Raw genomic sequence first — 72,089 nt, 5'->3', positions numbered from 1 at the left:
CGCTTACTATGTGCAAAGCACTGTTCTAAGCGGTGGGGGGGGGTTACAAGGTGATCAGGTTATCTCACGTGGGGCTCACAGTCTTAATCCCCATTTTACAGATTCAGTCATTCAATTGTATTTATTGAGCACTTACTGTGTGCAGAGCACCGTACTAAGCGCTTGGATGAGGTAACAGGCTCAGAGAAGTTAGGTGACTTGCCCAAGGTCACACAGCAGACATGCTGGGTAGGGACCGTCTCTATATGTTGCCAACTTGTACTTCCCAAGCGCTTAGTACAGTGCTCTGCACACAGTAAGCGCTCAATAAATACGACTGAACGAATGAATGCGGCGGAGCCGGGATTCAAACCCATGACATCTGACTCCAAAGCCCGGGCTCTCTCCACTGAGCCACGCTGGTTGGGTAGGGATTGTCTCTATATGTTGCCAACTTGTACTTCCCAAGCGCTTAGTACAGTGCTCTGCACACAGTAAGCGCTCAATAAATACAATTGATGATGATGATGATGATGGTCCTGTGGAACTGAAGGTGGGGTGAATATCAAGGACTCAAAGGGTACAAATCAAATCACAAGGATGATGCAGCAGAGACAAGAAACGATTTTACGGAGCACTTTGGTCATCAGCCTAAAAATAAAAATATCACCCTGACTGGAATAATTTCCAAAGCTTCCGTGAGGATAATAATAATAATGACGATGGCATTTATTAAGCGCTATGTGCAAAGCACTGTTCTCAACGCTGGGGAGGTTACAAGGTGATGAGGATGTCCCACGGGGGGCTCACAGTCTTATCCCCATTTTACAGACGAGGTAACCGAGGCCCAGAGAAGTGAAGCGACTTGCCCAAAGTCACACGGCTGACAATTGGCGCAGCCGGGATTTGAACCCATGACTTCTGACTCCAAAGCCCGGGCTTTTCCCACTGAGCCATGTGCTTCTCTAATGAGGACGGATAGGATACAGGCTGATGATGCGTGGGGAATGACAGAGTAAACTTGGAGACTTGGCTAAAGATGTTGAGAATTTATAAAAATAAAGAATGGATAGCTGAATATTGGCACCAAAGGTGCTCTTAGAGCTAAATTTGCACCTGGGATTTGCCTGAGCATCACTCAAATTAGCAGCCCAAAGCCCTGTTACCTCTGGCCTTGCCACAACTGTGAAACTGTGCCCCATCCTTCCTCTCCCCTTCCCTATCCCCCCCCCGCCCTACCTCCTTCGCCTCCCCGCAGCACCTGTATATATGTTTGTACAGATTTATTGCTCGATTTTACTTGTACATATTTATTATTTTATTTTGTTAATGATGTGCGTCTAGCTTTTCTTCTATTTATTCTGATGACTTGACACCTGTTCACATGGTTTGTTCTGTTGTCTGTCTCCCCCTCCTAGACTGTGAGCCCGCTGTTGGGTAGGGACCGTCTCTGTATGTTGCCAACTTGGACTTCCCAAGCGCTTAGTACAGTGCTCTGCACACAGTAAGTGCTCAAGAAATATGATTGAATGAATGAGCGAATCAATGAAAGAAATCAAATGGACCTTTTTTAGATTTGTGAACATCTAACATGCGTATAATGCCGGTAGGGCTGTCTTTCAAATAAAATATTTTCGAGGGACACAATGGCACCTGCTGGATACGATGGGGCAGCAAGACAGAGGAGTCCGTAGGGATGAAAACTGTTCCCTAAATCATCCATCAAATCCCAGCTCCGCCAGTTGTCAGCTGTGTGACTCTGGGCAAGTCACTTCACTTCTCTGGGCCTCAGTTCCCTCATCTGGAGAATGGGGATGAAGACTGGGAGCCCCCCGTGGGACCACCTGATCACCTTGTCACCTCCCCAGCGCATAGAACAGTGCTTTGCACATAGTAAGCGCTTAATAAATGCCATCATTATTATCCATCACGATCTTCACTTGCCCCACCGTGTCCCCATTCCCCTCCACTCATCCCTTTCCACCTACTGCACTCCATTCAGAGAAGCAGAGAAGCAGCGTGGCTCCGTGGAAAGAGCCCGGGCTTTGGAGTGCTCACACAGTGAGTGCTTAATAAATATGATTGAATGAATTGAATGGATGGTTTCTAAAGAAAATTCTAGGATTTGGGAGGAGGGAGTTAATATTGGGATTTCAGAAGGAGTTTAAAGGAGCAGAGGGTACATGGGGCCAGAAGGAGAGCAGGCCAGTAAAGTGAAATAAATCAGTAACAGGAGGGGAGTCACATTCTAGACTGTGAGCACGTTGTTGGGTAGGGACCGTCTCTATATGTTGCCAACTTGTACTTCCCAAGCGCTTAGTACAGGGACTTCAGAAGGAGTTTAAAGGAGCAGAGGGTACATGGGGCCAGAAGGAGAGCAGGCCAGTAAAGTAAAATAAATCAGTAACAGGAGGGGAGTCACATTCTAGACTGTGAGCCCGTTGTTGGGTAGGGACCATCTCTCTCTGTTGCCGACTTGTACTTCCCAAGCGCTTGGTACAGTGCTCTGCACACAGTAAGCGCTCAATAAATACGATTGAATGAATGAATGAATGGTCAATACATTCACGGAAGAGCTGATGGAGGCTGGTCTAGCCTTCACCCCATGGCCACCCTCCCCCTGCCCAGGAGGCCACCCCAAGTGGCTCAACAGCAGGAGCAGTGTGGCGAAAGGTGCCAGATTTGGGGTGAAGCCCCTCGACTGCCGTTCGGTCGCCCTAGGTCCCATCCCGACCCGGTTCTTTCGACGGCTACTTTCGGTGACTCTCTCCTCAGAAGCCAGCTCACTTTCTGCCCTCTCCCTTCCTCAGAGTTCCCATCTCTCCGATTCCACTCCACTGGATGGATGCAGAGAATCGCACTCCGGGCTCTGGGGAACTTAACGGAAGAAGATGTCCCGACCCCAGTCCTCCAGAAACTAATGATCTGCTGGGGAGAGGATCACCAACACAGTTCCACAGACAACAGAAGCCCAACAGAAAACCTAAAGAAACATTTTGAAGTCTGCTCCTCCCATGCCAGTGGGTCTTGGGGACCACGGAGGGTGCAGGGTCACCGCTAACCGGACCAGTCTTCCTCACGAAGTCACAGGAACCAAGCCCCTGTCGGATGTTAGATGTTTTTTAGACTGTGAGCCCACTGTTGGGTAGGGACTGCCTCTATATGTTGCCAACTTGTACTTCCCAAGCGCTTAGTACAGTGCTCTGCACACAGTAAGCGCTCAATAAATATGATTGATGATGCCAACTAGTGACCAAAGCCTGGGGCCTGGAGCGTGGAAGAGCCTGGAGGTCTGTCCCTCCAGTTAAAGAACATTTAACTGAGTTAATTCACTAGCAAGGTTTTAGCATCCACCTTGGCTCTGTTTTCACAAAAATTCTTCCGTTCTGTGTGACCTTCCCCCCGCGATCAGACTGTAAGCTCCCTGTGGGACTGGATTGTAGCCACAAACCTTTGCCAAGTGCTAGTGTTATATTGTGTTACTGTACTTTCCCAAGTGCTTAGTATGGCGCTACGCACGTAGGAAATGCTCAATAAATACAATTGAATGAATGGTGCCTCCACGCAGTAGGCATCGAATCAATATCAGTGATGGAAATATTCGTGACATTCTGGAGTCACTGGAGGAAGTCCACAGTCTGTTATTAAGCACTCACTGTGTGCAGAGCACTGTGCTAACTTGGGAAAGAACCGGAGCAGGCCCGGTTCTTTCCAGAGTCACTGGAGGAAGGTCCTCACCAAGTCCAAAGTTTCTGAGCTGCAGGGACAGGGGAGTCCCCAGGAGCAGCAAGGGACACGAGACCCTGGAAATTGTGGGTTTAGGGGCTGTGAACTCGGGGCTTGGAGTGCTCAAATACCCAAAATAAAGAGGAAGGGAATGAGAAGGGGGAAGGAAGAGAGAGATAGAGAAGAAGAGAGAGACACAGATGAGAGATCTGGGTAAGTTTCCCAGAACACGTGTGTAAAAGCCTCGCATCGCGAACGTTGTACAGGAGCTGCTCATTTTTCCGAATCCCAACCCCTCCCCGCAAGTGACGGGAAGGATTCCTGACCGTTCCGCCTTTGACCTCCCTCCCCTCACCCTCCTTCGCTGCTGGGAAACCGTCTGCGGGGCAGCCACCCCAGAAAACTCGGGGGAACAGTCCGACAGCCGGAAAGCAACGGCGGGGGGAAAGTTTGGGTCGGGCTGCCAGGCTTGCTCTCCGGCTGAGAAAACACCATCTAAGTAAGTCTCGGGGCGGGGGTGAGACTGTGTGTAAGTGTGTCTTCTTCTACCGACCTCAATTCTGTCTTTTTTTCTTCTGTTCTTCGCTTGCAAATCTTGGAAAGTGGGGTAGAGAAACTTGGTGGTGGGGTCAGACTGAGGAGATTCTTCATACGTAAAATCAATCATTCCTAACTCACTTCGCTGCTGTCCTATACAATCCAGCCCACACACTTTGTCCCTTCCCTACAGCACCTGTATATATGTATATATGTTTGTACATATTTATTACTCTATTTTACTTGTACATATCTATTCTATTTATTTTATTTTGTTAGTATGCTTGGTTTTGTTCTCTGTCTCCCCCTTTTAGACTGTGAGCCCACCGTTGGGTAGGGACTGTCCCTATATGTTGCCAATTTGTACTTCCCAAGCGCTTAGTACAGTGCTCTGCACATAGTAAGCGCTCAATAAATACGATTGATGAAACCACATCTCCTCCAAGCCTTCCCTGAGGCTTTATTTCCTCTTTTCCCATTCCCTTCTGCGTCCCTTCATTCGCCACCCCGAACCCCACTGCCCTTACATGCACAGCCACGATTTATTTAATGTTTGTCTCCCCGACTAGACTGTAAACTCACTGTGGGGAGGGAATGTTTCTGTTATATTACTATGTTGTACTCTCCCAAGCGCTTAGTAATCATAATAATGAGCCCGCTGTTGGGTAGGGACCGTCTCTATATGTTGCCAACTTGTATTTCCCAACGCTCTGCACACAGTAAGCGCTCAAGAAATACGGTTGAATGAATGAATGAATAATAATGATGGTATTTGTTAAGTGCTTACTACATGCCAGGTACTGTACTAAGCGCTGGGGTGGACACAAGCAAATCAGGTTGGATAATAATAATAATAATAATAATGGCATTTATTAAGCGCTTACTATGTGCAAAGCACTGTTCTAAGCGCTGGGGAGGTTACAAGGTTATCAGGTTGTCCCACGGGGGGCTCACAGTCTTAATCCCCATTTTACAGATGAGGTAACTGAGGCACAGAGAATATTAATAATAATAATAATGGTGGCATTTTTAAGTGCTTACTATGTGCAAAGCACTGTTCTAAGCGCTGGGGAGGTTACAAGGTTATCAGGTTGTCTCACGGGGGTCTCACAGTCTTAATCAGAATAGTAATAATAATAATAATAATGGCATTTATTAAGCGCTTACTGTGTGCAAAGCACTGTTCTAAGCGCTGGGGAGGTTACAAGGTGATCAGGTAGTCCCACGGGGGGCTCACAGTCTTAATCCCCATTTTACAGATGAGGTAACTGAGACACAGATAATAATAATAAAGGCATTTATTAAGCGCTTACTATGTGCAAAGCACTGTTCTAAGCGCTGGGGAGGTTACAAGGTGATCAGGTTGTCCCACGGGGGGCTCACAGTCTTAATCCCCATTTCACAGATGAGGTAACTGAGGCCCAGAGAAGTGAAGTGACTTGCCCAAAGCGACACAGCCGACAGTTGGCAGAGCCGGGATTTGAACCCATGACCTCTGACTCCAAAGCCCGGGCTCTTTCCACTGAGCCACGCTGCTTCTCTGAGGGTAGGATGTAGTCCTCGTCCTGTATAGGGCTCACAGTCTTCATCCCCATTTTACAGACTGAGATAACTACAGTGCTGTGCACCCAATAATACGATTAATACGATCACTAATACGCAATAAATACGATTAACACACAGTAATGCTCAATAAATACGATTAATTGATTGTTTTCAAACTGGATCATACGCTAGCTTCCTCACCGAATGCATAGATTTTACTGCAGATCCAATATCTCTAAATTTTCAGTAGAAGGACAGAAGGCTACTTTCCTGGGAAATCAAGGCGTTTAGAAAAATAAAGTTTAGCCACTCTCTGAATTAGCTATCGGAGCACAGCAAGACTTCCAATACATTAAACTTAGAACAGTGCTTTGCACGTAGTAAGCGCTTAATAAATGCCATTATTATTATTATTATTAAACGTGGATGCAAATCCAAAGCCTGGCTCTGGGCCCCACGAACCCATGGCATTCCTCTCTTCTCCAGATCCTGCTTTCCCCTGGGATCCTCGGCTGGATCAGGATCGATGAAAGTTAGCTGGCCGTGCTTTCCTACTCGGCGTTTTCCCAAAGCTAGGAAGCCCCTTGCATAGCAGCACCAGGAGGTTGGGATTACTCCCATTTGAGAAAGCAGCGGGGCTCAGTGGAAAGAGCCCGGGCTTTGGAGTCAGAGGTCACGGGTTCAAATCCCGGCTCCGCCAACTGTCAGCTGGGTGACTATGGGCAAGTCACTCAACTTCTCTGACCCTCAGTTCCCTCATCTGTAAAATGGGGATTAAGACTGTGACCCCCCCGTGGGATGACCTCATCACCTCGTATCCGAACAGTGCTTTGCACATAGTAAGTGCTTAACAAATGCAATCATTATTATTATCATAATTGTCAGCTGTGTGACTTTGGGCAGGTCACAACTTCTCTGGGCCTCAGTTACCTCATCTGGAAAATGGGGATTAAGCTGTGAGCCCCCCGTGGGACAACCTGATCACCTTGTAATCTCCCCAGCGCTTAGAACAGTACTTTGCACATAGTAAGCGCTTAATAAATGCCATCTAAAAAAAATTGCTTAGGGGACTCGGATTCAAGCCCAAAGGCAATGCAGAAATTCTGTGAGCCCACTGTTGGGTGGGGACCGTCTCTATATGTTGCCAACTGGCACTTCCCAAGCGTTTAGTACAGTGCTCTGCACACAGTAAGCGCTCAATAAATATGATTGAATGAATGAATTTGCCCCGATTAGGGCATTCAAGTAAATTCTAGATCGGGAAACAACTGAACAGTGGCGGGGTTAGTAGTGACAATGCCTAATTTTGTCAGTGACCTGACGATTTACATGTGCATGCTGAGTTTCAATCAATCAATCGTATTTATTGAGCGCTTACTGTGTGCAGAGCACTGTACTAAGCGCTTGGGAAGTACAAGTTGGCAACGTATAGAGACGGTCCCTACCCAACAGTGGGCTATATTTATTGAGCATATACCGTGTGCAGAGCACTGTACTCAGAGTTCGGAAACGTATAATACACTAGAATTGGAAGACATGACCCCCGCGCAAAGAAGCTTACTGCACAGAGGGTGAGAGATACTAAAAGACATCGTCGATAAGGGAAAATTCGATCAGTTGGATCATTTCCAGGTCTTCCCGGTTCCCTGGTGGTGTCCTCCGGGTCTGGGGTATTATCCTTCAGAGGACTCAAGGGTCGGCTGCTGATTTCACCTTGAGGTTATAATGAATAACTGAAGAGACAAATCAGAGTTTGCCTTCCAGAGAACAGTCTGTTAATGTTATTAACCGGCGGACCAAGAAATCATCATCATCATCATCAATCGTATTTATTGAGGGCTTACTATGTGCAGAGCACTGTACTAAGTGCTTGGGAAGTACAAATTGGCAACATATAGAGACAGTCCCTACCCAACAGTGGGCTCACAGTCTAAAAGGGGGAGACGGAGAACAAAACCAAACATACTAACAAAATAAAATAAATAGAATAGATATGGACAAGTAAAATAAATAAATAAATAGAGTAATAAATATGTACAAACATATATACATATATACAGGTGCTGTGGGGAAGGGAAGGAGGTAAGATGGGGGGATGGAGAGGGGGACGAGGGGGAGAGGAAGGAAGGGGCTCAGTCTGGGAAGGCCTCCTGGAGGAGGTGAGCTCTCAGTAGGGCCTTGAAGGGAGGAAGAGAGCTAGCTTGGCGGATGGGCAGAGGGATTGGGGGCATTCCAGGCCAGGGGGATGACGTGGGCCGGGGGTCGATGATGGGACAGGCGAGAACGAGGTACGGTGAGGAGATCAGCGGCGGAGGAGCGGAGGGTGCGGGCTGGGCTGGAGAAGGAGAGAAGGGAGGTGAGGTAGGAGGGGGCGAGGGGATGGACAGCCTTGAAGCCCAGGGTGAGGAGTTTCTGCCTGATGCGCAGATTGATCGGTAGCCACTGGAGATTTTTGAGGAGGGGAGTAACATGCCCAGAGCATTTCTGGACAAAGATAATCCGGGCAGCAGCATGAAGTATGGATTGAAGTGGGGAGAGACACGAGGATGGGAGATCGGTAAGGAGGCTGATACAGTAGTCCAGATGGGATAGGATGAGAGCTTGAACGAGCAGGGTAGCGGTTTGGATGGAGAGGAAAGGGCGGATCTTGGCAATGTTGTGGAGCTGAGAAATGGCCTGTCATCTGCACTGCCATGCGAGCCGGGGGAGATCAGCAGTGGAGAACTTGTTTAGACGACGCTTAGGCATTGCCTCTTTCCCTTACGGCACCGCCAGCCCAGCCATCCCAGCTCACGTCCATCAGATCTCCACTTTCCCAACCCTCAAAGCCCTCCTAAAATCACATCTCCTCTAAGAGGGCCTCCCCAGACTAAACCCTCATCTTGATTTTTTTTTTAAATGGCATTTCGTTCCTTCGATCGTATTTATTGAGCGCTTGCTGTGTGCAGAGCACTGGACTAAGCGCTTGGGAAGTACAAGTTGGCAACGTACAGAGACGGTCCCTACCCGACACCGGGCTCACAGTCGAGAAGGGGATGATAATAATAATGATGGCATTTATTAAGCGCTTACTTAACTTCTCTGGGCCTCAGTTACCTCATCTGTAAAAACGGGGACTAAGACTGTGAGCCCCACGTGGGACAACCTGATCACCTTGTATCTACCCCAGTGCTTAGCACATAGTAAGCGCTTAGCAAATACCACCATTATTATTATTATTACTATGTGCAAAGCACTGTTCTAAGCGCCGGGGAGGTTACAAGGTGATCAGGTCATCCCACTGGGGGGCTCACAGTCTTAATCCCCATTTTCCAGATGAGGTAACTTAGGCCCAGAGAAGGGAAGTGACTTGCCTAAGGTCACACAGCCGACAGCTGGCGGAGCCGGGATTCAAACCCACGTCCACCTGACTCTCAGGCCGGAGCTCTCTAGGCGACGCTCCTTCTCATCTCTCATATTCGCCCTCCTGTCTGTGTCGCTTAAGGACTTAATGCCCACCAGAACTACAACCTTGCGACACTTTTTTGACCCAGCCCGATAGTCTCCCATTTCCCCTATTTTTTATTTTAATGTCTGCCTCCCGCTGTCGACCGTAAGCACCTGACGGGAAGGGCTCGTATCGACCAAATCTATTGCACCGGACTCTCCTAAGCAGGTTGGACTGTTCACGGTGATAGCAAAGGCAGGGAGAGAACAGGGTTCGGGTGGGAAGATAAGGGGTTCTCTTTTGGACATATTAAGTTTGGGGTGTCAGTGTCATGTTGTCAACATGTTTTCACCTGTCTACATGTTTTGTTTCGTTGTCCGTCTCCCCCTTCTAGACTGTGAGCCCATTCGTTCATTCATTCAATCGTATTTATTGAGCGCTTACTGTGTGCAGAGCACTGGACTAAGCGCTTGGGAAGTACATCGCTGGGTAGGGACCGTTTCTTTCTGTTGCCGACTTGTCCTTCCCAAGCGCTTAGTCCAGTGCTCTGCACACAGTAAGCACTCAATAAATACGACTGAATGAATTCAGTATCGTGCTCTGAGCTCAATAAATTACGGTGATTGATTGATGGACATCAAGATTTCCCCTCTTTGCAAGAGACAGTGGGCCCAGACACCCTACTGAGGACAAAGTTACTGAATTCATCATAATAATAATGATGGCATTTATTAAGCGCTTACTATGTGCAAAGCACAGTTCTAAGCGCTGGGGAGGTTAAAAGGTGACCAGGACGGGGGGCTCACAGTCTTAATCCCCGTTTTACAGATGAGGGAACCGGGACACAGAGACGTTAAATGACTCGCCCAAGGTCACACAGCTGGCGGAGCTGGGATTTGAACCCATGGCCTCTGACTCCACTTTCCACCGAGCCACGCTGGTTCTCTATTCATCCATGTGGTCCGGGGCCTGTTCACCCAGGCTCCAGGTTAGCAGGCCACCTGGCCCTCAGTCGCACGTCAACCGCCTCAGTGGTGTCGCGACATGCCACGACTTCTTCTTTGCCGCCGCCGGCTCGACATTTTCCTAAAAGGCTACCCCGGCCCCCGCTCGGATCACTCCTCTTCTCCTGGCCTTTGGACGTGCAGATGCAACTTCTTTCTCTTACCCTTCAGGCCTTCGACCAGGGCAGCAGTAGGTCCAAGTCGAAGGGAGATGTGGTAAACCAAGGACCAATCTAGGGTAGTCCATAAATCCTCTTTTTCAGGTGGTATCATCGTCACTCTCATCACCCTAGACTGTCAACTCGTTACGGGCAGGGAATATACCCGCTAATTCTGTTGAATTATACTCTCCCAAGCGCTTAGTACAGAGCTCTGCACACGGTAAGTACTCCATAAATACCACTGATTGAGTGATCAGCCCACCTCTGGGTCAGCAGCTTTAATTAGACGCGCAGCCTCCCGTGGGGGTCTCCCCGGGCCAACGAGGAGGTTCCTGGGCTCGAAGCCGCGTTGAGAAGGGGTCGGAGGCCCGATTATGAAATACACTGAATGGAAAATAAACAGCCATTCCCGACGGAAGGGAACTGGGGCTTCACCCTCCGGCTCTGAGAGTCCAGGGAAGCCCGGGCCTCGAAGTGACAGACAATTCCTTGCGGAGAGTCGGGAACCGGCCAGGAAGTGGCACTTGACGCCCACAGACTGAATTGGGAAGATTTATCTGACCCGATACGGTCCCGCGAGGGACCCTTTCTTCCACGGTCCTTCTCTTAGAGTCCGGGACGCTACAGGAAAGCCATAATTTTTTCTTTTTTTGGCGGGGGGATAAGAGGGGATGGGGGTTCACTCTGCCTTACGACCCTGAGCTGCTGATTTGCATGTGAAAAGCCAAGTGCCTAAAAGCGCTCTCTTAGTTTACTACGCAGGGTTAAACCTGAAGCCATTATCATCGTATAGACGGCCACGACTGGCATATGGATCATTCTAGAGACGAGGGTGAGTTTCTTTTAAGAGAATTGTTTTAGTTTTTGCAGGAAATTAATCAGGGGGCTGGGCTTTGTGGAGCATGGAGCAAATCTAATCTGTCCTTTGTTCAAATTTGCCTTGCTCCAATTCCTAGCAATTGCAGACAACACGCTCCTTTGTTCAGGACACACTTGTTACATGCATAATTAGAGACTGCCGTAGCTGTGTTTAAAGAAAAACTGTTTTCCAATGTAATGAGTGATCTTGATAATAGTATTTTCATCAAAGGTAGCAATTACATTCATTAAGCGGGCCTGGCCTGGCAGCAAGGAAATTAAGTGGAAGGTGAATAAAGAGCTCCCGTTCTTTCTTTCTTTTTTTTTATCTCCTCTTCTTTACAAGTTGAAATGCACCATGTTGAGCGGTAACTGGGAAATACATACTGAATATAAAAAAAATAAAGTCCTCCTTAACCTTTCTGAATAATGATCTAGCAGATATCCTAGGGACAGCTACTATAGATGCACTTTTCCAATTAAAGGGCTTTATTCGACATTAATTTCCTATGCGAGCTTTAAACGAGCTCAACATATGATTTGGGTCTTTAAAGGCTCCAGGGCTCTCTAGGATTAATTCACTGTTCTTTTCACACATAAATTAATCGTTTTGTGTTCTCAAAAAACCACAAACACCACATAAATCAACCTGGTTAGCAGAGACAGAAGGCCGGTTACCTATTTTTAATTACCCTTTTCGTTATCAATTTAGGCTTTCTTGTAATTTCATCTCGGAGCCCGTCATAAATACGCAGGGCGCCCATCAGGGAAGGAAAAACCCGGAAAACCAACACGCTAATGTTTCACCCTCTTGTTGGGAGAAATTAATCTGGAAAAGACAGGAGCGCCTAAGCCACAAGGCAAAGAGCCTTTGTCTTTCTTGCTTTTCGGATCAGAAGTACTGAGCTGAGGATATACGAGCAACGGCTCGACGGAGTCGATGCGTCCAATTTATTTAATAGCGCTCACTGTACCAGAACCCTCCTAAACCAAAAAACTGGATAAAAACGCGCCGTCCGGGTCTTCGGTGTTTGACCTGAAATTCCTACAATAAAGAAAAAAATGAAACTTGTCCACGGAGATGAATTGGAACCTATGATTTCTTGTGACCGGCTAAGTTAGATGTGCGGCTGGAGTCGTTATCCGGAGATCGATCGACCTAAATGTCATGTAGATCATCTTGGAGCCGAGGGATAAAGTACCCGAGAAGCCTCAGTACGTTCTGCTGGGCACAAGGAACCGCGGCGACTCTTCGGTTCAACGTTTCACGGGAGCCCCGCTGCCCATTTTACGCTCGGCAGAGGGGTGAGTGTAATCTGAGAAAAACCGGTCGTTCGAAAACGTTTCCAGCTCCAGTCGTTCAACCGGTTGTGTGCGTCTCCATACGAGCCGGTCCGTGCGTGCGAGTCCCTGAAAGACACGTGTTCACGCTCTTATTAGATTGTCTTTCAGACCAAGTGCTCTTTCTGGTTTGCACGGCTCCCCAGATGAGAAATCAGAGGCCTCTGGGAGGTTTTCTTTAACTTCAGGATGTAGACCCATCCCCTACGGAGAAGTTAAATTCAGATCCTGGATGCTCGGAGGAGTCCGCACCCGCAGCCCTGGACTGGGACGAGCCGAATCAACGGCCCACCCCGTTGCCGCAAATGTGACGTGGCCAAATCTCGAAATACGGATCCTATTCCGGTCGAAAGGGGATGGGGACACCTTCCCCTGCCACCCCAGATACATACACGCAAACCATCCTCACCCAGCCCCTGCCGCGGGCTCCTCAACTGCGGCCACAGTTATAGTCGTCTCTCGCGAACGGTAACAAGTCAAAGTCTCGGGGATGGATGATAACAATAATAATAATAATGGCATTTATTAAGCGCCTACCATGTGCAAAGCACTGGGGAGGTTACAAGGTGAGCAGGTTGTCCCACGGGGGGCTCACGGTCTTCATCCCCAATTTACAGATGAGGTCACTGAGGCCCAGAGACGTGAAATGCCTTGCCCAGGTGATGAGGTTGTCCCACGGGGGGCTCACGGTCTTCATCCCCACTTTACAGATGAGGTCACTGAGGCCCAGAGACGTGAAATGACTTGCCCAGGTGATGAGGTTGTCCCACGGGGGGCTCACGGTCTTCATCCCCACTTTACAGATGAGGTCACTGAGGCCCAGAGAAGTGAAATGGCTTGCCCAGGTGATGAGGTTGTCCCACGGGGGGCTCACGGTCTTCATCCCCACTTTACAGATGAGGTCACTGAGGCCCAGAGAAGTGAAATGACTTGCCCAGGTGATGAGGTTGTCCCACGGGGGGCTCACGGTCTGCATCCCCACTTTACAGATGAGGTCACTGAGGCCCAGAGAAGTGAAATGGCTTGCCCAGGTGATGAGGTTGTCCCACGGGGGGCTCACGGTCTTCATCCCCACTTTACAGATGAGGTCACTGAGGCCCACAGAAGTGAAATGGCTTGCCCAGGTGATGAGGTTGTCCCACGGGGGGCTCACGGTCTTCCTCCCCACTTTACAGATGAGGTCACTGAGGCCCAGGGAAGTGAAATGGCTTGCCCAGGTGATGAGGTTGTCCCACGGGGGGCTCCCGGTCTTCATCCCCACTTTACAGATGAGGTCACTGAGGCCCAGAGAAGTGAAATGCCTTGCCCAGGTGATGAGGTTGTCCCACGGGGGGCTCACGGTCTTCCTCCCCACTTTACAGATGAGGTCACTGAGGCCCAGAGAAGTGAAATGGCTTGCCCAGGTGATGAGGTTGTCCCACGGGGGGCTCCCGGTCTTCATCCCCACTTTACAGATGAGGTCACTGAGGCCCAGAGAAGTGAAATGCCTTGCCCAGGTGATGAGGTTGTCCCACGGGGGGCTCCCGGTCTTCCTCCCCATTTTCCAGATGAGGTCACTGAGGCCCACAGAAGTGAAGTGACTTGCCCCAAGTCGCCCAGCTGACAAGTGGCGGAGCCGGGATTTGAACCCATGACCGCGGGCTCCCAAGGCCGGGCTCTTTCCGCTGAGCCACGCAGCTTCTCTAGTATAACGATGGCGGCAATAGTGGCTGAGGAAGAAGAAGGGGAGGAGGAGGAAGAGGCCGAGATGCCTCCTTGCTCTGAGCTGCCCCTCCAGTGGAAACCAAGATCCCAGTGGGTCCTACTGGAAGCTTCCTGGCAGCAAACTGGGATCCCTTTATTCCGTGAGCCCGCTGTTGGGTAGGGACCGTCTCTCTATGTTGCCAACTTGGACTTCCCAAGCGCTTAGTCCAGTGCTCCGCACACAGTAAGCGCTCAATAAATACGACTGAGCGAATGAATGAACGACTGGCCCACCTAATCTGGAAAGCTTGGTCAAGTTATACAAACAGCTGGGATTAGGTAATCACCAAATACTACTACCATCACTACTACTAGTATTCATTTCATTCAATCGGATTTATTGAGCGCCTACTGTGTGCAGGGCACTGGACTAAGCGCTTCTAGCGAGAAGCAGCGTGGCTCAGTGGTGACAGCCTGGGCTTTGGAGTCAGAGGTCGTGGGTTCAAATCCCGGCTCCGCCACTTGCCAGCTGGGTGACTTTGGGCAAGTCATTTCACTTCTCCAGGCCTCAGTTCCCTCATCTGGAAAATAGGGATGAAGACTGTGAGCCCCCCACGAGCCAACCTGATCACCTTGTACTCTCCCCAGAGCTTAGAACAGTGCTTGGCACATAGTAAGCGCTTAATAAATGCCATCATTACCATTATTAGTTACCGCTAGAGCTCACTGGAGTTTTTGAAGTGAGATGCTTTAATGCTCTAAGTTCTTTTTGGGCCGCGTGTACTTCATTTTGCTTCCTGGATCGTTTTTCTGAAAACGGGTCTTTCCGTATCGCCTCGCTCTTCAAAAGCCTCCAGTGGTTTCCGCCCGATGCCATATTAAACAGAAGCTTCTCACCATCGGCCTTAAGACACCCAACCAGTTCTCCCCTCCTACGTTACCTCGCCGATTGCAAGCCGGCCCGCACGCGTACTCCTCAAACACCGACCAAGTCTCCGTACTTCGATCTCATCTATCTCATTCATTCATTCATTCATTCATTCGTATTTATTGAGCGCTTTCTGTCGCTGCTGACCCTTGCCCACATCCTGCCCACTGTTGGGTAGGGACCATCTCTCTATGTTGCCAACTTGTACTTTCCAAGCGCTTAGTCCAGTGCTCTGCACACAGTAAGCGCTCAATAAATACGATTGATTGATTGATCCTCCTCCTGCCCCTGAAACTCCCTCTCTCTTCATATCCTACAGACCACCAACGTCCCAACTTCAAAGCCCTCCTAAAATCACTTTTCCTCCCAAAAGCCTTCTCTAAGTCCTCCTTCCCCTACCTGTTAATAATAATAATAATAACAATGGCATTTATTAAGCGCTTACTATGTGCAAAGCACTGTTCTAAGCACTGGGGAGGTTACGAGAAACAGCGTGGCTCAGTGGAAAGAGCCCGGGCTTTGGAGTCAGAGGTCATGGGTTTGGATCCCAGCTCTGCCAGTTGTTAGCTGTGTGACTTTGGGCAAGTCACTTCACTTCTCTGAGCCTCAGTTCCCTCATCTGAAAACTGGGAATTAAGACTGTGAGCCCCCCCGCGGGCCAACCTGATCACCTTGTAACCTCCCCAGCGCTTAGAACAGTGCCATGCACATAGTAAGCGCTTAATAAATGCCATCATCATCATCATCATTATTATTACAAGGTGATCGGGTTGTCCCGCGGGGGGCTCGCGGTCTTCATCCCCATTTTCCAGATGAGGTCACTGCGGCCCAGAGAAGTGACTTGCCTAAAGTCACACAGCTGACAACTGGCAGAGCTGGGATTCGAACCCATGACCTTTGACTCCAAAGCCCGGGCTCTTTCCGCTGTTCCCTTTAATCACTTGATAGTCACCCTACTCTCCACCCCACGGCACTTAGGTACGTCCCCTTATTCTCTATTTCCCCTATCTGTGATTTATTGCCGTGTCTTTCTCCCTCTCTAGACGCTAACTTCCTTCTGACTGTGAGCCCGTTGTCGGGTAGGGACTGCCTCTATTCATTGCCAACTTGTGCTTCCCAAGCGCTCAGTACAGTGCTCTGCACACAGTAATCGCTCAATAAATACGATCGACGGACTGACTGACTGAATGAATGCCCAGGGATCATGTCTACCAACTCTGTTAAATATATTGTACTTTTTCCAGCACTTAATATAGCGCTCTGCACACAGTTAAGTGCTCAGTAAATACCACTGATGGACTGAAAAACCGATTAGGATGATCAAGCCGAGATCTGTGATATATCCGAGTGGCTATAAGACATCTCGGAGGCTTTGCTGTGAGTGCAAACTCAGTGAGGGGAAAGAGCCTTTCCTAAGTCTTTATAATCCTACAAGGGAAACTGAGTACCGCTCTGCACACAGTGAGCGCTCAATAAATACAATTGATGATGAGTACCTTCACCGCTGAGCCAGCAGCCTGAATAACAATAATAACCATCATTATAACACGCATTAAGCACATGCCAAGTGGCAAGCGTAGCACGGAAGCGAACACAAGATAATCAGCTTGGATACAACCACAGTAAGAGGGAGGGAGGACAGTTATTGGATGTCCATCTTAATCAATCGTATTTATTGAGCGCTTACTGTGTGCAGAGCACTGTACTAAGCGCTTGGGAAGTACAAGTTACATCTTACATACGAACGCGCAATTACCTTGGCCTTTCGGGCCTGCAGGGTGGTTCTAATTCATATTCTGTTCCCGGTTCTCACACAGGACACTTGCCCTTTTACGATTCACTTTGGAACCTCTAAGGTCTGCGACGACATTGAAAACAGGCCAACAACGGAAAAGAGAAGAAGCGCTTAGTACAGTGCTCTGCACACAGTAAGCGCTCAATAAATGCGATTGAATGAATGAAAGAGGTTGAACTGCTAATAATAATAATAATAATGGCATTTATTAAGCACTGTTCTAAGCGCTGGGGGGATACAAGGCGATCAGGTTGTCCCACAGGGGGCTCACAGTCCCCCATTTTACAGATGAGGTCACTGAGGCTCATAGAAGTGACTTGCCCAAGGCCACACAGCAGAGCCGGGATTCGAACCCATGACCTCTGACTCCAAAGCCCGGGCTCTTTCCACTGAACCACGCTGCTTCTCTACCCTGTGATATACTCACAAGCGCTTAGGGAAGCAAGTACTCTGCACACAGAGGGCACGTAATAGATTCTCTTGGTATTTTACTTGAACATATTTACTATTCTATTTATTTTAGTTTCAATCAATCGATCGTATTTATCGTATTTATTGAGCGCTTACTGTGCGCTTACTGTGTACTTTGTTAATATGTTTTGTTTTGTTGTCCGTCTCCCCTTCAAGACTGGGGGGGAGTCTAGCGGCGGGGCCTAGTAGATAAAGCATAAATAGATAGTAGATAAGGTAGATAATACTATTCTATTTATTTTATTTTGTTAATATGCTTTGTTTTGCTGTCTGTCTCCCCCCTTCTAGACTGTGAGCCCGTTGTTGGGTCGGGCCCGTCTCTATTTGTTGCCGACTTGGACTTCCCAAGCGCTTAGTACAGTGCTCTGCACACAGTAAGCGCTCAATAAATACGATTGAATGAATGACAGGGAGTCAGGAGCCCTAGATTCTAGTTCCAGCTCTTCTCCCTGTCGGCTTCGTGACCTTGGGCAAGTCACTTAACCTCTGTGGGACCGTTTCCTCATCTGTAAAACGGGGATGACACCGACCTCTCCCTGAGCGTGGCTCGGTGGAAAGAGCCCGGGTTTCGGAGTCCGAGGTCATGGGTTCAAATCCCGGCTCTGCCAATCGCCAGCCGTGTGACTTTGGGCAAGTCACTTCACTTCTCTGGGCCTCAGTCACCTCATCTGGAAAATGGGGATTAAGACTGGGAGCCCCGTGTGGGACAACCTGATCACCCTGTAACCTCCCCAGCGCTTAGGACAGTGCTTTGCACATAGTAAGCGCTTAATAAATGCCAAGAAAAAACAAAACAAAACAAAAAAATGGAGTGAGATAATCGATGCGGAAGTAGTTTGGGAGAAAAAAAATCACAGCCCTCTCCAAAAATCCAGGTAATAATGGCAGCATGGTTTACTGAGTGTCTATTTGGTGAAGTGCGCTGTACAGAATCATGAAGTGACACATTTCTTGCTCGCAAGGAGCTATCATCATCATTATTAGCATCAGTATTAGCGCTTAGAACAGTGCTTGGCACATAGTAAGCGCTTAACAAATACCAACATTATTAGGACTATAGGAGCCCAGGGCGGGAGGGGGGTGAGATTACGAGCAGGGACCGGATGCGATGCATCTCATGGCCCAAAGCAGAAGGGATTCATCCGCTCATTCAGTCGTATTTATTGAGCGCTTACTGTGTGCACAGCACTGTGCTGAGCGCTTGGGAAGTACAAGTTTGGAACATCTGGAGACGGTCCCTACCCAACAGCGGGCTCACGGTCTAGAAGGGGGAGGCAGAGAACAAAACAAAACATACAAACCAAATAAAATAAATTGAACATTTATTCTATATATTATATATACAATATGTATATTATATATAGAATATATTCTATTATATGTATATAGGTATATAGGTAAATCTGTATATAGGTATATATGTACAGATTTATTACTCTATTCATTTATTTTACTTGTACATTCTATTATATTCTATAATATAGACTATATTATATATAATATACATATATATAATTTTTTATATAATATATAATATACTCTATATTATAGAATATAATAGAATGTACAAGTAAAATAAATGGAGTAATAAATCTGTACAAACATCTATACCTATATACAGGTGATGTGGGGAGGGGAAGAGGAAGGAGGGGGCTCAGTCTGGGATGAGAGAAGGGAGGTGTGCGAGACGCAAGGAGAATAAGGGAAGAGACCGCGAGGAGATTACAAAACGGGAAAAAACAGGAAGCTCTTATAAATGTTTCAAGGATCTCGGCTCATTTTATCCATGTTGAATGTGCAAAGATGGTCATTTCCCCCCACCCGGGATGAATAGTAGCTGTTTTCTTGGCTGCGGACAATTGGCTCGCCCCAAAGATCTGAATTACAAGGACAAATACCCGCTTCGTATCTATTAGGAAAACATTTAAACCCTTTAAGGAGTCAAACTTCAAACAAGGCAACTTTTCCAACAACTGCGATGCCCGTCTGCCTGATTCATTCATTCAATCGTATTTACTGAGCGCTTACTGTGTGCAGGGCACTGTACTGAGCGCTTGGGAAGTACGAGTCGGCAACACAGAGAGACGGTCCCTACCCAACAACGGGCTCGTAGGCTAGAAGGGGGAGACGGACAACAAAAGAAAACAAAACTGTAGGATTCCTGAGTGGTGGGGGACCTTCCCACTACTGTCAGCTGTGTGGCTTTGGGCGAGTCACTTAACTTCTCTGTGCCTCAGTCACCTCATCTGTCAAATGGGGATTAAGAGCGTGAGCCCCCCGCGGGACAACCTGATTACCCTGTAACCTCCCCAGTGCTTAGAACGGTGCTTTGCACATAGTAAGCGCTTAATAAATGCCATCATTATTATTATTATGAATCCCAAGCAGCCAGGGCAGGGCTATTAATCAATCAATCAACCAGTCGATAGCATTTATTAACAGAGAAGCACAGTGGCTCAGTGGAAGGAGCCTGGGCTTTGGAGTCAGGGGTCATGGGTTTGAATCCCGGCTCCACCAATTGTCAGCTGGGTGACTTTGGGCAAGTCACTTCGCTTCTCTGGGCCTCAGTTCCCTCATCTGTAAAATGGGGATTAAGACTGTGAGCCCCCCGTGAGACAACCTGATCTCCTTGTAATCTCCCCAGCACTTAGAACAGTGCTTTGCATATAGTAAGTGCTTAATAAATGCCATCATCATCATTTATTGAGCACTTACTGTGTGCTTCAGAGAGTACAACAGATTTAGTGGACATGTTCCTTGCCCCAAGTGAGCTTAAAGTCTAGAGGGGGCCAGACATTTTACATGCTGAGTACCATAAATAACTTGCTGAGTGGCTGCTAAGAAATTAATAATCCATAATTTATGGTATTTGTTAAGCGCTTCTATGTGCCAGGCACTCTATTAAGCACTACAGTAGATACAGCTAATCAGGGTGGACACAGTCCCTGTCCCCACTTTACAGATAAGGTAACTGAGGCCCAAAGAAGTTAAGTCCCACGTGGGGCTCACAGTCTTAATCCCCATTTTACAGATGAGGGAACGGAGGCCCCGAGAAGTGAAGTGACTTGCCCAAGGTCACACAACAGAGAAGCAGCGAGGCTCAGTGGAAATCAATCGTATTTACTGAGCACTTACTGTGTGCAGAGCACTGTACTAAGCGCTTGGGAAGTACAAGCTGGCAACATCTAGAGACGGTCCCTACCCAACAGTGGGCTCACAGTCTAGAAGGGGGAGACAGAGAACAAAACCAAACATACTAACAAAATAAAATAAATAGAATAGATAGGTACAAGTAAAATAAATAAATAGAATAAATAAATAAATAAATAGTAATGGAATAGTAATAAATGGAAAGAGCAAAGGTGTTGGAGTCAGAGGCCATGGGTTCAAATCCCGGCTCCGCCAACTGTCAGCTGTGTGACTTTGGACAAGTCACTTCACTTCTCTGGGCCTCAGTTACCTCATCTGGAAAATGGGGATTAAAACTGTGAGCCCCCCTGTGGGACCACCTGATCACCTTGTAACCTCCCCTGTGCTTAGAACAGTGCTTTGCACATAGTAAGCGCTTAACAATTGCCATTATTATTATTATTAAAATGGGGATTCAAACTGTGAGCCCCCCTGTGGGACGACCTGATCACCTTGTAACCTCCCCGGCGCTTAGAAAAGTGCTTTGCACATAGTAAGCGCTTAACAAATACCATCAGCATCATCAAGTGACTTGCCCAACGTCACACAGCAGACAAGTGGCCCGGTCAGGATTAGAACCCAGATCTTTCTGACTCCCACCATCCACTAGCGCTGTTTATCCTGGGCCCCCCTCAAAAAGGGTAATTGAAGAGAGGAGTATGTTCCAAATTCCTACTTCCTATTTCTGAGTTTGACTAAATTCCAACCTTGGATTTGCACACCACCGTATTTTCTGTATAACTGCAATTAAAAAGAGCCACTGGGGAGTAGGATGGGGAATAGAGGAGGAAAAAGGGTCATTGAAGAGAGGAGTTATGTTCCAAATTCCTATTTCCTATTTCTGAGTTGGACTAAATTCCAACCTTGGATTTGCCCACCACCGTATTTTCTGTATAACTGCAATTAAAAGGAGCCACTGGGGAGTAGGATGGGGAATAGAGGCTGAAAGAAGGAAGGAAAGAGGAAAAAGAATAGATCAGCGTATTTTAATGTCTGTCTCCCCCCATACACTGTAAGCGCCTTAATAATAATAATAATGGCATTTATTAAGCACTTACTATGTGCAAAGCACATGCCATTAAAATGCCATTATTAAGCGCCTTGTGGGCAGAGATCGCGTCTACCAATTCTATTATATTGTACTTTCCCAAGTGTTTAGTATTGTGCTCTGCAGACAGTGAGCACTCAGTAAATACCATCTGTTGATTGACTCTCACGGTTTACATTTTTTATTTCTTTTAGGAGCAATTCCCTTCTGACTGACTAGTAACAGGATGCTGAGCAGGTGGCATGCTGATACCCTTTTTATTCTCCGCTTTCCCGAGCGGGAGGTTCGAAAACACTCGGTTAAAGCTGTGGCGAGGTGGGCTAGGCTGAACAGTCTCGAGTTCTTGGTAATTTATCTATTATTAAGCAGAGCTGATGAAGTAAAACCAGTTTTTTAAAACCCGTCCTAGAAACTGCCCCTGGGTCGCTGCGGCCCAGTGGCAATTTCAACCCAAAAGTCAGCTGGAATTAAGAATACATTTGTATCATCTCAGGGTCACGAGTGATTAGAGAAATGCTTAGCCTAGAGACACGACGATCACCGCCAAATTATGACTTAGCACATCAGGCTATTACAGGAGTCTAATATTGTCGGCGGCGGCGGCGGCATTACCGCCTGCCCTGTCGGATAACATATTCCCGGGTCCCAATTTCCCATTCCTCAATACGACACATCTCATTGTCCCATCTCCGCTGAAATCATCTGTTCAGATTTCTCCGTTATCGAAGGGGCATTAGACACACGCCTTCAAAACGCCCCCCTCACCCGATTTCGAAATGCCTCTAAAATAATTTCTGCATGACAGAGGGGCCTAGTTTTTACTGGAAAAGGAGTTCACCTAGAAGAGCAGTTCCCAAGTTGTTTTTCAACTGGCAGCCCATCCCTCCCACCCCCAAAAGGGTCTAGCAGAATCGTTCTGTTTCCCCAAGCAAGGAAAGGAAAAGTGAAATTTACGTATATAGGAAAAGCCAAAACATCTGGCTAGCCTTGGTCACTGTCAGTGACCAGCGCTTTCCGTAGAACAGAAATCAAACTTAGGTCCTCCTCCCGCTACTCCCCCACACCTTTTTGTAGTATTGTGGCCCTTTCACCTTGAGATAGGCTCCAAAAGAACAAAAGAAAACAACGCTTCACACAGTGGGGGGAACGACTGGAAATCTTTACAACGGGAAGTTCTTCCCGCTGAAGTTACGAGAAACGCTAGTAGCAAGCCCCACTTGAGGAGCTGAAGGAGGCTGGTCACGGTGATGCAGTTTAGAATCAAGCTGACTCCAAGAGCTTTTTGCAGTTTCCTCATGCACTCTGGCAAATCCTCTTTTCTATAAAAACAATAACTGAATCACAGGGGAGACGGATGACGGCGAGCTACCCCTGCTAGCGGTGGGCGGCTCAATTCTTCAATACGATAAAATCGGAGATTAGTGAGGTCTGGAATCAAAGTCCTTTATTTTCTCACTTTTTTGTTTCCCGTAAAATACTGATTTTTGCAGTCCAGAAGAGATACTGATGGAAATGAACACAAAATTCACTTACCCAACCTTAGCAAACCCTGCAGAATTAACATTTGTGCTAACAGAAATTTCTAAGGATAAATAATAATAATAGCATTTATTAAGCGCTTACTATGTGCAAAGCACTATAAATGATCTCCAAGTGACGATGCCCTCTTCAGTAACAATACTTCATTTCATATTTATTACTCTATTTATTTATTTATTTATTTTACTTGTACACATCTATTCTATTTATTTTATTTTGTTAGTATGTTTGGTTTTGTTCTCTGTCTCCTCCTTTTAGACTGTGAGCCCACTGTTGGGTAGGGACTGTCTCTATATGTTGCCAACTTGTACTTCCCAAGCGCTTAGTACAGTGCTCTGCACACAGTAAGCGCTCAATAAATACGATTGATTGATTGATTGATTTACACAAATAAATCGAAGGATTTTCCAAAGTCATTGGAAAACGGGAAAAGATCTTTGAGACGGATGCGGAATTGGGATATTTGAACACGTTTCACGAAAAATTCTTAACCAATTAAAACGAGATTCTGCCAAAGGAGTCAGTCATTCAACGGGTGTCATGTCAGGTATTTTTGGTCTCGCAGGGTGCTTGGTGTCCTGGAGTAATAATGTGCTAGTTTGTGAAGGAATTAATTCACTTCCAAAGAGCTTCAAATCTTGTGAGTTTTTTCGCTTCTAACAGGATCTCCCATTGCACTGATTTTTATACGACCACTAGGTATTTTCTGATGCCAAAATGCCAATTTTATTCAGAAACTCAGTTTGTACTTTTGGCGCTGGATTTACTCTTCATTCGAAGATTTGTGCCATGAAGAGGAATCCAGAGGTTTTCGATGTGCTTAAATACACTAGATGCATTTTAAATGGATTTCTCTAGGAGTAAAACCATCTTCACACAAATTAAAATCAGAAAACGGAATAATGAAGCGAATCTGGTTCTGCATTTTAGTGATATTTTGTTAATCCCCTAAGTATTCCATCCCGGAGCCCGCTATCATAAAAACAGGGGATTACCTAGAAAGTCTTGAAAGTTATGAACAAGTCATGAATGACGGCAGAGATGTCAGACGAACAGGAAAATATCAAACTGAGTTCCCTCACCAGTTCATTTCCAAATTCTCTAAAGCAAAACTTTGGCATATTTTAGGTGTTTGGTGGTGAAAGGGACCCCAGTTCTATTCGAAAGTCCAAATGTTCTGGACCTCGGGCTAGCGGCTTTGTTGCCGAATTGTACTTTCCAAGCGCTTAGTACAGCGCTTTGCACATAGCAAGCGCTCACTAAATACAACTGACTGAATGAAAAATGAATGAAAATACTTAAAACCACACTGTCTTTGAAAATTAAGAAACCACACTGAAGAAGTTGCACAGTCCGGCGGGAGGAAGAAACAGGGAAACGGAAGGATCAGCAGAGAAGCCGCTCTCTCTCCCGGGAGAAAGTTACAGTTATCCTGGCAGCTCATAAGCATGCAAAAAGAATGAATTAATAATATATTGGGCTATGATATACATTTTACATACATTTGACACACAGACAAGACGACCAACCACAACCTCTTCAATTGTGACCTACGTTTCAGCGGCTTTCCACTGCATATACGTTCATAACAATAAAAACACAGGAGAAAAAATAGGTGGCAGTTGGGAATCTGGGCCTCAACGTTACGGGGGAGGAGAATAATCAAGAACACCATAAAGCCAACCAATTACTTATTAAAACTCTCAAGAGTGAAGTTTTGTACTACACTGCTAATGTTTACAATTTGTTACGAGCTGAATTAGAAAATGGCTTTTGGGTTTAAAAAGAGAACATTTTTTTTCAATTCAGAGTCTTTACATTTGATTTCTTTGTCTGAAAATCAATCAATCAATCAATCGTATTTATTGAGCACTTACTGTGTGCAGAGCACTGGACTAAGTGCTTGGGAAGTACAATTTGGAAAGAATTCAGGATGCAAAAACTCCCTCTTGGGGGTCATCTTACCCACTCTTGCCACTGTAGTAATTGCTCCTTAAAGAACATTAGAGTGTTCTTTTTGCCTTCTCTTTCTGATTGATTTAGGGACCATCACTTCTGGGAGCTTTGTCCCATTATCCAGCAAATTCTCTCATCTTTTCCACTACACGATATACGTTCCCTTTCGCTCTTTTGATGTCTATTATTTTTGTTTCACGCTGAAAGAGCATCGAAAATTAATTCCTCTTTGACTTACATTCGCACACGTGTAACTGGTTCTCTGGCTATCCTCTGTCCTTAGAGCAGCTGACTTCTCTGCCTGTGGAATATCAAAACGCCTAAATAGTGAAATGTTTCACAATTCACAGCGTAAGTCATCGAGCTCCACCTGAAAGCTCAATTTATAGATTCCTTTTAAATTAAAGTTCAATTCTGAGAAAGCAGTATACGATTTTGAGATAGAGGGGAGATGCCGCTGGAGAGAGTGGGAAAATCATTTTACCAAATCAAGGGTGATAGTTGGAGTGGGTTCAAATAAATGTATTATTTTAATAATATCTTGGAAACGGAAGTAGAGATTCATAAAACCATTTGAGACCGTAGGGCTGCTTACAGAACGCAACACAAACTGCATCAATATCTTTCCAAAACCTTGTCTGGGACCTAATCATTTGACCCACTCATTCTAACACTCAACCGGCTCTAATATTTAAAGCTCTTTCAAAATACCTTTTGATATTTACAATGAACCATTTGTCTTTATACTACTATAGAAAGGACTTTGCAAAAGTGCTAAATAAAAACAGCCCCGCAATGTATCGTCTAGCTCTGCAGTGGAAACACGAACACAACCTGTGATTACAACTGTAGATGTGGTAGATTTTTCTATGAAGCTGAAATGGTCGTATTTTTCTACTTGATTATCCCCCAGAGATACATTATCATTACCTCGGCAACTACTGGAAGAGTGCGGTATTTATGTGACGCAAAATAATTGTCAGAATCAGTCCCAGGGATGGTGCATTAAACCAGATTTGAGGGAGACGTTTAGTTGGTTTACCTGGTCAGTAAACTACTTGACGGCAAATTGGGCACTTTTGGAGATGTCACATTCCTACCCACGGAAGGGCGGAATCGCCATCGCTCCCGGGAAGTAGCATTTGGACAGCACGGCACGTTATTTCACCCACGAGGCCCACCGGTTCCAAGTCCGTACTTCCAGTCGTCAGGTTCGTGGGGCTTTCAATATTCCTGGCCTAAAAGTTTCGCTATGGTGCTCAACTGGATATTTGAAGTCCCTTCATAGATGGCGCCTGAAACCAAAGAGGAGGGAGAACAGGAATATTCATTCATTCAATGGTATTTATTGAGCGCTTACTGTGCGCAGAGCACTGTACTAAGCGCTTGACCCAAAGAAGCAAGAGAAGTCCAAATCCTTGCTTTGGTGGGCAGTTACCTGTGCTTTGACCAGATGCAAAAAAACGACAAAACCAGAGACAACAAAACACACAAATACACATAAATATTATTTCTAACCAGTGATAAGCAGCATGGCCTAGTGAATACAACATTGGCCCAGGAGTCAGAGGACAACAGAGGACCCTGGAAGACCCTGGGCTAGTCACTTCACTTCTCCGTGTCTCAATTCCCTCATCTGTAAACCCGGGATTAAGAATGTGAGCCCCACGTGGAACATGGACTGCGCCCAACCTGATTACCTCTGTTTACTTCAGCGGTCATTCATTCACTCAATCGTATTTATTGAGCGCTTACTGTGCGCACAGCACTGTACTAAGCGCGTGGGAAGTACGAGTTGGCAACATATAGGGACGGTCCCTACCCAACAACGGGCTCACAGTCACTTGGCACATAGTAAACACTTAACAAATACCATACCATAGGGAAAAAATAAACCTCATCCGTCTTCTGGGGTTATCTTATTTAGTCATCAAACCACTAACAGCACATTTGTGGCAGATGAGAAACGTTTTCTCTCAAAGATGATTCAGAAATCCCTAATATTACACGGTTACAGATTAATAGAGGAGTTAATTTAAAGGCTCTTGATGCGTTTCTGAAACCGGACTTTGGGGTTTCATTACCGAGACTGGATTTAATTAATTAAAATAAATAAATGATGATAATTGTGCATGGGATGCACATACTCACATGTAGGCACTAAATATAACTCTATGGTTTAGGTTTTCCAGGCATATGAATGGAATCTCTCTCGTTTCCCAAAAGAACTGGAGCAAATAAGGGGTGCTGTGGCAACTTGGAAAGGGAGGCAGTTTCGGAAAGAGTCTAAATTTTTTAACAAGTCAAATCTGCTTGGTTTCCTCCCACAGTGCTAAATGTTGCCAATTTTAGCAGCAATGCGACTCTTCATTTCAAGTGCAGGCTTCTGTTTCATGAGATATAAATAAGTGTCCATAAGACATGTTCACAGTACACACGTGACTAATTTAAGTAACTTATTCTGCTCCCATGAATTGAAATCACTGGAACGCTAATTTTGGATAAGGAGTAAAATTTCCATACTCGTCAGTTTTTACCAATTTCTGAAACTGCAAATTTGTTACGAGGCCTCTACTGAGCCACGCCAATTAGGTAGAAGAAGTCTTTGCGAAATTTCAAGGAATTAAGCCAATTCTCTAGTACAGGTAGCGTTGAATCGTATGTCGCAAAATTTCAATGGGGCACAAAATCACATATGATACCTTAGAAATACAAGAGCTAGAGGGGTAATAAAAAACAACCACTTGGCATTTTTGTGCTTCCTAGGAAATATGACTTTTTTTAAGGCGAGAGGCAGAAAAAAAACCAATATAACCTTCACAGGCGATAAAGAGGCACCGATGAACACTCAGAAGTAATCTAAAAATCACCCATGCAACTATTAGCACAAACATTTTGAACGGCTTTCTTTAGTTAAACCACGCGAGTTGGACAGAGCTACTTACCAATTTTAGCATCTCTGTAATATTTTTCAACTGGGTAATCTTTCGTGTACCCCACTCCACCCATCCACTCCACGCATTTACTCGTTGTCAGCGCGGCGACCTGCCAAAGATCAAAGCCTCCATCACCAGTCCTGCCGCACGACTTAGACTGTGTTCTACAAATTATTTTATGGGGAAAAATGTCTTTTAGAGACAGAGCTTCAGGGTCAGTTCTGTTGGAAGGTATTTGAAAAAGAGGTCAACCTTGATCCCTTTCCGCATCTTCGTCTTTCCCACGCCATAGGGTTCGCGGTTCAACCGGAGGGTCGGCCCGGACACTGCGCTCCGCTGAAAGCACCCTGAAGGCAGGGATTGTGTCTACTCACTTTATTGTACTCTCCCGGGCCCTTAGTACAGTGCTCTGCACAGACCACTGAGCTTCACTATCTGGCCGAATGACTCCCCTCGGCTTTCTTCCCCGCCCCCTCAGCTGGGCGGTACGGTCCGGGAGAAGCCCTCCCCTCGTCTCTCTCTCCGTCTTCCCAGGACTTACGGAACCAGAAGCGGAGCCAGAATTCCCAGATCACGGATTCACTGATGTCCGATTCCCTCCGTTCTTCCCCCACCATGGCTGTTTCTGGTCCTGAGACCCTGAGAGAACCCTCTCCTATGTAAGCGGAGCACCTCAGGAAGGGTCCTTCGGACATGGATGCCGCTCCCCCATGGCCCTGGGGTCAAGGTGTTTTATTGGGATCCATCACCTAGCGAATGGCCTTACAAACGTCGGCCAACATTTATGCTCCCCAGCAGGATGGAAGCTCTCCCAAAGTCTGGGGTTGTACTTCCAAGCGCTCAGTACACAGTAAGCGCTCAATAAATACGACAATGAATGAATGAAGGAGGAAGGAGGTTTCTTAGCAGTCCTAGGCCTACGATGAACCACTGAGTCTGCGGTTGGCAGGATTCCCACCGCTGAAGCTTCTCCCAGGACCAACCGGTCCAGAACTACAGAGAGGAGCCAAGAGCCGAGGCGGCAGGGGCCTCTGAAAAGCCGGACACGTTTTCTCCCGAGGATCTGGCTGGGGTCTGGAGGAAAGAAGAACGTACCCTAAACTACAGGGTCAAGAGATTCAGCAATGGTGAGGGGCCTGGGACTGAAGCTTCAGGGTACCGGAAGGGGGGATAGTAGCGTTCGGATAAAACCGGGAAAGTCCTCTAGGCTGTAAGCTCGTTACGGGGCAGGGAACGTGACTGCTGATTCTTCTGTGCTGTACTCTCCCAAAGGGTTAGTACGGAGCCCTGCACGTCGGATGCACCCCACTGACTGATGGAAAAGAAGGGAAAGTAATCAGAGTAGGCCTCCTGGACGAGATGCGAGTCCCGGACGGGTCGGAAGATGGGCAAATTGTGGATTGCTGGGTCCGAACGGAGAGGAAGCTCTAAGAAGGAGCGAGGAGGGATCAGAGGAGGGACAGGTGAGAGGGTCCGTGAAGATGTCGGTCTGCGAGGAGCCAGGGCTGCGAGCTGGGGTGTAGTGGGAGAAAAGTGCTTGACACAGGTAGGAATGGATAACCATTGACATCTGAGTAGCAGAGTGACGTATGGACTGGGAAGAGGAGAACCCGGAAACAGGGAGGTGAGCGAGGGGCTGAGATTCCAGGGAGAGTTTCGGGGGAGAGGGAGGGATGGGCCTGAGACTGACCGGACTGGCAGTCGGCACTCCTCACCTTGGCCACCCAGCCTTGGGGTCCGGGCTGGACCCCAACTGTGGCTCTGTTTTGGCCGGAATCAGCCTCACAGTCACGCTGCTCCCATTGGGTCCGGGAGGGGAGGCAGGGGGATGACAGGAGGGATGGGTGTTTGACGGGTGGGAGGCCCGAGGCGGCTAGGCCCCAACCTCTAGACTGTGAGCCCGCTGTTGGGTAGGGACAGTCTCCATATGTTGCCAACTTGGACTTCCCAAGCTCTTAGTCCAGTGCTCTGCACACAGTAAGCGTTCAATAAATACGACTGAACGAATGAACGAATGAACCTCCACTCCAGCCCCCTCTCTTTTAGTTGCGTTCTTGCCCCCGCGTCCATCTGGCCCTGCCTGTGGTACTAAGATGTGGCGCTGAGCGTCTGGCGTATCGCAAGTGACGGCGGTAGCGGCATTTCCACAGGAAAGGTTCTTGCATTAAAGCATCTCCCCAACTCCACCACTTCTCCTGGGTAAGGGAAGGCCCTAAAAAATTGAAATTCATTCATTCATTCCTATTTATTGAGCGCTTACTGTGTGCAGAGCACTGTACTAAGCGCTTGGGAAGTACAAGTCGGTAACATACAGAGACGGTCCTGACCTAGGTGCTTTGTCTAAGAACTTTATACTCTGTCCAGGAACCTTACAAGCCCGCTGTTGGGTAGGGACCGTCTCTATATGTTGCCAACTTGGACTTCCCAAGCGCTCAGTACAGTGCTCTGCACACGGTAAGTGCTCAATAAATAAGATCGAATGAATGCAAACGAACAGATATCTATTTTGATGCTACTGATGCCTGTCTACTCGCTCTGTTTTGTTCCGCTCTAGATGGTGAGCCCACTGTTGGGTAGGGATGGTGTCTTATTGTATTTTCCACTCTGCACACGGTAGGTGCTCAATAAATACGACGGAATGAATGAATGAAAGGTAGAGCACACAGACAAGCGGAATCCGACGACGGAGAATGCTTTTTTTTTTTTTTTTTTTTTTTTTTTTACCTCCGCCGCGTAGTATTTGGCCATGCAGGCTTCCTTGATAAATGGTCTTCCGACTTCCGCAAGCCTGGCGGCATTGTAGGTCAGTAGCCGTGTGGCTTCGAGCTGGGTGGCCACTTGGGCTATTTGGTGCTGGAGTCCCTGTTCCGGTCAGAGCCAACGGTACCGAGTTAGAACGCCAATCTCTGAGGACGCCTTCCAACCCGAAATCCTGGACTGCTACGGTATACCGTCGGACGCTCAGGTGGGCCAAAAGGAAATCCACGGGCCCTACTCTGAAAACACCTTTTAACCTACGTCCAAAATCGCATGGCATCAGATATTGTTAAAATTCTCTTATCGGAGCTTCAGAGTTCATGCAACTCTTTTATGACAACTCCTGGTATTTCAAAAGATAAAATGCACACAACGAGGCAGTTCAAAATATGAAACTATTGGGCGACGGTCCTTTCGATGATCGCCGTCGAACTGTTCCGGCAGAGAATTCAAGGGAAATTCTACCAATCACTCCAGGAAAGAAGCCTACCAATTAGGCTCCCCAGCCTCTTCCGTTCCATCTCCCGGCCCGGACTTTCCCATCCCTCCTCCCTCAACCTTCCCCTAGCCTCCCATCTCATCCCTGGTCATTCCTGTTCCCCCCTTGCCCCCCCATCCCCAAACCTCCTGCATTTCACTCACCCCCAACTAACTTCTCCCGTTCCACACTCTCGCCCAACTATCCACCCCCGCCTCTCCGATTCCACTCCCCCACTGGCTTTTCCTATTCCGCTTCTCCACCGGTCTCTCCCCTTCCACCAGCCTTTCCCACTCCGTTCCATTCCCACCCTGGCCTCTCCCATTCTACCCCCGACAGCTAGTGCCATAAACAAAACCGCTCTCGTAAAATCGACACCGATGCATTTTAAAACCGAGACGGGATGTAAATCTAGAAATGATCTCAGTGCCGTTTCATTTACCTAGAAATGCTCTAACTCAAGGATTTCCTGAAATCTTCTCCACGCTCTTTTCTAATTAACGTTTCCACGCGATACTGATTCTGACCAAATTACATAGCTAACAAATACTCATTCCTTCACAATAAATGCATACTTGAAAATCAAAGATTCTCTGGCCGAACTGCATCCTTTCTTTGGTGTACGGGATGGTTTGGTCAAAACATCCTTGTGCTAATCCCAACATCTGGAGAGGACGAGAAAAACAAAGAGCAGATTGCATTTTTAAAAGAACCGATCCCATCTCCTAAATGACGGTTATTTTTCCATAGCTCAGACCACTCACTATGAGACTACGTCCCAGAAGGGATTACTGCGGCATAATCGCGTCGCTTAGTTCATCCAGGGTATTCCAAAAATGTGTAGCGGCCACTATATTGAAGCTTCTATACACAATTACCTGTATTTCAAAATACTTTGGTATCTTATAAAGAGAGGGACTTGTCATCTATACTGCTCCTCCCGAGTCCTTAGTAAGATGGGAGATTAAAATAATAATAATAACAATAATAATGATCAGTGTGGCCTCGCAAAATACGACCAGGCCCAGGACTCGTGAAAAGTCTTTGGTTCGAATTCCAGCTCTGCCAACTGCCTGCTGTGGAACCCTGGGCAAGTCACTTCAGTTCTCTTGGCCTCAGTTTCCTCATCTATAAACTAGGGATTCAATATTCCAGGCTCCCTCCTTCTTAGACTGTGACCCCCACGTAGGACAGCAACTGTGTTAGACCTGGGGTTTTCTACCCCGTACTTAGTACAGCTCTTGGCACGGAGAAAGCGCTTAAAAACATCATAATTATTATTATTTATTACCGTCATTATCATTATTAATTCAATCATATTTATTGAGCGCTTACGGTGTGCAGAGCACTGTACTAAGCACTTGGGAAGTACAAGTATATATGTATATGTATATATGTTTGTACGCATTTATTACTCTATTTTATTTGGGAAGTACAAGTATATATGTATATATGTTTGTACGTATTTATTACTCTATTTTATTTGGGAAGTACAAGTATATGTATATATGTTTGTACGTATTTATTACTCTATTTTATTTGGGAAGTACAAGTATATATGTATATGTATATATGTTTGTACATATTTATTACTCTATTTTATTTGTACATATTTACTCTATTTTATTTTGTTAATATGTTTTGTTTTGTTCTTGGTCTCCCCCTTCTAGACTGTGAGCCCGCTGTTGGGTAGGGACTGTCTCTAGATGTTCCCAACTTGCCAAGCGCTTAGTCCAGTGCTCTGCACACAGTCAGCGCTCAATAAATATGACTGAATGACTGAATGAATGTCTCCCCCTTCTAGCCTGTGAGCCCGCTGTTGGGTAGGGACCGTCTCTAGATGTTGCCAACTTGGACTTCCCAAGCGCTTAGCCCAGTGCTCTGCACACAGTAAGCGCTCAATAAATACGACTAAATGACTGAATGAATACAGGTTGGCAACGTCTAGAGACAGTCCCTACCCAGCAGTGAGCGGGCTCACAGTCAAGACGGGGGAGACAGACAAGACAGAACGTATTAACAAAATAAAATAAGTGGAATAAATACGTATAAATGAAATAAATATTTCATTTTAGTCTTGCTTCATGAAGCCACCCCTTCCTCTCCACCATTACAGCCCCTCCTCCGGATCGAGCGCTCATAAACTCCTGACTAGATAAGCATAGCGTCCTACGATGCTCTCTCACTTCAGCAGTGGCGACTCTGAATGGGGTCAATTCACGAGCGTCGAACGTGTCGGACGGTTGTTAGAGTCATCGCTGAGGGACACCCTGCTGTTCCACCGTGAAATGGTTATTTTCTATCTGCTCATTAGTTTTCTACTGGATAATGCGCTGCAAAATTAAGTTCATCTGGCCAAGTCCCCTGGTGAGCCGGATTTAAGTCTGGCATTCATTCAATCGTATTTACTGAGCACTTACTGTGTGCAGAGCACTGTATTAAGCGCTTGGGAAGTACAATTTTGCAACATATATTCATTCATTCATTCATTCAATCAATCGTAATTATTGAGCGCTTACTGTGTGCAGAGCACTGTATTAAGCGCTTGGGAAGTACAAGTTTGCAACATATATTTATTCATTCAATTGTATTTATTGAGTGCTTACTGTGTGCAGAGCACTGTATTAAGCGCTTGGGAAGTACGAGTTTGCAACATATATTCATTCATTCAATCGCATTTATTGAGCACTTACTGTGTGCAGAGCACTGGACTAAGCACTTGGGAAGTCCAAGTTGGCAACATATAGAGACGGTCCCTATCTAACAGTGGGCTCACAGTCTAGAAGATTGAATATTTATTCATTCAATCGCATTTATTGAATGCTTACTGTGTGCAGGGCACTGTACTATCAATCAATCAATCAATTGTATTTATTGAGCGCTTACTGTGTGCAGAGCACTGTACTAAGCATTTGGGAAGTACAAGTTGGCAACATATAGAGACAGTCCCTACCCAACAGTGGGCTCACAGTCTAAAAGGGGGAGACAGAGAACAAAACCAAACATACTAACAAAATAAAATAAATAGAATAGATATGTACAGGTAAAATAAATAGAGTAATAAATATGTACAAACATATATACATATATACAGGTGGTGTGGGGAAGGGAAGGAGGTAAGATGGGGGGGATGGAGAGGAGGACGAGGGGGAGAGGAAGGAAGGGGCTCAGTCTGGGAAGGTCTCCTGGAGGAGGTGAGCTCTCAGCAGGGCCTTGAAGGGAGGAAGAGAGCTAGCTTGGCGGATGGGCAGAGGGAGGGCATTCCAGGCCCGGGGGATGACGTGGGCTGGGGGTCGATGGCGGGACAGGCGAGAACGAGGTACGGTGAGGAGATTAGCGGCGGAGGAGCGGAGGGTGCGGGCTGGGCTGGAGAAGGAGAGAAGGGAGGTGAGGGAGGAGGGGGCGAGGGGATGGATGGACAGCCTTGAAGCCCAGGGTGAGGAGTTTCTGCCTGATGCGCAGATTGATTGGTAGCCACTGGAGATTTTTGAGGAGGGGAGTGATATGCCCAGAGCGTTTCTGGACAAAGATAATCCAGGCAGCAGCATGAAGTATGGATTGAAGTGGGGAGAGACACGAGGATGGGAGATCAGAGAGAAGGCTGATGCAGTAGTCCAAACGGGATAGGATGAGAGTTTGAACAAGCAGGTTAGCGGTTTGGATGGAGAGGAAAGGGCGGATCTTGGCGATGTTGCGGAGCTGAGACCGGCAGGTTTTGGTGACGGCTTGGATGTGAGGGGTGAACGAGACAGCGGAGTCGAGGATGACACCAAGGTTGTGGGCTTGTGAGACGGGAAGGATGGTAGTGCCGTCAGCGGTGATGGGAAAGTCAGGGAGAGGGCAGGGTTTGGGAGGGAAGACAAGGAGTTCAGGCACCCACCCTGCCTTTGCGCAGAAGGGGAAACTGAGGAACGGGGCGGGGTCGAATGAGAGAGATGAGTCAAAAACATCGCCAAAGTTGCGGGCTTGTAAGACGGGGAGGACCACAGCGTTGTCTACAGTGACGTCGGCCTTGTCTACGCCAAATCAACTGCAATGCACTAGTTATGTGGGAACAAGAGAAATAACACAAAATCCCGACTGAGCCCCCGTTTTTCTCTCCTCCTCCCCATCCCCCCCGCCCTACCTCCTTCCCCTCCCCACGGCACCTGTATATATGTTTGTACGGATTTATTACTCTATTTATGTGACTTGTACCTATTTCCTACTCTATTTATTTTGTTAATGATGTGCATCTAGCTTTATTTTTATTTATTCCAATGACCTGACACCTGTGCTCACGTCCTGTTCTGTTGTCCGTCTCCCCCTTCTAGACCGTGAGCCCGCTGTTGGGTAGGGACAGTCTCTATATGTTGCCATTTTGTCCTTCCCAAGTGCTTAGTCCAGTACTCTGCACCCAAGAAGCGCTCAATAAATACGGCTGAATGGATGACTGAATGACTTGTCCTTCCCAAGTGCTCGGTACAGTGCTCTGCACACGGTAAGCGCTCAATAAATGCGACTGAATGAATGAATACGATTGAATAGAGCCTTCTCGTGGGCAGGGAACATATTTACCAACTCAGTTGTATTGTATTGCACTCTCCCAAATGCTTGGCTCGGTGCTCTGCACGGAATAGGCGCTTAATAAATACCATTTTTTAAAAAAGGAGAGAAACCAGACTGTATAGTGGGGAAGTGAAGGCTGAACCATTAAGATAGGGGAAAAAAATGGACTTTTACTGCAAAACACTTTCCTGCCTGATTAAATCAATCTCTTTCTTGTAGTCCAGCTCGTAAGGAAAGGAAAAAACAAATACTTATTCCAAACTTTCGGGAGAAGAGCTTTATCGTCCTGAAAATTTTTTAGCGCTTTTAGTGTTCCATATATCTTCTTTCTTCCACTGCATATTTTGGCTTACATTCTCTCGCATCCACTTCCCTTCTGCCTCTTCATCCATTCAATCGCATTTCATTCATTCATTCACTCAATCGCATTTACTGAGCGCTTACTGTGTGCAGAGCACCGTGCTAAGCGCTTGGGAAGTCCTAGTTGGCAACATCTAGAGCCGGTCCCTGCCCAACAGCGGGCTCACAGTCCAGAAGACTGAATATTTATTTATTCAATCGTATTTATTGAGCGCTTACTGTGTGCTGAGCGCTTGGGAATTCACCCGACAAACTGTAAAGTCCTCAAAGGCAGGGGTCCCGTCGGCTAAGTCTATTGGATTTTTTCCAAGTACTTAACGCGATGTTCTGCAAAGAGTAGGGGCTCCATAAATACTATTGACCGGCTCTTTCCTTTTTCAAAATCCCCTTGAGTAGAAAATAGGACAAAATCAATGGGAGGTTTCCACCCTCACTACAAAACAGCCTTTTACTGGGACACAGAATGACAATATTTGAATTTTGCTAATCCATCCCTAAAATTACGCTGGTTACTGAAGTCTGTGTAGACTATATCTACACAGACATAATAATAATAATAATGATGGCATTTATTAAGCACTTACTATGTGCAAAGCACTGTTCTAAGCGCCGGGGAGGTTACAAGGTGATGAGGTTGGCCCACGTGGGGCTCACAGTCTTAATCCCCATTTTCCAGATGAGGTAACTGAGGCACAGAGAAGTGAAGTGACTTGCCCAAAGTCACACAGCTGACAACCGGCAGAGCCGGGATTTGGTTATCAAAGCCTGATTCATTCATTCATTCATTCAATCATATTTACTGAGCGCTTATTGTGTGCGGAGCACTGTACAAAGCGCTTTGGAAGTACAAGTTGGCAACATATAGAGACGGTCCCTACCCAACAGTGGGTCGCTTTCCAAAATCGACACAGAGCACTTGGATTTGTGTTCTTTGGAAGAAACCAGTGTGATGCCGTATTCTCGACTGGACTGGAAAAGTTAACAATGAATTAAAAGAAAAAAATCATTTTTTCTGCACTTCCATCGATATAGCCATGCTTTAATCTTTGCAGTGGTGCAAACACACACACACACACACACACACACACACACACACACACACACACACACACAGAGAAAGCCCAGCACTTAGAACAGCGCTTGGCACATAGTAAGCGCTTCTGCACACAGTAAGCGCCCAATAAATACGACTGACTGCATGAATGAACAAATACCATAATTATTACTTATTATTATTACCCAAATGTAACCAATGACGTATACAAGGGGTCATGAAGCCCAAAATTTTTAATTTTGTTCCTTAAATTATTCTTGAAAATTATTACCACTTAACTCTCAATTATAATATGTTACATAATACATATAATAATATATAATATATACCAATATAACATAAAATATAATGGCAATACAAAATATATATCATATTAATATATCATATAATAATATAGTACAGGATGATATATTGCTATATTATATATAAATAGATTAACATATAGTATATTATATGTTATATGTATTATATAATAATATATAATATATACCAATATAACATAAAATATAACGGCAATACAAAATATATACTATATCATATTAATGCATCGTATAATAATATATTACAGGATGATATATTGCTATATTACATATAAATAGATTCACATATAATATGCTATATAATGCATTATAATATAATCTAATTATAATATTATATGTTATATACAATTATAATTACAACTATATAAAATTATAAATTTATATAATTATAAAACTATATAGAACTATATAATTATAATTGAGAGTTAAGTGGTAATAATTTTTAAGAACAATGATCTCTTCAGAACAAATGATAATTACAGAATTTGCGTCAAACCCTGCTCATTCATTCATTCAATCTTACCTCCTTCCCGTCCCCACAGCACCTGTATATATGTATATATGTTTGCACATATTTATTACTCTATTTATTTATTTATTTATTTTACTTGTACATACCTATTCTATTTATTTTATTTTGTTAGTATATTTGGTTTTGTTGTCTGTCTCCCCCTTCTAGACTGTGAGCCCGCTGTTGGGTAGGGACCGTCTCTATGTGTTGCCAACTTGTACTTCCCAAGCACTTAGTACAGTGCTCTGCACACAGTAAGTGCTCAATAAATACGATTGATGATGATGATGATTCAATCGTATTTATTGAGCGCTCACTGCCTGCAGAGCACTGGGGCACGTACGAGTTAAATCTGTCAACCTGAATGACAGTCCCGCTTTCATCTGCTTGCTTAATTCCGGGACTTCAGTACCGGGCTCAAAAAGACCCAGAAATTTTCCTCTGCGACCATCGAACACCACAGCCGGCATAGAGCCTGTAAATCGCGTTCTAACATCATTTCAACCTTCTTTTCTCGTGACCGCAATGAGACCCTGAGGTTTTAGGCCTTTGGAAGACTCCATGTCTTTGGAGAGGACATCGATTTTTAGGACCCCTGTGGAAGTTAGCCATCTAAGGAGCAAGGGAATGCGATCAAAGTTCAAGAGAGAAAATTCTACAGGGAATCCGTGATTTTGCTAACCTGCACCTATGCATCCAGGCAAAACTCCTCACTCTCGGCCTCAAGGCTGTGCTTCCCCTCCCCACAGCACCTGGATATATGTTTGTATGGATTTATCACTCTATTTATTTTGCTTGTACATATTTACTCTCCTATTTATGTTGTTAATGATGTGCATCTGGCTTGAATTCCATTTATTCTGACGACTTGACGCCCGTCCCCGTGTTTTGTTTTGTTGCCTGTCTCCCCCTTCTAGCCTGTCTCGCTATGTTGCCGACTTCTATAATAATAATAATAATGATGATGGCATTTGTTAAGCGCTTACTATGTTCTAGTACAGTGTTCTGCACACAGGACGCGCTCAATCAATACTTGTACATATTTACTATTCTATTTCTTTTATTTTGTTAATATATTTTGTTTTGTTCTCTGTCTCCCCCTTCTAGACTGTGAGCCCGTTGTCGGGTAGGGACCGTCACTAGATGTTGCCGACTTGGACTTCCCAAGCGCTTAGTACAGTGCTCTGCACACAGTAAGTGCTCAAAAAATACAATTGAATGAATGAATGAATGAATGAATGAGCCCGTTGTTGGGTACAGACCGTCTCTAGATGTTGCCGACTTGTACTTCTCAGGCGCTTAGTACAGTGCTCTGCACACAGTAAGCGCTCAATGAATACTTGTACATATTTACTATTCTATTTCTTTTATTTTGTTAATATGGTTTGTTTTGTTGTCTGTCTCCCCCTTCTAGACTGTGAGCCCGTTGTTGGGTAAGGACCATCTCTAGATGTTGTCGACTTGGACTTCCCAAGCGCTTAGTACAGTCCTCTGCACACGGTAAGCGCTCAAGAAATATGACAATGAATGAATGAATGAGCCCGTTGTTGGATAGGGACTGTCTCTAGATGTATGCCGACTTGTACTTCCCAGGCGCTTAGTACAGTGCTCTGCACACAGTAAGCGCTCAATAAATACTTGTACATATTTCCTATTCTATTTCTTTTATTTTGTTAATATATTTTGTTTTGTTGGCTGTCTCCCCCTTCTAGACTGTGAGCCCATTGTTGGGTAGGGACCGTCTCTTGATGTTGCCGACTTGGACTTCCCAAGCGCTTAGTACAGCGCTCTGCACACAGTAAGCGCTCAAGAAATACGAATGAATGAATGAATGAACCTGTTGTTGGGTATGGACCGTCTCTATATGTTGCCGACTTGGACTTCCCAAGTGCTTAGTACAGTGCTCTGCACACAGTAAGCGCTCAAGAAATAAGACTGAATGAATGAATGAGCCCGTTGTTGGGTAGGGACCGTCTCTAGATGTTGCCAACATGTACACCCCAGGCGCTTAGTTCAGTGCTCTGCACACAGTAAGCGCTCAATAAATACTTGTACATATTTACTATTCTATTTCTTTTATTTTGTTAATATATTTTGTTTTGTTGGCTGTCTCCCCCTTCTAGACTGTGAGCCCGTTATTGGGTAGGGAGCGTCTCTCGATGTAGCCGACTTGGACTTTCCAGGCGCTTAGTCCAGTGCTCCGCACACAGTAAGCGCTCAAGAAATACGATTGAATGAGTGACTGAATGAATGAATGGGTTCAAATCCCGGCTCCGCCACTTGTCAGCCCGGTGACTTTGGGCAAGTCACCTCACTCCTCTGGGCCTCAGTTCCCTCATCTGGAAAACGGGGATGAAGACTGGGAGCCCGCCTTGGGCCAACCTCATTCATTCATTCATTCGATCGTATTTATTGAACGCTTACCGTGTGCAGAGCACTGGCCTAAGCGTTTGGGAAGTCCAAGTCGGCAACATCTAAAGATGGTCCCTACCCAACGACGGGCTCATTCATTCATTCACTGTCGTATTTCTTGAGCGCTTACTGTGTGCAGAGCACTGGACTCATCACCTCGTAACCTCCCCAGCGCTCAGAAGAGTGCTTTGCACTAAGCGCTTAATGAATGCTATTAAAAATAAATAGCTAAATTAATACGATTGAATGAATGAATGAATGAATGAATGAATGCACGAGCCACTTGTCACCCTAGGAGAAGGGCGACGCCTAGTGGCAGCAGCGCTCTTCAACAAGGCAGAATTTCTTCAATTTAGCAACCTTCGCCCGCCACCTTAGAACGATCTATCAAGAATGATCTGGACAATAATAATAATAATAATAATAATGGCATTTATTAAGCGCTTACTATCATCAATCGTATTTATTGAGCGCTTACTGTGTGCAGAGCACTGTACTAAGTGCTTAGGAAGTACAAGTAGGCAACATATAGAGACGGTCCCTACCCAACAGTGGGCTCAAAAGCACTGCTCTAAGCACTGGGGGGGTTACAAGGTGATCAGGTTGTCCCCCAGGAGGGCTCCCACTCTTCATCCCCATTTGACAGATGAGGGAACTGAGGCCCAGAGAAGTGAAGTGACTTAATAATAATAATAATAATAATGGTGGTATTGGTTAGGTGCTTACTGTGTGCTTAGAAAGCACTGCTCTAAGCACTGGGGAGGTTACAAGGTGATCAGGTTGTCCCCGGGGGGGCTCCCACTCTTCATCCCCATTTGACAGATGAGGGAACTGAGGCCCGGAGAGGTGAAGTGACTTGCCCAAAGTCACACAGCTGACAGTTGGCTGAGCTGGGATTGGAACCCGTAATAATAATAATAATAATAACAACGATGGCATTTGTTAAGCACTTACTATGTGCAAAGCACTGTTCTAAGCGCTGGGGAGGTTACAAGGTGATCAGGTTTTCCCCCGGGGGGCTCCCAGTCTCCATCCCCATTTGACAGAGGAGGGAACTGAGGCCTGGAGAAGTGAAGTGACTGAATAATAATAATAATAATAATGGTGGTATTTGTTAAGCACTTACTATGTGCTTAGAAAGCACTGCTCTTGGCACTGGGGAGGTTACAAGGTGATCAGGTTGTCCCCCGGGGGAACTCCCACTCTGCATCCCCATTTGACAGATGAGGGAACTGAGGCTCAGAGAAGTGAAGTGACTTAAAAATAATAATAATAGTGGTATTTGTTAAGCATTTACTATGTGCAAAGCACTGTTCTAAGCACTGGGGGGAATACAAGGTGATCAGGTTGTCCCACATGGGGCTCCCAGTCTTAATCCCCATTTTCCAGATGAGGGAACTGAGGCTCAGAGAAGTGAAGTGACTTAATAATAATAATAATAGTGGTATTTGTTAAGCATTTCCTATGTGCAAAGCACTGTTCTAAGCACTGGGGGGAATACAAGGTGATCAGGTTGTCCCACGTGGGGCTCCCAGTCTTCATCCCCATTTTCCAGATGAGGGAACTGAGGCCCAGAGAAGTGAAGTGACTTGCCCAAAGTCACACAGCTGACTGTTGGCGGGGCCGGGATTTGAACCCATGACCTCGGCCACCAAAGGCCGGGCTCTTTCCACTGAGCCGCGCTGCTCGAGTCACACGGCCGACAGCTGGCGGAGCCGGGATTGGAACCCATGACCTCTGACTCCCAAGCCCGGGCTATCAGGTCCTCGAAACGGTCCCCAAAGCTACTCACCTGCGCAGCAATTCCTATCCTGCCTCCGTTCAGCATGCCGATGGCATACTTGTAGCCTTGTCCAACCTGCCCCAGGATATTGGCTTCCGGCACCTGAAGAATCAACAACGATAATCACACCGATGACGGCACTGGTTATAGGCGCTTACTATGTGCCGAGCACTGTTCGAAACGCTGGGGAGGATCCAAGGTGATCAGGTTGTCCCACGGGGGGCTCGCAGTCTTCACCCCCATTTTCCAGATGAGGTGACGGAGGCCCAGAGAAGTGAAGTGACTTGCCCCGGGTCACACGGCTGACAGTTGGCGGAGCCAGGATTTGAACCCATAACCTCTACTGAACAAGAACTCCCTTGTTCAGCATTTTGTTACCTCGACAGACCCGCGAAACTCACCTAATAATATTCAAATGTGCCCGGCGACTAAAGGCAACAGCGAAGAGGATGCCAACCTCTCAACAGTCTAGGTATCCTCTCAACCATAAATAATAATGATAATAATGGCATTTGTTTAGCGCTTACTATGTGCCAAGCACTGTTCTAAGCGCTGGGGACGATACAAGGTGATCAGGTTGTCCCACGGGGGGCTCACAGTCTTAATCCCCATTTTCCAGATGAGGTCACTGAGGCACAGAGGAGTTAAGTGACTTGCCCCAGGTCACACGGCTGACAAGTGGTGGAGTGGGATTTGAACCCATGACCTCTACTGAACAAGAACTCCCTTGTTCAGTATTTCATTACCTTGATGGACCCGCGAAACTCACCTAATAATATTCGAATGTGCCCGGCGACTAAAGGCAACAGCAAAGAGGATGCCAACCTCTCAACAGTCTATGTATCCTCTCAACCATAAATAATAATGATAATAATGGCATTTGTTTAGCGCTTACTATGTGCCAAGCGCTGTTCTAAGCGCTGGGGAGGATACAAGGTGATCAGGTTGTCCCACGGGGGGCTCACAGTCTTAATCCCCATTTTCCAGATGAGGTCACTGAGGCACAGAGGAGTTAAGTGACTTGCCCCAGGTCACACGGCTGACAAGTGGTGGAGTGGGATTTGAATCCATGACCTCTACTGAACAAGAACTCCCTTGTTCAGTATTTCGTTACCTTGATGGACCCGCGAAACTCACCTAATAATATTCGAATGTGCCTGGCGACTAAAGGCAACAGCGAAGAGGATGCCAACCTCTCAATAGTCTAATGTATCCTCTTGGCCGTAAATAATTTAATAATAATAATAATAATAATAGTATTTGCTTAGTGCCTACTATGTGCAAAGCACTGTCCTAAGTGCTGGGGAGGTGACATGGTGATCAGCTTGTCCCACGGGGGGCTCACAGTCTTCATCCCCGTTTTCAAGATGAGGGAACTGAGGCACAGAGGAGTTAAATGACTTGCCCCAAGTCACACAGCTGACAAGTGGCAGAGCCGGGATTTGAACCCATGACCTCTGCTGCACAAGAACTCCCTTGTTCAATATTTCATTACCATGACTGGCCCATGAAACTCACCTAATAATATTCGAATGTGCCCGGCGACTAAAGGCAACAGCGAAGAGGATGCCAACCTCACAACGGTCTATGTATCCTCTCGGCTATAAATAATAATAATAATGATAATGGTATTTGTTTAGCGCTTACTATGTGCAAAGCAGTGTTCTAAGCCCTGGGGAGGATACAAGGTGATCAGGTTGTCCCACGGGGGGCTCACAGTCTTCATCCCCATTTTACAGATGAGGTCACTGAGGCACAGAGGAGTTAAGTGACTTGCCCCAGGTCACACGGCTGACAAGTGGTGGAGAGGGATTTGAACCCATGACCTCTACTGAACAAGAACTCCCTTGTTCAGTATTTCGTTACCTCGACGGACCCGCGAAACTCACCTAATAATATTCGAATGTGCCCGGCGACTAAAGGCAACAGCGAAGAGGACGCCAACCGCTCAACAGTCTATGTATCCTCTCAACCATAAATAATAATGATAATAATGGCATTTGTTTAGCGCTTACTATGTGCCAAGCACTGTTCTAAGCGCTGGGGAGGATACAAGGTGATCAGGCTGTCCCACGGGGGGCTCACAGTCTTAATCCCCATTTTCCAGATGAGGTCACTGAGGCACAGAGGAGTTAAGTGGCTTGCCCCAAGTCACACGGCTGACAAGTGGCGGAGCCGGGATTTGAACCCATGACCTCTGCTGCACAAGAACTCCCTTGCTCAGTATTTCGTGACCTCAACGGACCCGCGAAACTCACCTAATAATATTCGAACGTGCCCGGCGACTAAAGGATGCCAACGTCTCAACAGTCTGTGTATCCTCTCGCTGAAATCTACGCCCTCCCAAACCTTCTCTGTACGCTGACAAGCAGCAGAGCGGGGATTTCATTCAATCGTATTTACTGAGTGCTTACTATGCGCAGAGCACTGTACTGAGCGCTTGGGGAGTACAGGGGATGAGCAACCTGTAACTTGGGAGCAATCGAGAGCCCTTTTAAAGTGAGTTTGGCTTGTAAGAAACACACATATCGCTCGGCCGGGCTGAACCGAACAGGAAGGGTAACCACCCCTCCACCCTCCACAGATGCCATCTGCAAGTCATCAATTCTGGAGAATTCCTGAACCATTGCGTTCAGTAGGTGCTCGATAAATACATTCCCAGTACGGCACGAACGTGGATTTGGGAATCTGGCGGCCATATAAGCCAAGGACGGGACAGAGAATCAGCATTCGTTAAGTGCTCATTTTGCAGACGCTAGATCAAGTCGTGGAAAAGAGTCCCCGCGTCGCAACGGGACACGGAGCCTCGAGGGACCATCCAGGGAAAAGTCCTCCGTATCCCGGGGAGAAATAGCGTCGGCTCCCTTTTTCCAAACCAGACCACCAAGGAGGCTGATTAAATCCTCAGTTTTTCCGGATTTGGCGCTCAGATGCCAGAGGGTGAACGTCCGCGCTTTTCCGGGGCAGGCCGCTCTAGAATGGGCAAGAAATACAATTCCGAGGTCTCAGAGGATTTAAGACTCAAAGACAACAAATGCTCCGAAGCATTACAGTTGTGAAACCAGATATGCGGAATAATTTGGCCGTAAAGTGGGAAACATCTGGCAATATGTTTGGTCAGGGGTTCTAATCCCGGCTCCGCCACACGTCAGCTGTGTGACCTTGAGCAAGTCACTTCACTTCTCAGAGCCTCAGTTCCCTCATCTGTAAAATGGGGATGAAGACTGTGAGCCCCATGTGGGACAACCTGATCAGCTTGTATACCTCCCAGCACTTAGAAGTGTTTTGCATATAGTAAGCGCTTAATAAATGCCATTATTATTATTATTATATTTGTCTTCTGTCTTTTATCTTGCACCGAAGCATGCATATTAAATACATTTTCACTTAGAACAGTGTTTTGCATATAGTAAACGTTTAACAAATGCCATCATTATTATTATTCTTACACTTCCGTCTTTTATCTTGCACCGAAGCGTGCATATTAAATATATTTTCACCCAGCGCTTAGCACACTGTTTTGCATATAGTAAGCGCTTAATAAATGCCATTATTATTATTATTATATTTGTCTTCTGTCTTTTATCTTGCACCGAAGCATGCATATTAAATATATTTTCACCCAGCGCTTAGAACAGTGTTTTGCATATAGTAAGTGCTTAACAAATGCCATCATTATTATGATTACTGCATTTGTCTTCTGTCTTTTATCTTGCACCAAAGCATGCGTATTAAATATATTTTCACCCAGCGCTTAGAACAGTCTTTTGCAAATAGTAAGCGCTTAACACATGCCATCATTACTATGATTATTATTATATTTGTCTTCTGTCTTTTATCTTGCACTGAAGCATGCATATTAAATATATTTTCACCCAGCGCTTAGAACAGTGTTTTGCATATAGTAAGCGCTTAACAAACGCCATCATTATTATGATTATTACATTTTTCTTCTGTCTTTTTTCTTGCACCAAAGCATGTATATTAAATATATTTTCACCCAGCGCTTAGAACAGTGCTTTGCATATAGTAAGCGCTTAACAAATGTCATTAATATTATTATTATATTTGTCTTCTGTCTTTAATCTTGCACCGAAACATGCATATTAAATATATTTTCACCCAGCGCTTAGAACAGTGTTTTGCATATAGTAAGCGCTTAACAAATGCCATCGTTATTATCATTATTACATTGGTCTTCTGTCTTTTATCTTGCACCGAAGCATGCATATTATATTTTCCCCCAGCGCTTAGAACAGTGTTTTGCATATCGTAAGCGCTTAACAAATGCCATCATTATTATTATTACATTTGTCTTCTGTCTTATCTTGCACCGAAGCATGTATATTAAACATATTTGCACCCAGCGCTTAGAACAGTGTTTTGCATATAGTAAGTGCTTAACAAATGCTATCATTATTATTATTACATTTGTCTTCTGTCTTTTATCTTGCAACGCAGCATGCATATTAAATATATTTTCACATCATATACTTGTTGAAATTCCAACACACCTACCTTCACATTTTCAAACGTCAAAGGGCAGGTCGATGAGGCTCTGATTCCCATTTTGTTCTCCTTCTTTCCAATCTGAAGACCCTCGGTGTCACGATCTACTATGAAACAAGTTATTCCTTTGTATCCCTGGAAAGTAGATAAAATAATAATAATGACGATGGCATTGATTAGGCGCTATGTGCAAAGCACTGCTCTAAGCGCTGGGGGGGCCCACGTGGGGCTCCCAGTCTTCACCCCCATTTTTACAGATGAGGCCACTGAGGCACAGAGAAGTGAAGTGACTTGCCCAAAGTCACACAGCTGCCAAGTGGATACAATATTGCTTACTGCAGCATTTCACCAAAAAAGACTGGGGAAAAGACAAGGCTTTTTGCCATCATTCTGCTTAATACGTATTTTCCGAAAGGAAAGAGAGATTACTAATGAATGTGTCCCAAGTCTCAAATTCTTGACTGTCACTTAAAAACGAATATCCTGCAGGTCTTTAAAATAGAAAGTGTTTCAGCTTTTATGGGACTCAAGTTTACGCACTAAAGTCCTAGACTGCAGGATGAGATCTGAAAAATGGGATATATGAGATGAGGCTATTTAAAACATCTTTCAAAACTCTAGGCTCTCCGAAATGGGCGAGCGTTCTGGGGGCCCTTTTTAGAATATTTTATTGAGAATATTTATTTAAACTCCAGGCTCTCCGAAATGGGCGAGCATTCTGGGGGGCATTTTTAGGATATTTTATTGAGAATATTTATTTATTTCTATAGAATAGTTATTGAGAAGATTTAGAATATTTTTAGGAAATACTTCCAAGTCTTACTATGAGGCACAAGGGTGCCTCCTAAGCCTTAAGTGCTTAGTACAGTGCTCTGCACAGTAAGCGCTCAATAAATACGACTGATTGACTGATTGATTGATTGAATAAATACGATCGGATGAAAGAGTGAAGTGAATAATAACTGTTGTTGAATGCTGTGCAAATTTACAAGCTGAACTGCCTTTGTTGGGATCGAACCCAAATCTAACCCTTGCATTTGGGGAGCGGGGCCCATAATTTCCACACCAGCTACGGGGTTGAAACTCTTGCCGGTTGATACAGGAATTATAAACTCAATCCGTGGTATTTCCTGAGTGCTTACTGTAGACGGAACACCGTACTAAAATTCTTGGGAGAGTACAACACCGCAGAGTTGGAAGAAAATAACTATTTAATACAGGCTGAACCCCAAACCTGACCAGCGCATGGACAGTTGGTGAACAATGAAATCTGTAACATAGTTTACAGCTTTACAATTGACAGTCCCGATGTTAAGCACATAACAGATTCTGAGAAATTCTGTTTGATATATGCACAGTTCCTACCGTCTATGTTGCCAACTTGTCTTTCCCAAGCGCTTAGTACAGTGCTCTGCACACAGTAAGTGCTCAATAAATACGACTGAAGGAAAGAAAGAAGGAATTACCATTGACTGTCCCGATGTTAAGCACATAACAGATCCTGAGAAATTCTGTTTGATATATGGATAGAGTTCCTACCGTCTATGTTGCCAACTTGGACTTCCCAAGCGCTTAGTACAGTGCTCTGCACACAGTAAGCGCTCAATAAATACAACTGAAGGAAAGAAAGAAGGAATTACCATTGACTGGTAATTACCCATTACCCACAGCACCTGTATATATGTATATATGTTTGTACATATTTATTACTCTATTTAGTTATTTATTTTGCTTGTACCTATCTATTCTATTTATTTTATTAGTATGTTTGGTTTTGTTCTGTCTCCCCCTTCTAGACTGTGAGTCCACTGTTGGGTAGGGACCGTCTCTATATGTTGCCAGCTTGTACTTCCCAAGCGCTTAGTACAGTGCTCTGCACACAGTAAGCGCTCAATAAATACGATTGATTGATTGACTGTCCCGATGTTAAGCACATGACAGATCCTGAGAAATTCAGTTTGATATATGCACAGAGTTCCTAGTTTGCAGCTACTTCTAACACCAACACTTCATTTAGTCTTGCAACTGGTCAGAGCTTTTAAACCGACGATGACCGACTGAAAACAAAGAACGCGCAGGAAATCTGACCAAAGCAATGTATTATTAGTATGGAATCGCTGGGCACCGGCTGTGGGACAATTTGGGAATCACGTCCGAGTTTGATAGAGGCAAACTAATGGGGCGGACGATGTCCGTGTGAGATGTAGAAGGGGAAATCCACGCGTATACCCTGTCACTGGCTTTGGGAGGACCAGCTCCACTTGACGAGAGTAGAGGGCTGGGACAAAGGGGAGATCAGGAGAGATTGTTATTCTATTTATTTTACTTGTACATATTTACTATTCTATTTATTTTATTTTGTTCATATGTTTTGTTCTGTTGTCTGTCCCCCCCTTCTAGACTGCGAGCCCGTTGTTGGGTAAGGGGCCGCCTCTCTATGTTGCCAACTTGGACTTCCCAAGCGCTTAGTACAGTGTTCTGCACACAGTAAGTGCTCAATAAATACGACTGAAGGAAAGAAAGAAGGAAGGAATTACCATTGACTGTCCCGATGTTAAGCACATAACAGATCCTGAGAAATTCTCTTTGATATATGCACAGAGTTCCTAGTTTGCAGCTACTTTTAACACCAACATTTCACTTAGTCTTGCAACTGGCCAGAGCTTTTAAACCGACGATGACCGACTGAAAACAAAGAACGCGCAGGAAATCTGACCAAAGCAATGTATTATTAGTATGGAATCGCTGGGCACCGACTGTGGGACAATTTGGGAATCGTGTCCGAGTTGGACAGAGGCAAACTAATGGGGCGGACGATGTCCGCGCGAGATGTAGAAGGGGAAATCCACGCGCATACCCTGTCGTTGGCTTTGGGAGGACCAGCTCCACTTGACGAGAGTAGAGGGCTGGGGCAAAGGGGAGATCAGGAGAGAGTGTTAATCTATTTATTTTACTTGTACATATTTACTATTTATTTTATTTTGTTCATATGTTTTGTTTTGTTGTCTGTCTCCCACTTCTAGACTGCGAGCCCGTTGTTGGGTAAGGGACCGCCTCTCTATGTTGCCAACTTGGACTTCCCAAGCGCTTAGTACAGTGGTCTGCACACAGTGAGCGCTCAATAAACACAACTGAATGAATGAACGAATGTTAAATCAGCAGATCCAGGGAATAGACTTCCTCTTGCTTGCCTGCCCCAACCCGGAGACTAGTCCTGGGTCTTTGGAGGACGGAGAGGAGACATCATCATCATCATAATCATAATATATGATGATGGCATTTGTTAAGCGCTTCCTATGTGCGGCGGGGAGGTTATAAGGTGATCAGATTGTCCCACAGGGTGGCTCACAGTTTAAATCCTGTTTTAACCTGTATATATGTATGTACATATTTATTACTCAATTTATTTTACTTGTACATATCTATTCTATTTATTTTATTTTGTTAATATGCTTGGTTTTGTTGTCTGTCTCCCCCTTCTAGACTGTGAGCCCACTGTTGGATAGGGACCGTCTCTATATGTTGCCAACTTGGACTTCCCAAGCGCTTAGTACAGTGCTCTGCACACAGTAAGTGCTCAATGAATACGACTGAATTAATGAATGAATGGATGACGCATGGAACAGCACTTAGAACAGTGCTTTGCACATACTAAGTAGGAGAGAAGCAGCATGGCTCAGCGCCTTACCTCCTTCCCTTCCCCACAGCACCTGTATATATGTTTGTACATATTTATAACTCTATTTATTTTACTTGTACATATCTATTCTATTCTTTTTATTTTGTTAGTATGTTTGGTTTTGTTCTCTGTCTCCCCCTTCTAGACTGTGAGCCCACTGTTGGGTAGGGACTGCCTCTACATGTTGCCAACTTGTACTTCCCAAGCGCTTAGTACAGTGCTCTGCACACAGTTAGCGCTCAATAAATACGACTGATTGATTAATCCCCATTTTAAGAATAATAATAATAATAATGATAACAATGACGATGGCATCTATATATTCGTAGAGAGATACTCTACGTCAGTATAATATAACTGTGACATCTCTTTGCTAGAAAGAGAATTGTTTGGGAGGCTTGTTTGTGTGCGAACTTGCTAACTTATAGAAGACCTCACTAAGAGATAGTTTTATCCTTCTTTCTGCCCTCCGGTTTTTTGGCTCACTTTGCGTACTGCGGTTTAACAAGACTCCCACTTCCCAGGTACAAAACAGTGGCAAGTACCTGGGTAACGGAGATGCCAGTAGTCGGTGAAAGGGTGGGAAAAGGCCTGCCCTAAGCCCTCCTTTCCCCCCCTCACACTCCTTTCTGCATTGCCTTGCTTCCTCTATTCATTCCCCTAACAGTCCCACATCGCTTATGTATATATCCATAATTTTATTTACTTCTATTAATGTCTGTCTCCCTCTCTGTACTGTAAGCTCATTGTGGGAGCCCCCTTCTAGACTGTGAGCCCACTGTTGGGTAGGGACTGTCTCTATATGTTGCCAACTTGGACTTCCCAAGCGCTTAGTGCAGTGCTCTGCACACAGTAAGCGCTCAATAAATACGACTGATTGATTGAGGGAATGTCTGTTATGCTCTTAGATCGTCCTCTCCCAAGCATTCAGTAATAATAATAATAATGATGGCATTTGTTAAGCACTTATAATAATAATGATGATGGCATTTATTAGGCGCTTACTATGTGCAAAGCACTGTTTTAAGCACTGGGGAGGTGACAAGGTGACCAGGTGGTCCCACGGGGGGCTCACAGTCTTAATCCCCATTTTACAGATGAGGTAACTGAGGCACAGAGAAGTGAAGTGACTTGCCCAAATTCACCCAGCTGACAAGTGGCGGGGCCAGGATTTGAACCCATGACCTCTGACTCCAAAGCCTGGGCTCTTTCCACTGAGCCACAATATAAAAAAGCTGTGGGTACAACTTTAATTCTATTTAATTCTGACGATTTTGACACGTTTTGTTTTGTCGTCTGTCTCCCCCTTCTAGACTGTGAGCCCGTTGCTGGGTAGGGACCGTCTCTATTATAATAATGGCATTTATTAAGCGCTTACTAAGTGCAAAGCACTGTTCTAAGCGCAGGTGTTCCCAACTTGTACTTCCCAGGCGCCCTGCACACAGTAAGCGCTCAATAAATACGACTGAAAGACCTGTGCTCTCTCACCTGTCCCGCTGCTTCTCGAATAATTCTTAATATCTGTGAGCCCGCTGTTGGGTAGGGACCGTCTCTAGATGTTGCCAACTTGCACTTCCCAAGCGCTTAGTACGGTGCTCTGCACCCAGGAAGCGCTCAATAAATCCGATTGATTGACTGAATACGGAGTACCAACCGACGTCAGCGTTCTGCAACTGCGCTAAGAGAAAATATACAGCCCAAACCAGTCATTGACTTACAATGCTAGGATTAGCGTTTGCCATCACTAGAAAAATTCCAGCATACTCGGCACTGCTAATCCACATCTTTGAGCCGTTGATGATGTAGTAGTCTCCTTTCTTCTCAGCACGAGTCTTCAGGGCAAACGCATCACTGCCGGCTGCAGATTCAGACAGACAGAAACTGCCTACCTGCATGTCGGAGGGAAAATAAATTCAGATCTTTGACTATTTTTGGTTTTTTTTTTACAATCTACACAGATATTGCCTTACAATAAAACAGAAGCCTGATAGGGCAATCCTGTATTTCTTTATTTTACAACCCTGGAAATAAATAGCAAGATCATTTATCTCATTTAACAGCACATGTTGCCAACTTGTAATAATAATAATAATAATAATGATGATGATGGCATTTGTTAAGCGCTTACTATGTGCAAAGAACTATTCTAAGCGCTGGGGGGATACAAGGTGATCAGGTTGTCCCGCATGGGGCTCACAGTCATCATCCCCATTTTACAGATGAGGTAAATGAGGCTCCGAGAAGTGAAGTGGCTTGCCCAAGGTCACACAGCAGATGTGGCGGAGCCGGGATTCGAACCCATGACCTCTTTCCACTGAGCCACGCTGCTTCCCAAGCGCTTAGTGCAGTGCTCTGCACACAGTAAGCGCTCAATAAATGTGATTGAATGAATGAATGAACAGCATGTCCCCCACCAAAACTTACCATCCTTTGTAAAAGGGACGTATGTTTAGGCTAAGCAAGGATAATCTAAGCAAAGATTGTCAGCTGTGTGACTTTGGGCAAGTCACTTAACTTCTCTGCGCCTCAGTGACCTCATCTGTAAAATGGGGACTGACTGTGAGCCCCGCATGGGACAACCCGATCACCTCGTAAACTCCCCAGCGCTTAGAACAGTGTTTTGCACATAGTAAGCGCTTAATAAATGCTATCATTATTATTACTATTATTATTAAAGAGAGTCCTTTGTACTTAAAGACGACGTTACGGAAGAGAAATTCACCTACGGGCACTTGCTTGGCTGAACAAGCTAAATGAACTCACCAAACAGTGCTTTGCACATAGTAAGCGCTTAATAAATGCTATCATTATTATTATTATTATTATTACTATTATTATTATTAAAGAGAGTCCTTTGTACTTAAAGACGACGTTACGGAAGAGAAATTCACCTACGGGCACTTGCTTGGCTGAACAAGCTAAATGCCCTCGCCAAGACCGTGCTTTGTTGTTCTGATTCATTTATGGCTTGCGATACCTGGTACTGCTTTTCCTTTAACTTCTGGTTTCACAATCCTCTTAGAGCTTCATTCATTCGTTCATTCGGTCGTATTTCTTGAGCGCTTACTGTGTGCAGAGCACTGTACTAAGCGCTTGGGAAGTACAAGTCGGCAACAGATAGAGCCGGTCCCTACCCAACAGCGGGCTCACAGGCTAGAAGGGGGAGTCAAGACAACAAAACATATTAACAAAATAAAATAGAATATGTACAGATTAGAGTAATAAATACGTACAAACGTATATACAGGTGCTGTATATATGTCTGTACGAGACTCTCTTTCCTATTTTGCAGTATGCCACGCAAATTTTCCGCCTTCATTATCTACCAGTTTTGGGATGAAATGCAGGATGGTCAGAGGTCGTGCCTGAAAAATATTTCCTCTGCCCCTCAGTTGCCTCCTTTCATTTCACCACCAGCGCTTACAACAGTGCTCTGCACATAGTAAGCGCTTAACAAATACCATCGTCATCATCACCTGCATACCAACTAGTCACCCACCTAATTTTTTTCCCGGCATCTGTTAAGGGGCCTACTACGCTCCACATCACCTGCATACCAACTAGTCACCCACCTAAATTTTTTTCCGGCATCCGTTAAGGGGCCTACTATGTTCCAGGCTCTGGTACAGTGCTCTGGTAAGTGCTCAATAAATACGATTGATGATGATGATGATGGACTCAGCACTGCAATAAATACAGACTCATCTGGTAGGACAAGGTCCACGCCCCACCTGGGGCTCCCAGTCTTGACCCCCATTTTCCAGATGAGGCACCTGAGGCCCAGAGAAGCGAAGCGACTGGCCCACGGTCACGCAGCAGAGCGAGGGGTGGAGCCGGGATTACAGCCGAGGTCCTTCGGACTCCCGGGACGCGCTTCCGCGTAGCCGGCACCTCCCGCCCGTCACCGTCATTGTAGGAACGGCAGATGGGTGAAAAACAGTCGCCGCCAAACCGGGGAAGGTTGCGGCATTTGGACTCGGTTTCTGACCCTGCCGTGGGGTCCTGCGGCCAGACGGCCGGAAAACGATTTCAAACGATTTCACACGATCCTCCCGTATCTGAGTCACAGGACGACCGTAATCTCAGTATCAGGAAGTGGTGTAGCCTAGTGGAAAGAGGTTCTAATCTAATCTGTGACCTTGGGTTAGTCACTTCCTCGGTGCCTCAATTTCCCCACCTGTATAATGGAAAAGCAGGGTATCTGTTCTCCCTCCTCCTTAGACCTTGCCCCATGGGGGGCTGGGGCTGTGTTTGACCTGATCATCTAGATTTTACCCCAGATCTTAGTAGAGCTTGGCTCAGAGTAAGCTCTCAACAAACACAACATTTCTTATTCTTGTCTGTGATCCTATAGGTGCTATGCAGAAAATAAGCTGGAGCTGTGTCTGACCTGATCACCTAGATTTTACCAGAGTTTGGCTCAGAGTAAGCTCTCAACAAACACGACATTTCTTATTCTTGTCTGTGATCCTGAAGTGCTATGCAGAAAATAAACTGGAGCTGTGTCTGACCTGATCATCTAGATTTTGCCAGAGTTTGGCTCAGAGTAAGCTCTCAACAAACACGACATTTCTTCTTCTTGTCTGTGATCCTAGGTGCTGTGCAGAAAATAAACTGGAGCTGTGTCTGACCTGATCATCTAGATTTTACTACACAGCTTGGCTCAGAGTAAGCTCTCAACAAACACAGCATTTCTTATTCTTGTCTGTGATCCCACTTTTAGACTGTGAGCCCACTGTCGGGTAGGGACTGTATAGGTTGCCAACTTGTACTTCCCAAGCGCTTAGTACAGTGCTCTGCACACAGTAAGTGCTCAATAAATACGATTGATTGATTGATTGATCCTAGGTGCTATGCAGAAAATAAACTGGAGCTGTGTCTGACCTGATCATCTAGATTTTACTACAGAGCTTGGCTCAGAATACGCTCTCAACAAACACAACATTTCTTATTCTTGTCTGTGATCCTAGAATGCTATGCAGAAAATGAACTGGAGCTGTGTCTGACCTGATCATCTAGATTTTACTACAGAGCTTGGCTCAGAGTAAGCTCTCAACAAACACGACATTTCTTATTCTTGTCTGTGATCCTGAAGTGCTATGCAGAAAATAAACTGGGGCCGTGTCTGACCTGATCATCTTGATTCTATCCCAGATCTTAGTCCAGAGCTTGGCTCAGAGTAAGCGCTCAACAAACACGACATTTCTTATTCTTGTCTGTGATCCTGAAGTGCTATGCAGAAAATAAACTGGAGCTGTGTCTGACCTGATCACCTAGATTTTAATACAGAGTTTGGCTCAGGGTAAGCTCTCAACAAACACGACATTTCTTATTCTTGTCTGTGATGCTCGGTGCTATGCAGAAAATAAACTGGAGCTGCGTCTGACCTGATCATCTAGATTTTACCACAGAGTTTGGCTCAGAGTAAGCTCTCAACAAACATGACATTTCTTATTCTTGTCTGTGATGCTCGGTGCTGTGCAGAAAATAAACTGGAGCTGTGTCTGACTTGATCATCTAGATTTTACTACAGAGCTTGGCTCAGAGTAAGCTCTCAACCAACACGACATTTCTTATTCTTGTCTGTGATCCTAGGTGCTATGCAGAAAATAAACCACCTGTCCACATGTTTTGTTTTGTTGTCTGTCTCCCCCTTCTAGACTGCGAGCCCGTTGTTGGGTAGGGCCCATCCCTAGATGTTGCCAACTTGGACTTCCCAAGCGCTTAATACAGTGCTCTGCACACAGTAAGCGCTCAATAAATACGATTTAATGAATGAATGAAACTGCAATCCTACGTGCTATGCAGAAAATAAACCATCTGTCCCCATGTTTTGTTCTGCTGTCTGTCTCCCCCTTCTAGACTGCGAGCCCGTTGTTGGGTAGGGACCGTCTCTAGAGGTTTCCGACTTGGACTTCCCAAGCACTTAGTACAGTGCTCTGCACACAGTAAGCGCTCGATAAATACGATTCAATGAATGAATGACACCGAAAGAACACATTCCTTTCAAGGACTTTTCACCCAAAGGGTACACAGGACATAGAGAAGCAGCGTGGCTCAGTGGAAAGAGCCTGAGCTTTGGAGTCCGAGGTCATGGGTTCAAATCCCGGCTCCGCCGATTGTCAGCTGTGTGACTTTGGGCAAGTCACTTCACTTCTCTGGGCCTCAGTTCCCTCATCTGGAAAATGGGGATTAAGACTGTGAGCCCCCAGTGGGACAACCCGATCACCTTGTAACCTCCCCAGCGCTTAGAACAGTGCTTTCTAGACTGTGAGCCTGCTGTTGGGTCTATGTTGCCAACTTGTACTTCCCAAGCGCTTAGTCCAGTGCTCTGCACACAGTAAGCGCTCAATAAATACGACTGAATGAATGAATGAATGTTGGGTAGGGACCGTCTCTATATGTTGCCGACTTGTACTTCCCAAGCGCTTCGTACAGTGCTCTGCACACAGTAAGCGCTCAATAAATACGATTGAATGAATGAATGAATGTTGGGTAGGGACCGTCTCTACATGTTGCCGACTTGTACTTCCCAAGCGCTTCGTCCAGTGCTCTGCACACAGTAAGCGCTCAATAAATACGATTGAATGAATGTTGGGTAGGGACCGTCTCTATATGTTGCTGACTTGTACTTCCCAAGCACTTAGTACAGTGCTCTGCACACAGTAAGCGCTCAATAAATACGATTGATTGAATAAACATGTACAAATAGAGTAATAAATACGTACAAACATATATACATATATATGTGCTCTCCCCTGCCCAGTAAAATTATTTCTCCATCCTTTCCCCATCCCACGCCCACTGACCTCGCCAGTTGTTTCAGATGTTCTACTCCCTCCTCAAACTCCCATCCCTCTTCTTCTCCCACCCCTGTTCCACGTTCGAAGCAGTTCTACGTTAGAACCCAAATCCAACAGCTTGGACTCTATTCAGATTACACAAACTCTTAAACAATCGGTAAATTTTCAAGTAGACCTTTACAGTGTTATCTTTCTAACCTACATTCCCCTCGACCTCTCGGCTGCCTTCGACACCGTCGACGACCCCTTTCTCCCGGCAACATTAATCCATTAGTTCTTTCGCGAACTCCTCCTCTGCCTCCCACCCGCTAGCAATGAGCGACCCTCGGAGTTCAGTTCTGGGACCCCTTCTGTTTTCCATCTACCCCCCACTGCTCTGAAGAACGCATTCACTCCCATGGCTTCACCTATCACCTCTATGCCGGTGATTCCCAAATCTACATCTCCAGCCCGGGTCTCCCTCTACGGTCTCTTCCCTGCTTCCATCTCTATTTGGATGTCCTGCCATCACCTCACACCCAAACCCTGTCTTCCCCCTGGCTTTCCCATCACTTGGTGTTATCCAAGTCACATAACTTGGTGTTATCCTTGACTCCTCTCTCTTTCAACCCACGTATTCAATCATATCACTAAAATCTGCCCTTTCCTCTCCCTACAAATGGCTACCACTTATCCAATCCCGCCCTGATTACTATATCGGCCTCCTTGCTGACCTCTCTGCCTGATGTCTCTCCCCAGTCCAGTCCATACGTCACTCCGAGGCCTGGATCATTTCTCCGCAAACACGTTCAGGTCACATTTCTCCACACCGCAAGAACCTCCAGGGTGGCCCAGCCACCTCCGCATCAAATCGAAACTCCTTTCCATCGGCTTTAAAGCACTCAATCACCCTGCCTGCTTCTAAATCACCGTGCTACTCTCTTACTACAACCCTTTCCACACCTTTCAATCTTCTAATGCTAACCTTCTCACTGTACCTCAATTTCGTCTATCTCGCCATCAACCCATGCACTGCCTCTGGCCTGGATTGCCCTAATCTGACAGACGATTACTCTCCCCATCTTCAGAGCCTTTCTGAAAGCACATCTCCTCCAAGAGGCCTTCCGTGACTAAACCCTCATATCCTCTTCTCCAGGACCTTCGGCATCCACCTGACTTGCTCCCTTTATTCCCCAACCAACCCCACGGCACTTGTGTACATATCCGTAATTTATTTATATTGACGTCCATCTCCCCCGTATCCTGTAAACTCATCGTGGGTGGGGAATGAGTCTGCTATATTGTTCTGCTGTTCTCTCCCAAGCGCTTAGTACAATGTTCTGCATATATTAAGAGCTCAAAAAATACAACTGATTGGTTGGCACATAGCAAGTGCTTAACAAATGCCATTTAATTATTATTATTATTAATAAAACCTCTCCATCTGAACCCAGTTATCCTCCCCACTTCTCAGACCTTGTTCTCAACTTTGCCGGGTCCCCACCTTCTCCTGGAGAAGGAGAAAAAGGGTGGAAAGGCCAGCAAGAAAATGGTCACAATACTTGAAAGAGAAGTAGTTCGATCCAGGTGCGTTACCATTGTTTCGCTTCCTTTTGAGAAGACTCTACGTTTAAGGGAAAATCAAATCAGTGGACACAGTCTGAACTCACCGTGTCTTTAGCCAATTTGACCAGATAGGTTGCCTTCTGTTCTTCTGTTCCACATTTTCTAATGAGTGTATTTATTAACGTGTTCTGAATATCACAAAGGACAGATACCGATGCATCGACCTTGGCCAATTCTTCTATCACTAAGACGGAGGAAAAAAATGAAGCTCCAGTTCCTCCATATTTTGGGTCAATCTCAATGCCCATTAACTGGAAGGGGAAAAAAAACAAGGAAACGCGTATTAACAGACTTCGCACAACAAGAACTTGACTTTAGTCCATTTCTCTGAAACCAAGTCCAGGTTTCTTGACCATTTCGGCACAGAAAAGGAAGGGCAGCTTCAGATATAATACTGGTGACCAAGGCATAAAATGTTCTGAAGAGAAGGGGAGGTACGGAGAAACGAGTCAAAGTGGCCAAATGGCCAAGTGGCTCTGATTGCCTGAGAATGAGAACAGGATATGGTGCGGATTGGATAAGGAATAAGAGAAAAACAGTGAAGGAACAGGAATGCTACAGGTATATATGTATATATCTATATCTATGTATATATCTAGATATCTAGATCTAGATATGTACCTATATCTAGATATATCTAGATATATCAGTAGATCTAGATACAGATCTACATCTGTATATATCTACATCTATATATAGCTATCTATACCTACATCTATATATAGATATATATAGGTATATCTATCTAGGTATATCTATCTATATATAGGTATATATGTGTGTGTGTATATATATATAGATATATATATAATGAGGTAACTGAATAAATACACTTTTATATGTATCATGTCGTTTTAAAAAGCAAGATGGAACCCGTTTGAACTCACTTGAAAATCTGGGATACAATTTGCTAGGTAAAACCATTCATTCTCCCTGTTTTATATTTTACAGTTATGTAAATCAAGGGCTAACTGGGTTTTCAAGCAAGAGGACGGATTCGCAATCCCTTACGTACTTCCTCTTTGGGAAACCACGTTTCGTTTTAAAACGGGTTTCAGGGCTTCACTTTCCACGAACGACTGTTTCTGGACCGTGAGCCCGCTGCTGGGTAGGGACCGTCTCTCTATGTTGCCGACTTGTACTTCCCAGGCGCTTAGTCCAGCGCTCTGCACTCAGTAAGCGCTCAATAAATACGACTGAATGAATGCATGTTGAAAGTCTGTCCCCGCCTAAATCATATCAAAACGGGTCACTTTTTAAAAAGGATGAAGCGGCTGAAAAAGGACTTGAAATTACTGCTGCCACTTGGGCTTCTAAAATTCAAAATAAAAGGCTACGGGGATGTTCTAATGCACAGATTTTTAACCCCTTCAAAGGGAAGGAGTTCTTTTTAGGGGCAATGTTGGCTGGGTGCTACCCACTTTGGGGGCTCAGAAGACGTGTCGGGGGGTGGGAAGGAGTGTGTACGTTCCCTCCCATGGGGGCTTAGCCCGCCACGGCGGGAGCAGGTCTGCGGAGGACTCCGGTGGGATCCGGCCCCACGGTGAAGGCTTTGGGGCTAGGAAGGGAGAGGGGAATGGTTGGGAGGGACGGCAGGGATGTGCGATCCACTTAGGATCCCGCAACGGGAATGAGGGGAGAGCAGCAGCGTGGCTCAGTGGAAAGAGCCCGGGCTTGGGAGCCAGAGGTCGCGGCTTCTAATCCCGGCTCCGCCAATTATCAGCTGGGTGACCTTGGGTAAGTCACTTCGCTTCTCTGGGCCTCAGTTACCTCATCCGTAAAATGGGGATTAAGACTGTGAGTCCCCCGTGGGACAACCTGATCACCTTGTAACCGCCCCCCAAGCACTTAGAAGAGTGCTTTGCACAGAGTAAGCGCTTCATAAATACCACCAACTATTATTGAGAAGCAGCATGGCTCAGTGGAAGAGCCCGGGCTTTGGAGTCAGAGGTCAGGGGTTCAAATCCCGGCTCCACTAGTTGTCAGCTGTGGGGCTTTGGGAAAGTCACTTCACTTCTCTGGGCCTCAGTTACCTCATCTGTAAAATGGGGATGAAGACTGTGAGCCCCACGTGGGACAACCTGATCACCTTGTAACCCCCCACCCCAGAGCTTAGAACAGTGCTTTGCACACAGTAAGCGCTTAACAAATACCACCATTATTATTGAGAAGCAGCATGGCTCAGTGGAAAGAGCCCGGGCTTTGGATTCAGAGGTCAGGGGTTCAAATCCCGGCTCCGCCAGTTGTCAGCTGTGTGACTTTGGGCAAGTCACTTCACTTCTCTGGGCCTCAGTTCCCTCATCCGTAAAATGGGGATTAAGACTGTGAGCCCCACTAGGGACAACCTGATCACCTTGTATCCCCCCCAGTGCTTAGAACAGTGCTTTGCACATAGTAAGCGCTTAACAAATACCACCAATTGATGATGATGATGGCATTTTATTAAGCGCTTACTATGTGCAAAGCACTGTTCTAAGCACTTAAGAGCCCGGGCTTTGGAGTCAGAGGTCAGGGGTTCAAATCCCGGCTCTGGCAGTTGTTAGCTGTGTGACTTTGGGCAGTAACCTCTCCAGCGCTCAGAAGAGTGCTTTGCACATAGTAAGTACTTAATAAATGCCATTAAAAAAAAAAGGCACAACATCTCTGGGCCTCAGTTACCTCATCTGGAAAATGGGGATGAAGACCGTGAGCCCCCCCCCCGGGGGACAACCTGATCACCTTGTAACCTCTCCGGCGCTTAGAACACATAGTAAGCGCTTAATAAATGCCATCATTATTATTATTATTAATAGGGTAGTGAGATGCAGGGGGAGGGAGAGAGAGCTTAGTACAGTGCTCTGCACACAGTAAGCGCTCAATAAATACGACTGAATGAGTGACTGAGTGTATACTCCGGAGACACCGTGAAGGCTGAGGGGAACTGGGAGTGGTGGCCATTCCCCTGTGGCAGAGCTCTGACCCCTGTGGGGACATTCATTCATATATTCATTCAATTGTATTTATTGAGCGTTTACTGTGCGCAGAGCACTGTACTAAGCGCTTGGGAAGTCCAAGTTGGCAACATCTCGAGACGTTCCCTACCCAACAGCGGGCTCATGGTCTGGAACGGGGAGACAGACAACAAAACAAAACCTATTAACAAAATCAAATAAATATGTACCAATAAAATCAATACATAGAGTAATAAATCCGTACAAACATATAGACCTATATACAGGTGCTGTGGGGAGGGGAAGAAAGGTATGGCGGGGGGATAAGGAGGGGGCTCCGGGACGAGATGGGAGGCACTGTGGAGGGAGAGTGGTTTTATTGCCGAGGGGCTTAAATCCCACAGCAGGAACACTGGGGTCGGGAAAGCGGTAGGGACGTCGGTCGATGATGTTCGGAGCGGGGGGATGATGGGGATTTCTCCCTCTTGGGGAGCACAGGACAGGGGAGGAGAGGCCCCCGGGGCTACTTCCACCAGAGCAACAGTCCAACAATCCCTTTGGATAACAATAACGACGGCATTTATTAAGCGCTTACTCTGTGCAAAGCACTGCTCTAAGCGCTGGGGAGGTTACAAGGTGATCAGGTTGGTCCACAATCTTCATCCCCACTTTCCAGATGAGGTCACTGAGGCGCAGAGAAGTGACGTGACTTGCCCAAAGTCACCCAGCTGACAACTGGCAGAGCCGGGATTTGAACCCATGACCTCGGACTCCAAAGCTCGGGCTCTGTCTACTGAGCCGCGGCAGCAGCGTGGGGCCCGCCCCCGGCCCTCCCGCTGGATCCCCGGCAAACAAACCGGGGGTGACCGCCTCCCCTTCCCCGCCGAAATGATCGAACGTACAGACCCCTTGTTCGAAGAGTCCCTGAATGACGGATTTCTCCATTTCTGAATTTTCGTCCATGGCTGCCACCAAAGGCGCGATCCGTTCCTGGGCGAATTTTTTAACTGGGGACCCAAAAAAGAAGAAATATTACCGCCTCAATCAGTGACTTTTAAAGGCTGGTACTTTGTGGGCGGAGAGTAAATAGCCTGCCCCTCACAGACGCTTAACTAGGATGTAGCTTTTTCATGTTTTACCTGATTTTACCCTGTTTCCTTTTGTAAAACTAGGACAGAACCTGAAATCGGTATATGGAATTTATTGGGCACTGACTGTGTGCACAGCACTCTACTAAGCGCTTGGGAGAGTACGATGGAACACATTCTCTGCCCACAACGAGCTAAGTGTCCAGAAGCAGCAGGGCTCAGTGGAAAAAAGCCCGGGCTTTGGAGTCAGAGGTCACGGGTTCAAATCCCGGCTCCGCCAATCGTCAGCTGGGTGACTCTGGGCAAGTCATTTCACTTCTCTGGGCCTCAGTTCCCTCATCTGGAAATGGGGATGAAGACTGTGAGGCCCCCGTGGGACTACCTGATCACCTTGTAACCTCCCCAGTGCTTAGAACAGTGCTTTGCACATAGTAAGCGCTTAATAAATGCCATCATTATTATTATAATGTACCACATTCTCTGCCCACAACGGGCTAAGTGTCCAGAAGCAGCAGGGCTCAGTGGAAAAAAGCCCGGGCTTTGGAGTCAGAGGTCACGGGTTCAAATCCCGGCTCCGCCAATCGTCAGCTGGGTGACTTTGGGCAAGTCACTTCACCTCTCTGGGCCTCAGTTCCCTCATCTCGAAAATGGGGATGAAGACTGTGAGGCCCCCGTGGGACAACCCGATCACCTTGTAACCTCCCCAGCGCTTAGAACAGTGCTTTGCACATAGTAAGCGCTTAATAAATGCCATCATTATTATTATTATTATTATTATTATTATAACGTAACACATTCTCTGCCCACAATGAGCTAAGTGTCCAGAAGCAGCGTGGCTCAGTGGAAAAGAGCCCGGGCTTTGGAGTCAGAGGTCATGGGTTCAAATCCCGGCTCTGCCAATTGTCAGCTGGGTGACTAGGCAAGTCACTTCACCTCTCTGGGCCTCAGTTCCCTCATCTGCAAAATGGGGATGAAGACTATGAGCCCCCCGTGGGACAATCTGCTCACCTTGTAACCTCCCCAGCGCTTAGAACAGTCCTTTGCACATAGTAAGCGCTTAATAAATGCCATCATTATTATTATTATAACGTAACACATTCTCTGCCCACAATGAGCTAACTGTCCAGAAGCAGTGTGGCTCAATGGAAAAGAGCCCGGGCTTTGGAGTCAGAGGTCACGGGTTCAAATCCCGGCTCTGCCAATTGTCAGCTGTGTGACTCTGGGCAAGTCACTTCACTTCTCTCCGCCTCAGTTCCCTCATATAGAAAATGGCGATAGTAATGATGGTATTTGCTAAGCTCTTATTATCAATCAATCAATCAATCAATCGTATTTATTGAGCGCTTACTATGTGCAGAGCACTGTACTAAGCGCTTGGGAAGTACAAATTGGCAACACATAGAGACAGTCCCTACCCAACAGTGGGCTCACAGTCTAAAAGTCTATTATGCGCAAAGCACTGTTCTAAGCGCTGAATGAAGACTGTGAGCCCCCCTGCGGGACAACCTGCTCCCCTTGTAACCTCCCCAGCTCTTAGAACAGTGCTTTGCACATAGTAAGTGCTTCACAAATGCCATCATTATTATTATTAGATGGGGAGACAGACACCAATACAAATAAATTACGGATTCATTCATTCAATCGTATTTACTGAGCGTTTACTGTGTGCAGAGCACTGTACTAAGCGCTTGGGAAGTACAAGTTGGATATATACGTAAGAGCTGCAGGGCTAAGGGCCTCAGTTACCTCATCTGTACAATGGGGATTAAAAACTGTGAGTCCCCCGTGGGACAACCTGATCACCTTGTAACCTCCCCAGCGCTCAGAACAGTGCTTTGCACCTAGTAAAGCACTCCCCCTCTCCCCCTCGTCCCCCTCTCCATCCCCCCATCTTACCTCCTTCCCTTCCCCACAGCACCTGTATATATGTATATATGTTTGTACATATTTATTACTCTATTTATTTATTTTACTTGTACATATCTATTCTATTTATTTTATTAGTATGTTTGGTTTTGTTCTCTGTCTCCCCCTTTTAGACTGTGAGCCCACTGTTGGGTAGGGACTGTCTCTATATGTTGCCAATTTGTACTTCCCAAGTGCTTAGTACAGTGCTCTGCACACAGTAAGTGCTCAATAAATACGATTGATTGATTGATTGATAGTAAGTGCTTAACAAATACCAAGGAGGGGGTACCGGGCCAGCGGTCGGCAGCCAGAAGGATGAAACTGAGGTACAGTGAGCGTTGGAGGAGGGACGTGAGTGGGTTGGATTATAGTGGGAAATCAGCGAAGGAAGACAGGAGGGGACCGAGGGATTGAGGGCTTTGAAGCCAAAGGTAAGGACATTGAATAGAAATTCAATTTGGAAGTGGATGGGCAATCAACAAAGGGTCTGCAGGAGTGGAGAAACACAGATCGGACGGTTTTTTTTTAGAAAAACGATCCAGCGGAGCGAAGAACGGACTGGAGTCGGGGGAGCCGGGCAGCCGAAAAGCCAGCTAGGAGGCTCATTCATTCATTCATTCGTATTAATTGGGCGCTTACTCTATACACTGCACTTGGGAGCGTAGCGTGGCTCTGTGGAAGGAGCCCGGGCTGCGGAGTCAGAGGTCAGGGGCTCAAATCCCCGCTCCGCCGCTTGTCGGCTGTGTGACTTTGGGCCAGTCACTTCACTCCTCCGGGCCTCAGTTCCCTCATCTGGAAAATGGGGATTAAGACTGTGAGCCCCCCGTGGGACGACCTGATCACCTTGTAACCCCCCCAGCGCTTAGGACAGTGCACATAGTAAGCGCTTAATAAATGCCATCATTATTATTATTAAAATACAATGATGAACAGACACATCCCCTGCCCACAACAAGCTTACAGTCTAGAGGGATGCAGTAGTCGAGGCGGGTGCTTCGCACATAGCAAGCGCTTAACAGATGCCATTATTATTATTATTATTAGTGCATGGACTGTGAGCCCACTGTTGGGTAGGGACTGTCTCTATATGTTGCCAATTTGTACTTCCCAAGCGCTTAGTACAGTGCTCTGCACATAGTAAGCGCTCAATAAATACGATTGATGATGATGATGATGTATGGATCAGCGGAATAGCCGTTTGGAAGGAGAGAAAAGGGTGGGTTTTAGTAACGTTATAAAAGTAAAACGGACGGGATTTGATGACAGACTGAATATGAGGGATGAATGAGAGAGGTGAGGAGAGGATAATGCCGATATTACGGGCTTGTGAGACAGGGAGGATGGTGGTGTTGTCTACAGTTCCAACTTCACAGGACTGTTGGGATGACAGAGCATGTAACTAACGTGACAGTGTTCTGTAAAAGTGCTATCCACCTTTAAGGTACTGTTATTATTATATCAATTTCTATTTTCATTTCTTAGATTGGCATAGTAGACCGAGCAGGGGCCTACGGGTCAGAAGGTCATGGGTTCTAATCCCGGCTCCACCACTTGTCCGCTGTGTGACCTTGGGCGAGTCACTTCACTAGGCCTCAGTCCCCTCATCTGGAAAAGAGGGATTAAGATGGTGAGCTCTATGTGGGACAGGGACTGTGTCCAACCTCATTAGCTTGTATCTGCCCCAGAGCTTCAAATGATGCTTGATACCTTAGAAAGCCCTTAACAAATACCATTATTATTATTATTATTATTATTAAATGATGCCACCAACTTTGTAGAGATTTTCAACAGGAGGGCTGGGACTACCAAACTCATTTAATTTCAACACATTCTCTTCAAAGAGGAAAAACTACAGGTCTAGAAAAAATTCAGAGACTATTTCACCATTAGGTAAAATAGAAAAATAGTTAATATAATAATGACGATGGTATTGGGACTACCAAACTCATTTAATTTCAACACATTTTCTTCAAAGAGGAAAAACCACAGGTCTAGAAAAAATCAGAGTATTTCACCATTAAGGTAAAATAGAAAAATAGTTAATATAATAATGATGATGGTATTGGGACTACCAAACTCATTTAATTTCACAAATTTTCGTCAAAGAGGAAAAGCTATACAGGTCTAGAAAAAATCAGAGACTATTTCACCATTAGGTAAAATAGAAAAGTAGTTAATATAATAATGATGATGGTACTGGGACTACCAAACATTTAATTTCAACACATTTTCTTCAAAGAGGAAAAGCTACAGGTCTAGAAAAAATCAGAGACTATTTCACCATTAGGTAAAATAGAAAAATAGTTAATATAATAATGGTGATGGTATTGGGACTACCAAACAGTTAATTTCAACAAATTTTCTTCAAAGAGGAAAAGCTACAGGTTGAGAAAAAAAATCAGAGACTATTTCACCATTAGGTAAAATAGAAAAATAGTTCATATAATAATGATGATGGTATTGGGACTACAAAACTCATTTAATTTCAACAAATTTTCTTCAGAGGAAAAACTACAGGTCTAGAAAAAATCAGAGACTCTTTCACCATTAAGTAAAATAGAAAAATAGTTAATATAATAATGATGATGGTGCTGGAACTATCAAACATTTAATTTCAACACATTTTCTTCAAAGAGGAAAAACCACAGGTCTAGAAAAAATCAGAGTATGTCACCATTAGGTAAAATAGAAAAATAGTTCATGTAATATTGATGATGGGATTGGGACTACCAAGCTCATTTAATTGCAACAAATTTTCTTCAAAGAGGAAAAACAACAGGTCTAGAAAAAATCAGAATACATCACCATTAGGTAAAATAGAAAAACAGTTAATATAATAATGATGATGGTATTGGGACTACCAAACTCATTTAATTTCAACACATCTTCTTCAAAGAGGAAAAACCACAGGTCTAGAAAAAATCAGAGTATGTCACCATGAGGTAAAATAGAAAAATAGTTAATATAATAATGATGATGGCATTTGATAAGTGCTTCTGATGTGCCAAGTACTGTTCTAAGTGCTGGGGTAGATACAATAATAATAATAATAATAATAATAATAATAATAAAATAATAATAATAATGTCCTTTATGAAGCGCTTGCTATGTGCAAACTGTTCTAAGCGCTGGGGTAGATACAATAATAATAATAATAATAATGATGTCCTTTATTAAGCGCTTGCTATGTGCAAACTGTTCTAAGCGCTGGGGTCGATATAATCATAATAATAATAATGATGTCATTTATTAAGCGCTTGCTATGTGCAAAGAACTGTTCTAAGCACTGGGGAGGTTACAAGGTGATCAGGTTGTCCCACGGCGGGCTCACAGTCTTCATTCCCATTTCCCAGATGAGGGAACTGAGGCACGGAGAAGTACAGTGCTCTGCACATAGTAAGCGCTTAATAATAATAATAATAATGACATTTATTAAGCGCTTACTATGTGCAAAGCACTGTTCTAAGCGCTGATTAACAAATGCCATCATTATTATTATTATTCTTACAGTGACTTGTCCAAAGTCACAGAGCCGACAAGCGGCGGAGAACCCACGACCTCTGACTCCCGAGCCCGGGCTTTTCCCACTAAGCCACGCTGCTTCCGGAAGAAGAATTAGGGAATGTTCTTCCAACAACTCTGGCGCGATTAAATACAATAAAATCCACTGTAGGGTGGGAAAACAAAACCAAATGGGTGTGCAGATGCCCGGCAGGGTATGGTGACGGCTAGAGGAACCATCTTCCGAGTTTTCCTTAGCGCGGCTCTTCAGCCACCTCGTGACGGAAGAACTAACTCGATTAAGGGAATTTCCGCCATGGCAGAAAGGCTGAATTGAAAGCTCATGAGTTTACAAGAGAAGCAGCGTGGCTCAGTGGAAAGAGCACGGGCTTTGGAGTCAGAGGTCATGGGTTCGAATCCCGGCTCCGCCCCATGTCCGCTGTGTAACCTTGGGCAAGTCACTTAACTTCTCTGAGCCTCAGTTACCTCATCTGTAAAATGGGGATTAGGACTGTGAGCCCCACGTGGGACAACCTGATCACTTTGTATCCCCCAAGCGCTTAGAACAGTGCTTTGCACATAGTAAGCGCTTAACAAATACCATCATTATTATTATTATTATTTACAAACAAAACGCTTACCCATGGTTTTCATCATCGTCTCCTCTTCTGTAAACGTCTGAAGGGGAGCATTCACTACGCCAGCATTTGCCATATTCGGGACGGCTTCTGATCGGGACGACTTCCGGACGTGAGGAGGAGCTTTCCAAGACGACAGGCACGTTGGAATCGGTCTTCCGAGCTGCTGACACCCCCCGAAAAGATGTTTTAAGTTAGAATGAAGCATTTGAAGTCGATTAAAGTACGTGAGAATTTCCCCTCTTTTACTTTTCCCCCCAGAAATAAGCAGACTGTGAGCCCACTGTTGGGTAGGGACCGCCTCTATATGTTGCCAACTTGTAATAATAATAATAATGATGGTATTTGTTAAGCGCTTACTATGTGCAAAGCACTGTTCTAAGCGCTGGGGGGGGATACAAGGTGATGAGGTTGTCCCACGTGGGGCTCACAGTCTTAATCCCCATTTTACAGATGAGGTAACTGAGGCTCAGAGAAACTAAGTGGCTTGCCCAAGGTCACACACCAGACGTGTGGCGGAGCCGGGATTCGAACCCATGGCCTCTGACTCCAAAGCCCAGACTCTTTCCACTGAGCCACGCTGCTTCCCCTTGTATACAGTGCTCTGCACACAGTAAGTGCTCAATAAATACGACTGACTGAGTGAATGAATAATAATGATGGCATTTATTAATAATAATAATAATAATGATGGCATTTATTAAGCGCTTACTATGTGCAAAGCACTGTTCTAAGCGCTGGGGAGGTTACAAGGTGATCAGGTTGTCCCTCGGGGGGCTCACAGTCTTAATCCCCATTTTACAGATGAGGTAACTGAGGCACAGAGAAGTTAAGTGACTTGCCCAAAGTCACACAGCTGGCAGGGCCGGGTTTTGAACCTGTGACGTCTGACTTCAAAGCCCGTGTTCTTTCCACTGAGCCACGCTGGTTCTCCTTATTAAGCACTTACTACGTGCAAAGCACTGTTCTAAGCGCTGGGGAGGGTACAAGGCGATCAGGTTGTCCCACGGGGGCGCTCACAGTCTTCATCCCCATTTTCCAGATGAGGGAACTGAGGCCCAGAGAAGAAGTGACTTGCCCAAAGTCACCCAGCTGACGATTGGCGGAGCCGGGATTTGAACCCATGACCTCTGACTCCAAAGCCCGGGCTCTTTTCCACTCAGCCACGCTGCTTCTCGTGAGGGGAGCAGCGATGAGGGAAGGTGTCTTTTTAAAATAATAATAATAATGACGGCACTTGTTAAGCTCTTACTATGTGCAAAGCACTGTTCTAAGCGTCGGGGAGAGTACAAGGTGATGAGGTTGTCCCACGGGGAGCTCCCAGTCTTCACCCCCATTTTCCAGATGAGGGAACTGAGGCCCAGAGAAGTGAAGTGACTTGCCCAAAGTCACCCGGCTGACGACTGGCGGGGCCGGGATTTGAACCCATGACCTCTGACTCCAAAGCCCGGGCTCTTTTCCACTGAGCCACGTGAGAGGGAAGGTGTTTTATTTTTAAATGCAGTTAGTTCACTACCCAGAAGCGGGGAGACAGACAAGAAAACAAAACACGAGGACATATTCGGGAAGATGGGGCCGAGCGGAAAGCGCCCGGGCTTGGGAGTCACCGGTCGTGGGTTCGAATCCCGGCTCCGCCGCACGTCTGCTGCGTGACCCTGGGCAAGTCACTTCACTTCTCTGGGTCTCCGTTACCTCATCTGCAAAATGGGGATTAAGATCGCGAACCCCGCGTGAGAAAGGGGCCCAACCCCATTATCTCGTCTTCCCCAGCGCTTAGTACAGTGGCTGGCACATCATCATCATCATCAATCGTATTTATTGAGCGCTTACTATGTGCACAGCACTGTACTAAGCGCTTGGGAAGTACAAATTGGCAACATAAAGAGACAGTCCCTACCCAACAGCGGGCTCACAGTCTAAAAGGGGGAGACAGAACAAAACCAAACATACTAACAAAATAAAATAAATAGGATAGATATGTAAGTGCTTAACAGATACCAAAAAAGAGGACGGACTGGGGCTGTTGGGTAGGGACCGTCTCTCTATGTTGCCAACTTGGACTTCCCAAGCGCTTAGTCCAGTGCTCTGCACACAGTGAGCGCTCCATAAATACGATCGAATGAATGAATGAATGAGTAGAAAAGCATCTGCTGAATGTCCAAAACACTCGGGAAGTCTCCCAACACCTTACTGGACGGCCTTTGGGGACGGGCGAATGCCAGGCCCCCACGATTAGCCCCTCGATGGCCAAACCAGCTGGGCTGCCCTCCTTCAGGGACGGCTGAATCTGCTCCCTTCTAAGTCTTTGAGGACATTCCTAACATTCGCTCATTCAATCGTACTTATGGAGCGCTTACTGTGTGCAGAGCACTGTACTGAGCGCTTGGGAAGTACAACTGGGCAACAAATAGATATAATCATTCATTCATTCAATCGTATTTATGGAGCGCTTACTGTGTGCAGAGCACTGGACTAAGCGCTTGGGGAGTACAATGGAGCAACAAATAGAGACAATCATTCATTCATTCATATTTATGGAGCGCTTACTGTGGGCAGGGCCCTGTACTAAGCGCTTGGAAAGTACAATTGGGCAACAAATAGAGACAATCATTCATTCATTCAATCATATTTATGGAGCGCTTACTGTGTGCATAGCACTGTACTAAGCGCTTGGGAAGTACAATTGGGCAACAGATAGATATAATCATTCATTCATTCATTCAATCGTATTTATGAAGCTCTTACGGTGTGCAGAGCACTGGACTAAGCGCTTGGGAAGTACAATTGGGCAACAGATAGATATAATCATTCATTCATTCAATCGTATTTATGGAGCGCTTACTGTGTGCAGAGCACTGGACTAAGCGATTGGGAAGTACAATTGGGCAACAAATAGATATAATCATTCGTTTATTCATTCATTCAATCTTATTTATGGAGCGCTTACTGTGGGCAGGGCACTGTACTAAGCACTTGGAAAGTACAATTGGGCAACAAATAGAGACAATCATTCATTCATTCATATTTATGGAGCGCTTACTGTGGGCAGGGCACTGTACTAAGCGCTTGGAAAGTACAATTG

At 45.6% G+C, this 72,089-nt stretch overlaps 1 protein-coding gene across 3 annotated transcripts; it reads right to left on the bottom strand.

The window, feature by feature from the left end:
* Positions 1-24,666: 24,666 nt before the first annotated feature.
* Positions 24,667-69,165, bottom strand: ACADSB (acyl-CoA dehydrogenase short/branched chain). 3 transcript variants are annotated; one of them, XM_038757805.1, is made up of 11 exons: positions 69,011-69,165; positions 62,779-62,879; positions 58,987-59,193; positions 52,253-52,423; positions 46,865-46,990; positions 42,356-42,448; positions 31,934-32,023; positions 30,848-30,985; positions 28,133-28,232; positions 26,230-26,482; positions 24,667-25,488 (listed from the first exon to the last, which is right to left on the bottom strand). In XM_038757805.1, exons 1-10 carry the CDS (start codon positions 69,081-69,083, stop codon positions 26,412-26,414), a joined length of 1,170 nt encoding a protein of 389 aa, XP_038613733.1. In that variant the 5' UTR covers positions 69,084-69,165; the 3' UTR covers positions 24,667-25,488; positions 26,230-26,411. The 3 variants fall into 3 exon arrangements, with proteins under 3 accessions (XP_038613733.1, XP_038613734.1, XP_038613735.1); XM_038757806.1 differs by lacking the exon at positions 28,133-28,232 and having other exon boundaries at positions 24,667-26,482; XM_038757807.1 differs by lacking the exon at positions 62,779-62,879 and having other exon boundaries at positions 24,667-26,482; positions 69,011-69,090.
* Between the last annotated feature and the right edge of the window lie 2,924 nt (positions 69,166-72,089).

The sequence above is a fragment of the Tachyglossus aculeatus genome, chromosome 16 (genome assembly GCF_015852505.1).
Source record: "Tachyglossus aculeatus isolate mTacAcu1 chromosome 16, mTacAcu1.pri, whole genome shotgun sequence".
In the NCBI taxonomy this organism is placed as follows: Eukaryota; Metazoa; Chordata; class Mammalia; order Monotremata; family Tachyglossidae; genus Tachyglossus; species Tachyglossus aculeatus.
This window is presented reverse-complemented; position numbering and strand designations above follow the sequence as displayed.

Bases quoted from the DNA above. Each gene is read 5' to 3' on its own strand.
- ACADSB (XM_038757805.1), bottom strand. From the start codon at position 69,083: ATGGCAAATGCTGGCGTAGTGAATGCTCCCCTTCAGACGTTTACAGAA. The intron at 32,024-42,355 runs GTGAGTAGCTTT...CGTCCTCTCCAG, and splicing joins GGATAGGAATTGCTGCGCAG to ATGTTGGGATTAGCACAAGG. The intron at 30,986-31,933 runs GTATGCATTTAT...TGACCGGAACAG, and splicing joins AGAGAATCTTTGATTTTCAA to GGACTCCAGCACCAAATAGC.